This window comes from Patagioenas fasciata, chromosome 1 (assembly GCF_037038585.1).
Source record: "Patagioenas fasciata isolate bPatFas1 chromosome 1, bPatFas1.hap1, whole genome shotgun sequence".
Lineage (NCBI taxonomy): Eukaryota > Metazoa > Chordata > Aves > Columbiformes > Columbidae > Patagioenas > Patagioenas fasciata.
Genome location: NC_092520.1, coordinates 200,645,528 through 200,704,895, shown reverse-complemented (window position 1 = coordinate 200,704,895; position 59,368 = coordinate 200,645,528). Strand labels below are relative to the sequence as shown.

Here is a 59,368-nt window from a genome sequence, read left to right as displayed (position 1 = left end):
TTTCTCCTTGCTCTTCACCTGCCTGTCTCACCTTTTAAGAGCACTGCTCCAGGTAGTTTGCTAAGCTGCCTCTGTGATCTGCTGCCCCTACAGCTATCCAGCCTTGCAAAGAAAAAGAATCATACATCAAAATAACTATTCCATCGAAACGGAACCACATCTGGAAAGATGGCTGAACTCATCAGCATTTTATTTCAAAAGGGAACATGGGTATGAAGAAGTTCCTTCAGTATCAATGTGTCATGTGTTAATATTTAAGGAATGATGATGTCACTGTCATTTTACCATTTTACTTTACATTTCTCCTGTCTTCCTTTCAAACTTGGCTTGACCTGGGATTAAACAATCAGCAATGTTGTCACTGTAACTTCCTTCTCATGCTAAAAGAGCACAAAGCAGACTGACCTGACACGCAACCGAAATGGTTGGAGTGTCAAAGGGTTAACACTGGTACACATGTGATCTTGACTGGTTCATTTATACCCACACCCTGCCTGCAGCACAAGTGGCCACACATCAATGAGAAGACAGAAGTTTTCCTTTCTTTTCTATCCGTTCACTCCCCTACTCTGTTTACCTAAGCAACAGGAGTCCTCTTAGCAGCTCTTAGTGAGATAAGATAAAGAATCAAAAACATCTTCTTGTCCCTCAGGAAAGACTTTTGGTAATTTTGGAATGAGTGCGTTATTCTCTCCAGGACACTCTGAATGTAAATTCAGAAAGAGGAATTTCTCCAAACAATTATAGTTTAAATGCTGAATTCCAAATATATTTATTTTCTTTGCTTTTTTTGTTGGCGCACATTACAGACATGCTTTAAGAGATTTCTTTTTTGTGGTTGCTATGGTAAAAAGCAGTCTGCAGTCCTTTAAGTAAAACCCATGAACTGTAATTAACTGTTTAATGTTGTAACACACAACAGCTCTAGTAACACCTTAACAGCTTTGAGCATGATACTCGATCATCTCAGCAGATGGTGATTTTTGGCATTCTGTGTTTTCAGTTTATTCTTCTCCTTTATAATCCTTGCCATTATATCTTTTGACAAATGCTTCTGGACTAACTTAATTGTAATTCAATTATACTGTGGCATTCCTCGGATCTTTTTCGTTATTTCTGTTAAAGATGACCAATACAGAAAAAATATGTTTGTATGTGTATTCCTCGTAGCAATTATAAAAGCAGATTTTAAAATACTTTAAGAATATGTTTGTTTTCATGTGTAACCATAAACATACAGTCTTGAAATACCCTTAGTATACTATAGGAGCCCTACACCTCGACAGAAAAGGAGACCTAATTGATTCTTTTGTGAAGTAAGAGCTACTCTGAATTTTTGTCAAGAGTCTAAATTAAGTAAGAGTTACCAAATTCAACTGGTTTTACCAAACAGAGTTGCCCTTTATTATTATTTCTATAGAGCTGGAGACTGAATTCCCCCTGAATTTTTCTCATTGTTATAAAGATTTATGACTCATATAAATCCTTTTTTAACATGGAGTTTCAGTCATATATAGACAAAAGTTCACTTTGCCCAGACATTGTCAAGAGCAGGATTGTTGGGTGAAAGTATTTTTGATCTGGACTCCCTCTTTCTCCCATATAATACATTAGTATTGCATTTCCTTTGTTGTTGTTGTTTGTTTGTTTTTTTTTTTTTCTAATTAGAATGGATTATTTGGATTTAAAATCAGGATTTTTCTTCATTATGGCCCCTGAAAGGATTTTGTGTATTAAGCAGGCAGGACACTTCAGATGTGTAATTTTGTAATACAGAACCAAGTAAACCTTTTTTTTTTTGGTACATTCACCAGCAGCATTAGCATTTCTTCTTATTTAGGAAAATAACTGGGAAAAAGGAAAAGAACAATTTTCCCAGAATCACAACAAGATAATCTTGCAGTTTCGATTTTAAAAATATGAATGTCTCATTCACAGCTATTTCCTGGCTGACTCCAGGTTTCTATGATTATTATTTATTCAGTGCTGATAGTGTGCTTGACATTGTGCAAATATAGAAAGAGATCTTCGTGTGGACTATCTGCCAGGATTTCCTAGTTGTCAGTGGCAGTGTTAGCCTCTTTAAGCAAAAGCTTGAGGCTGTCTTTAAAACGGAGATGCTTATCCATCCTGCCAACTTGCAGCTTCATCCATATGACCGTGGGAAACACTGCTCAAATGCACCCAGCCAGGCTTTGCAAGGATGGACTCAGTGGAGTTTAATTTCATTAGGACAGTGGCAGCATGTGGTAGCTCTGACTGACCAAACCTTTAAGACCTGTCATGACAATTTCAAAAGCTGGAAAGGGAAAGGTAACTGTGAAGAATCAGTCCTTCTGATTTGACGCCTAAAGAGTCAAAGGAAGACTGCCTGCTGGAATGCTACGTGCTTTTAAAATCCTCTTTCTTCTGTGAAGTCCATGAACTCACAACTTATCTGCAGGATCTACTGACAGCCCATGTGTTTAATTCACCTGGACAGTGATGCTGGTGTCCCTCAAGTTGTTGCTGCCATTGCCAGACGGTCCATTGCTAGACAGACATCTGCCACTGGCTTTGCCAGAAACAATATCTTCCAAATGGTAGCAGTGGAAGGCTTTTGTCAAGGTCTACTTTCTCAGGTTAGTGGCATCTGACCGAAAAAACCCACAACAAACAACCCACAAACACAAACCAAGAAACAACAACAAAAAGTAGTTCAAATGAGAGGTTTGTTTGTCTCTTTATTAGAAAAGAGTTGCCATCTTTGGATTTCCCCTACAATGGAGCCAGAGCAAAATCATTCTAATAAATGGGATCTTTAGTGACTGTTTTATAACTGAAAAATATTTTCCTCATGATCATTTAAAAAAAATAACAAAACCTCCCAAGTCCCACAAAAAAACCCTCAACTTGCAGTGAGGGAAAAGGTAGGATGCAAATATTACCCTTGTTTTCTCCTTGGCTAGAATGAGCATATAATCTTTTTAGGTATCCCAGCAGAATGAATGGATGATGACATTAAGCTTAATCTCTTCCTGAGATGGTGATATCACCCATCCAAACTAACACTTAAAGGCATTTGTTAAAGCAACACAAGTCATATACAGGAGTTGGTATCAAAAAGCCCCACATCCAGAAATCCAGAAATGAACTCGTCTTCTACATCTTGTACAGAAGCAGCCAAAGTAAAAAGACTCCTGGAAAAATAAAAATACTCCATTTGAAAGATGGAGTAAACCTTATTGAGCTCAGTTCAGAAGTGTGAAGAAAACGTAAGAGGGATGTATCAAATCTAATGTACAAATTACAATTCCTGTATGAGACATAGTTCTTATATCCCAAATTTTGTTTGGAAAAGGAAAGGGAGTGCTCAGATTTCCTTGCCCCTCCACCACTTCAGAAAAGATTTCACTTTGCTTGCAAGCAATTTTTTACGCTGAGCAACATGCCTGGATTGTACTCAGAGGAAAAGTTTAATTAATTCTCATTTTAAAAATTCTCCACAATATTTATTCAAAAGATTGGCAAATTCCAGGAAGTTCACCCATCCCTGAAAGAGAAGTTTTGTAAACAAATCTGGCAACAAATTTATTTTAACAGCAGCAACCCTGCTAATCTGTCAAGATGTAGTTTGTTTCTGACACTTGATTAAATTCTTTTTGCTTAAGAATAGAAAGTAATTTGCCACAAAGAAACCATTTAACTAGGAAATGGTGACTGCCCCTTTGATACTTCACAGAGTTATTTAATCCATTTGAACAGAAAAAAGCTATTAGTATAATGTTTAGCACTTTTTTTTGTTTTTTGTTTTTTTTTTTTTTAAAGCAGAAGCAAGGCTGACTTTCCGTATTCACAAAACAGCAACAACATTTGAGTTTTCAGGGTCTGTAAAACGCATTTATGGTGTATCCACAGCCTGGACCACTGTTACTTCCCATCCTTTGGAGATAAATAAGGTGAGTGTTTCAGCCTGTAGTTCCATAGGCACTTTCTTGCCCAGATCCCCTATCCTGGCCTTTCATTTCTTGCCATGTCATCCACTCAGCTCAATTCTTATCCAGAATCAATTCGTGAATCCAGTTCTCTGTACAGCAACACCAGCAGTTGTGCAGGCACAAACCGGGCTGATGTGAAGCAATTGAGAGCAGACTGTACAGCTCAGGCTGGTTTTGTGAAGAAAAAATGTCTGTGCATGGTTTATGCAAGGAAACATTCTCAGATGTTTGCAAATATCAGTGAAGCAAAATAGCTAGAACCCACTGTCTGCCATTAGTGTCAATTGAAACAAAACATACAGAGGTGCTGTTTTTAAACATGTATGGGCATTACTTTTCTTTGCATTAAGACTGTCCACTCAATTGGACTGCTGGGCGTGTGAAGGTTTGGGGGTGTTCTCCTCCTGATTCTTAAAGAGATTTGGCCTGTCATCTCACTGCTGCCCCTTAGCATGGGAAAACAATTTGTGAATTTATTTTATGCAATAACTTCGTAAAATTGTGCATGTCTGGGCGTAGTCTTGTCTGGTGCGAATGTCAGTAGAGCCACGATAGTTTGTACCAGCAGGGAATATATCGATCCTTCCTGTCACTTCCCCAGCTCCTTCAAACCTCAAAGGCTGATCCCGATCCCAGTGAAGTCAGCGAGAGCTTTGTGCTGGATGCAGCTCTAGGCAAGTACACAGCCTCTTAAGTACCACAATTAAGATATTGAGCTAATATTAGTAATCCTTTCCTGCCTGCCCAGAACATCCAAACTGCCTGAGCTACCCTTCATCTCAGGCAAAAGCCCGAGGAAATCAGCTGGCTGTATGTTGCATCTGAAAGGTCAGTCTGTGCCCCCATGGGCCAAGAGGTAGAGGGGAGTTCCAGAATTTGCTGCCAGCTTCTTGGTATAAATTCCTGGAAGCTGTTAACTGAAAGAGTTGGGGTTGTTCAGCCTGGTGAAGAGAAGGCTCTGGAGAGACCTCATTGTGGACTATAAGAAAGATGGGGACAGACTTTTTAGCAGGGCCTGTTACAATAGGACAAGGGTTAATGGTTTTAAACTAAAGGAGGGGAGATTCAGGCTGGACATGAGGGAGAAATTTTTTACAATGAGGGTGGTGAAACACTGGCCCAGGTTGCCCAGAGAGGTGGTAGATGCCCCATCCCTGGGGACACTGAAGGTCAGGTTGGATGAGGCTCTGAGCTGCCTGATCTAGGTGAAGATGTCCCTGTTCATTGCAGGGGGTTGGACTAGATGACCTTTGGAGGTTACTTCCAACACAAATCATTCTATGATTCTGTGATTTTTTTAGCTAATCAGTTAGGGGGAACTGAGATGATGAGAGTGAGGGTTTTAGAAAGTCACATTTGATAAGAGTGAAAGATTTAGGAAGCCACATGTATAGGTGCTTTAAAATGTGTTTATAAATCGACAATCCTTACTTTTCAGGTTCCTTTTTAGATGGAATTTTAATTCGATGTTATTTGTGGACATTCGGGACAGTGCACATACTCTACATATTTTCTAATATCACATGTGAGGACTTTCCTAAGTGAACATCGCTCTAAAGCAAAGAAAATATCCCTAAAAAATCCTCTCAGAGTTTGACATCAGTAACTTTATACACTATTATTATTGTGAGAGGTTTTAGTACATAAATAATTCCTCATTTGGGGGAACTTGAGATACACATTTTTTGCAACATATTGAAAATCTGCATAGGAAAGGAAAAAAAAAAGTATCTGTAAGGGTCTATATGTGATGGTGTGAAATAATGGATTTAAAAAATATAAGTAAATTAATTTAGCAGCCTCTTGCTTGATTGGGATTAATATTTTCAAAAGAAAATGGAGTAGTGGGTATCTCAAATATTCTAACTCTTCTCAGGCTGAAAAATAATATTCTTTTACATTATTGACTCTGATTCCCTCCATGATTTAATCCTTTTCTTTACATGATTAGTGGATAGAAATAGTGGGAAAGTCACAACCACGAGCAATAACATGGCAATTAACTCAGAGGTACTGGTGGGACATTTAAGTAATTTAAAGTCAACATATATAAACATTGTGTTGCTGGCTTGAAAATCTGGACATTATTTGCAGCTCAAAGATTTGATTGCTTAATTGATTTTGATTTTCAAATTGCTTTTGAAAATCAACCACTGGTTTGAATCTGCTCCAGATGGGCAATGACTGAAAATTGTTATAATCTGGCACATATTTGGTAACATAGAGAAGTGAGCTGATGGCCTCATTAAAAGTATCTCAGACATATGCATTGATTAAAAAAAACATCATCTCTGGCTCAGCAGAGTGTTGGCTGAGGGGAACTGAACTGCTCTGTCACCTTGAAGGGCTCTTTCTGGCATGGCAACAGAAGGAGGTTCATAATGCTGCCACACACAGAGGTGAAGATAAAATGTTATGGCCTGGTGTGCCTGCCTGTCAGCGAATGCCACCTGACATGGGCCAGCGCTTGTTTCTGCTGTGGGCAGTGGGAAGTCATGTGTGAGTACGTGTCCCCTCACCTGAATGAGAACCACGCAGCTGGGATCATAGGAGTCTGAAAGTGGTATTTATTTTTCCACCAACAGCTCATCAAACTTATTGCCCACCTAGTTAAAAAATGGTACAGAGAGATAGGCACTAGGGGTTGGAGGGATCTGAACACCAGAGCTTGCCATCCCAAACCCTCTTTATTGCCACCGTGGAAAAACAGACCTGTCAGAAGTACAGCACTTCCCATCCTAAAGGTGATGGCTAAAAGATGGGCACACTGTTTGCGTCCAGTAGAAGGCTAGGGTGACTATATAACATCGACATATGCAGGTCTATGTTTTAGTTATTTCAAGGCAGGTAAGATAAATATCCTCAACAACATCCCATCATTCTGACTGCTACTTGCTAAAGCATTGTGTGAGTACTTTTGCTCTTCTTTCACAACCTCGGAATGACTGTGAACAGGTCTGTCCTCCACAGCATTATGACTCAGTTCCCACAACACGCTGTCATTTTTTTAAAGGAGAAAATGTACCATTTTCAATAACAAACTTGGCACAGACACTGACCAAAATGATGTCCCTGGCACATAATGTCCCTGGTTTTCAGTATGCTTTGTAACCATTGCCTACACTAATTAAATGGCTCTTTTCTGTGTAGACAGCTGGATTTCTGTGTGGCACTAGATGGCAATATTCCCTCAGCTCCAGCAATGGTCAGGGGAGTGATACAAGGCAAAGGGACATATTCTGACCTCGTTTCCTTGTTATCACTCATGCAGCTCATAACAGCCAGGTTTTATGTGACTGAGGTCAATCTGGGCTGCAGAGGTTGGTTTTAGTTTTGTATTTTTTTTTCTTGTCTCTGTGCATTCACCCACCTACCTTTACAGCTTTGCGGTTGTCTGTCAAAACATTTATTGGACAGCACGCTTACTGTGTGGCAGCTACTATTTTATTAAGAAAGCTCTTGTGGTCTCAGGTTGTTCCATGATGTTGATGCTCAAATCCGCAGGCAAGAAGTATCTACATCTGGAGTATTGCGCTGCTTTCCTCCTGCCTTTTGCATATTAATGTTGCGGCAGACTCAGTCAAGTCATTACTCGGATACAATGCTTGCAAGTGACTTATTTTCACTAATGTTTGCTCTCAGATAAAATAAGCATAACTTGAACTCAGCAACTGTGAAAAGGTGATTCTGTATCTGTATCTAGATGCATTTGGCCCTTTCCCTGTGTGATATTTCTAAAGGCTTTCTCTAGTCACTGAGCTTACAGGCAGCAAGGAACAGAGCTGGCGATGAATATTGCATCTGTCTCCTCTGCGTGATTAAGATTTTGCTTGCCATCAGGCCACTTTATTCAGGCCCAGGCCTACTGAAATTTCTCCTTTCAAAATCAGGCTTGTCATTGATCTTTGTGAGAACAGGATTATTACAATTATTTTCCAATAGCCTTGGTGAAATAGTAGTGCTATCCAAATGTAGAAAGGTTTCAAGAATGGCTTTAGACAATGTACATCCCAGGCCATATATTGAGATAGAAACTCAACTTATTGTGGAAAAGTTATATTTTTCTTTTCCCTCACCCAAGCCTCCTCTTCAAGCTGGTGCCTGCCACTTCCCATTCACTCCACCACACAACCTTTCTTCTGCCTTATAAACCTATGTCTGTGTTGCCACAGCTGTTCTGCCATGTGCCTCTTAGAGCAAAGATCCCAAAACCACATCCACTACCTCCCCCATCCTCTTACTGCACATCTCCATGTCCTCAGATCAGGACCCCAGCCTCACATATTCCATCTTTTCCTTCCTTCCTTCCTTCCTTCCTTCCTTCCTTCCTTCCTTCCTTCCTTCCTTCCTTCCTTCCTTCCTTCCTTCCTTCCTTCCTTCCTTCCTTCCTTCCTTCCTTCCTTCCTTCCTTCCTTCCTTCCTTCCTTCCTTCCTTCCTTCCTTCCTTCCTTCCTTCCTTCCTTCCTTCCTTCCTTCCTTCCTTCCTTCCTTCCTTCCTTCCTTCCTTCTCTCCTCAACTTTCCCAGCAGAGATCTGATTTCTCCACCATTTCCTTTCACTTTCTTACAGCTCCAGCTTCAATCCTGTGCCTCACAAGTCTCCGTCCTTGTGTCCTCACATAGCTGAGTAAATTGTGGTACTACTGTGTTGAGTATTGCTAAACAAGAGAATGGAGCAGAAACAGAAATGATACACCAGACCTGCAGGCGGTATTAGGCTGCTGCTTGCTGTCTCATCCTTGGTACTATTAGGACTAAGACTCTGTGCAGCTGCAGTTACCATCAGTCAGCTTATGGGGAGTCATTTTATGGGGAGAGAAGATCACAGGAACATCAGAAGCAGAGAGTCCTGAGCAGTCACCTTACAGTAATTTAAGGTCCTGCATAAAAGAGTATTGTCCTCTTTCAGACACTTCAGTCCAACAGCCAGACTGCAGCTTGTACTGTGAAACAAATGGGGAAGAGAGTGAAAAGTCCCTCCTTACTCCTTTACATGTCTTCTAGATGCCAAGTACAGTTACAGAAGAGGGCAGAAGGCATTTTCCCCAGGGGAAGCCTATGCCAGGAGGCATAAGCAGTATTTGTGTTTTCCTCATTGGCTTTCCCATGTGAAATCCTGGAGGAGAATGTCCTCTTCCAGCAAAGAGCTATCCTTGGACTACAATCTGCCAAGGAGAAATTAGTCGATTCAGTGCCCTTTGGGGCTTGAGGCAAAACTCATTGGAACTCTGGACTGATGAGACAAAAAAGATGAGGACCAGGGAAAAGTAGAATCAAGTATAAGGCAAGCAGCTGAGGTAGAGATTTGCTATTGTTTTGTACTATATCTGATTTAAAAATTAAAGAAGGAAAATACAGAGCTACTTCTGATCAGTGCCTCTGGGAAAATGCAGCTGTTGAGAGGGGTGAACAAAGGTGGCTACGATACACTGTGGTACCTCAAGGACCTGGCACAGGTCAGTCCTCACCACAGCCTTGGCAGCCCAAGCAAAACCAGAGGGCATCCAGGGCTACATGCCCTTCTCTCATCACACACCCCCGCGCTGCTCCCCTGGAGAGCTACAGAGCCCAGCTGAAGGTCTCAAAGTTCTTGAAACCATAAACAAACAATATTTCACACTGATAGGAAGTAGTGAATTATTCTCACTCCTCCTGTTCGAAGGATGGAGGAACTTAGGTGTAAAAAAACTGTGCACCTCCAAGTGAAACTCCATCACCTGTGCCCTCCCCCTGTGCCAGCTGTGCTCTTTTCTGTTAATTCTGTACCTTCCCCCCCCTCACCCCAAAACCAACATACTTCATTTGTGCTAAAATGTAAGGTTGCTTTTGCAACATAGAATAAAATCCTTTTGCTGATAAAATAAGCAACATATAGTATGCTTCATGATGCAAAGGCCTGTTTAAGTAATTCTTAGTGATGTATTAAAATACTTCAGTGAAGTGCATCATGCTGTGTACATAGAAACCTCAGAGTTTCTGTATCCATATTTGCCCAGAGCATTCTTTCTTGTTGCATTTGCATCATTTGATACTTCACATCCTTGTTTATATATTTAACAATCAGCTCAGGTGGCCAAGCAATTACAATAACAGGCAAACTTGTGATATGTAGCAAATATTGTATCATGAGGTACAAAGTGTTGCCACATGGGTTCAGACCCTGATCCGGTAAACTCTCTACACCACCATGTTTTTTTGATTTTGAACCACAAAACACAAATTAGTTGCTGATAACATCACCTTTTGCTCAGGTGAATGAATATTGAAGCTTGTTTTTCACTGACTTCCATGTCATGTTAACAGTGAAGAAAATGTAATATTTTTAAGCAACAGAAGAACTTATAGAGAAAAACATTTGGCAACAATGTGCTTTTTACACTTATGGTGTCTTACAGTTGTCATGATTGAGCTTGGGAGTGGGATCAAGCACTTTGGCTTTTCTGTACTTTCCGTGTGGCCTTTGAGAAGTCACTTGACCTCTTTGTAGGGAGGATTCAAGTACATCTGGAGCTTTCTTGAACTTATGTCCTTGTAATCATCCGTCTGCCTCAGTCCACATGTGTCAAGATGAAGCAGAGGGAATGGGAAGGATCAGAACAATCTCCACTATCTTAGTGCCTTACATACCCGTATGCTTCTGAAATAAGTGCTCAGATTCTTTGTGGCAAAAGACAGACTCCTGGGATTCCTTCATCTCTGACAAATGCTTTAATCTCTTGAGTGTGTAACTGCTGGAGCACTGGGGAATTTGTTTTCAGCACTGACAACAGCAACATTTTCAGGCTTCTGTGTGTACCCACCGAGATTTTAGGCTGTCATTTAGTTAAATCCAGATCCCAAGAAAAGCTTTTGGAGTGATGGAACCACTTCTAATTAACAGACACCTCAAGTTAATTATCAAGGAAGTGACTAGTGGGTTTATGTGTCTACAAGTCAATGCTAGAAAATAGATGGCCCAGATATCTGTTGGGATTTTTTTTCATAATTGCATGTGTTACTAACCTTGCTAAGCTGAGACTGCATTAGGTGAGGCTAAGGTAGCCTGAGTAGTACTCATGACTTTTAGTTTGATCTTGCCACTCACAAATCGTACAGAGGAAGCTTTTAGCTGAGAAATCAAATGAAATGGTGCATAAGTTTCTGGTGTAGGATGCTAGGGTCTCTTTTAATATTTTAGGAAAGGTTACCAAGGCAGCAGATGGAACAGCTGTACTGTTCAAAGAGAAAAGAGATGAAAATAAAACCTGACAGTCCAGGTAATTTAATTCATGAAATAACAATAATAAATATTCTTGGACTGGGGTTGGATCAGTTGTGTGAAAATTCTCCTTAGGTTGCGCAATTTTTGGTGAATAATTACCACAGTAAGAGCAAAATGTCTCCTTTCCTGTGAACTGGCTAAGCAGAAGAGAGTCACTACTCTGGCTGAAATAGCCGTTAATAGGAAAATTATGTCTTGAACCTCTGAAGCATTCGAAAAGTGAGAGAGCATTTCTTTCCTCTTGACAGACTGGAAGTCAATTGAGAATTAAATGTAAAGAAAAAAGATTAATGTTCTGAACCTGCACATTTTGTTATGCAAGCAGACTATTTCTCTGAAGCTGGCCTCTGTTAAAATCCCTCACGTTCCCGAGGACAGGCAGTTGAAAGCTTGCCCATCAAGTTCTGCTCTGTCCCACCCGATATCCCTCATTTCTCACGTTCTTTCTCTGTGCATCCCAGTCTAAGACCAGTGCAGTCTCTCGCACTGCAATCTGTTGGTCTTTCCCCTGCAACCGAGATTCTTTCATTTCTTGGAAGATGTAGCATCTTCCTCACATTCTCCATCTTACCTGATAATTCAGAAGACAATGTTTCAGAAGTGCATTTTTTTCTGCACTGCTCTGTTTTAGAGGTTTCAAATCATCCATAAAACCAAGGAGTGATTAAAAACACTAGTTCATTCCTTGACCTTTTCATTTGCTTCAATTAATTTTTCTTCCCTCTATTTTGCCTGCAAACTCCCTGATTGCATTCTGCTTGCACTGCCTTGGCCTCTTTTCATCTAGCTGCTTTGTGTTCCCAGGAATCTCATTCCTGACTTTCCTGCAGTGGTACAGCTGCTGTTGCCAGCCTTGCCAGGGAACTTCTGCCTTGCTCACCTTTTCCTAACACATCTGTCCCTAACCAGCTCTGTATTTGATGATATGCATATACTTTCTACTTGATTTTCAGCCTCTTCAGGGCTCTCTTTTAACTCTGGCTGCTTTTACACCTTATTCCTCACAACCTGGCAGAGTGAATCAGAGATCCACAGAAATCCGCTCAGCAGAGGACTATAAAAAAGAGGGATCTAAGGGAGGCACTGAGAGATACTGGCAGCGACTGAAGCAAGAAGGAGCCAGAGCCCTTTGTGCTCATACTTGCTCCACCTGTGTGAGCTGCCCTCTGCACCCTCCTCCCTCACTGTCTGTTACACTTGGCTCTCCCTCGTCTCCTTGGTCACCTCTACTGTCTCTTCTCACAACATGCTTGAACCATGAGGCTTATCAGGGACTATGTGGAAGCCCTAGAGGCATATCTTAGAGAAAACAGGAATTAGCTACTCTGCGGATATTCACATCGCACCTGAAATATTGCACTTTGGGTGAAGCTGGGGAAAGGCTGGCCTTCCAAGTGCATGTGCATTCCAGATGCCTTTGCCATGCATGTTTTCCACATCCCTCTATAGTCTCTTTATCACAAGATATGTGGAGAAAAGACTCGTTTATGTAGATGGACACTGAACTCTTGCTGAAAGCAGATCTGTGTAGGTTGTCAGAAGAAGGAAGAAAAGATGACAAAGAAGTTGGAAAAAACCAACCTAACCCCTCAAAAACCCAGCCTAAGAAGTGAAAGAAAATAGACAAAAAATTGTGACCTTTGAGTGCCAGGGATGGCTTGGCTATTCAGAGCATCAGTTGAAAACAGTCCTATCACTCCAGCTCGATATTAAACAAATTTAAACATGTATCTGAAAAACTGATTACTTATTACCTTAGCTAGATGTTTCTATAGTTCTTTTAAGTTTAAAAGAAACAGCAGTATTATGGGATAGATTATACATTGCAACTAAAAGAAGGGAATAAAACTAGCAACAGTTTTACAAGCACAAGCTGATTGTACAGGCCTGGTTCATACCTGTGCACACAGACCTCATCTTGTGAGTCATCCAGTCAGATCAAAAGCCTCTTTGTGGACCCAAGAAATGCACATGAAAGGGTGGGCAATGATCTGGTAGGTAAACACACGGGTTAGACTTCTTGCCGATATAAATACATTTACATTAATATCTTATCAGTCTAACTGGATCATTTGAGGGTGAAGTTTTCCATATATTTTTTTTTACTGACATAAAATCTACTCACACATTTCCTGAGGCAATGGGACATTAGCTTCCTTGCTACTACAGGTTGATGCAGTGCATGCTCCGAGATGATACGGTGTGGCCACATTCACTTTGAACTCCGGCTGCATATGAACTTGGCAAGGCCCTAAAAGCACTTTAAAATAGATTCAGAAATGTATGTTTCTTACGATTCCCTAAACCAGTATCAGATATGTAGGTATAGTTCAGTTCCAATCAATAGGTTTTACTGATGCATCTTTTCCAGTTTCATTATATCAGCAGAATCCTCCAGGGCACATCTATATGCTGGTATAAGATGTGCATGCAGCATGCACAGATAGTGCCTGCCCCAGCATCAAATTTGATGTTCATGTTCAGCATGTTCGATTAATATGCTCATACTACACAAAACACAGGAGCACAGGACACAGCTTTCTGAATTACTGTCGGCTTTCACTGAAACAGCTACAAAGTGTCACACAGAGATGCTAGCTTAGCTCACAAATCAGTATGGTTTCTCCAGAGCTGTGTTAAACCTGAATCTCTAAATTCTGCCTCTTATGTTGGTGTGAAGGTGTTCAAGAATCAACTAGACAAATCCCTGAGCAACCTGGTCTAATTAATCCTTCTTCAAGCAGGGTGTTTGACAAAATGACATCCAGAGTTCCCCTCCAACCTAGATTGTTCTGTGAGTCGACACTGTGATTCTGATGCACCTATATTGCATTCAGTTCTGCTATTAGTGTCACCTCTGTCTTATGCTCTATGAAAAAACTCTAGGATTGCCCTAACCTAAAAAAAACAATTAAAAATTGCATGGGTGTATTGTGGGCTAGCTGGCTAAATGTCCAGTCTAAGGGAACCAGTGCACTTTGCAGAGTAGTCCATGCCATTCCTGAGACAGCCACAGCAAAGCTGTCTTCGTCATGTACATATACTGCAGTCTTACCTCCAGGTATGCAGGTGTGTGGTCTGAGTAATTCTCTGATACCCAGAGAAATGAGAAAACTTCAGGTTCTTGGTTCAGTAAGAAAAAAGAGCGTTTGATCCTGGTGTGTGAGGAGAGTGCCTCATTTGCCAGAGTGATGAAAGAAGCACAGTATTTCCAGATTTAGAACTTACTAGATTATTTTGATAATGCTTTTATAAGTAAGATAATTGCAGTGAAAGGACTACTAATGATTGTTTTCTCAAGTGTGACCCAGGTCTATGGATGGAGTGTCAGCAAGGAGTGGTTCTCTGACAAACAAACAAGCTGGCAGTGTTTAGAAACTCCCTTAGAGACACGGGTTTTTTGTTTCATTTCTCACTCCACAACATGACAAAGAAGAAGAATTTAGGTGGAGCTGATGTAAAGTAGGGAAAACATACCATCATCTTCCTTCAGTTTGCATCCTGGGAACATGAAGGACAGGGTCGTAAAGATGATGAAGAGCATGCTCCTTCTTCTCATTTTGCTGGGAGTAGTATCTGGTAAGAACAGGATTTCATTACACTGCTAAAATTAGAACACTGTTGGCTGTTATACTTTCTCTTGGGAGCTTTATAATACATATTTAGGGATCAGACACGGATGGAAACAATCAAGTAACAATTATTTTCCTACTGAAATAGATTGAGCTCTGTGGTTACAGCAGTATGGTGAAAAAGAGAATATGACTCCTTGCTAAGACATTTTGCTGGATGAGGCACTTTGTGTGCAGTAGCCACTGCTCAGTGTGACGGTGTTGGCGTGGAAGGGGAGGTCAGCTCTCTGAGAAATGGTATCTAGTATTAATATTCCAGTATTCTCCTTTCAAAAATTGATAACATTTCTCTTTGATGTAGTAGAATGGGTAACCAAACAGGACCAAACATTTGTGGAGAATATTAGTAGGATAATACCGCTATCTTTTCCCAGTGTAAAAACATGGGATATTTGCCCATATGAATATGTGCACATTAGCAACTTAAAGCAGTTCTTCCAACTGCGGTCTGTGCAGCTCACGGAGCACTTGGTGTTGCTTGTAGTAAGCTGCTCAGGTAGGGTCACTGTGCTCTCAGAACTGAAATAGTTCTGCCAGCCCTCAGGAACCTGTCAGTATTTGGTGGTTTACCTGATGTCCTCAAACCTCTGATCAGGACACTATGTGAACCTCAACTTTTCTTGAAAAATAGTGTTTTTCTAACCTACATGATCGTGGAGAGAGGAAAGCTTGAAGATGTGACTCAAGCACACCGTAAAGACTGACAAATCACAGATAAATAAGACTTAAATATACATGTACTTCTCAAAGCCATTCTCATGGTTGTGTTGTCTTGGGCTCAGCATTTGTCAGTGTTTGGGGTTGGTAATTCTTATAAATAAGGTATTAAATTTCTTCAGGCATGTTTTGCTCTCCAAAGTAAGGAGCTAAGCAAGAACTTGTGAATATGGAAGGAGGGCTTCTGTGAAATCAATTGGAAGGAGAAGCCATTTAGATACAGTACCAAAAATTTAAGTTAAAAATAAAGAACAAGAAGTAAGAGGTTGTGATTTAGAAAGACAAATCCTGAATAAACAGACAATGAAATCTTTGGAGAGAATATAAAAATAGCAACTCCTTTCTACATTTCTAAATGTTATAAATTATTTCATTGATTTCATGAATGGTTTCCGTTAATGAATTGTGGTTTGCTGAGGGAACTGGATTCATCAGGTACTATCCACAGGAGATTATATTTAAAGTTCAGCTCCACTTATGAAAATGTATGCCCAGCAGCCCCTCCGAGCTGAGTCTCATTTGTATGGGTGATTTTTGTTGATGGTGTTTTCCAGAGTCTATAAGAACATGGATTAAAACTCAGTCCTTCCCTGGGTCCTGCTTCCACTGACATAAATCAGTAACAGCTCAACTGATCTCAGTCGTACCGGAGTGTCAGTGTGATCTGTTCAGACAAGCTCTTACAGGCAGTTCCAATTCACCATCTCCCACATCCCAACCTGCACCTCACCCACCTGCAGAGCATCTCCAAGGCCTTTTTTTCCGTAAATGTCAGAGTAATCCCAGGGAGATCAGTGATCCACAGACCTAAATGAAATAATAGAAACACGTTGAGTTTCTTTGCTTCTATATAAAGGCATGTATGAGGGCAAAAGATGCAGTAACAATACTACTTTGACATCAGCCGCTCCAGATGTATTGTGTTGTATTGTGTTGTATTGTGTTGTATTGTGTTGTATTGTGTTGTATTGTGTTGTATTGTATAGCATAGCATAGCATAGCACAGCATAGCATAGCATAGCATAGCATAGCATAGCATAGCATAGCATAGCATAGCATAGTACTGAATTAGAGAAAAGATTGGGGTTTTTTTGCCATGAGCACTGGATTTTCTACCATGCGATGTCACCATTCATAAGCAAAAAGAGAGCTGGGCCATTTTGTGCTCGTTAACGGCGGCTCTTGGCACAAGCTGTGTGCTCCTGCTAGCCTAAGATTTCCCAAAGTAATTTTACATTCATTTTCATCTTGCAGGAAGAAGAACCCAGTTGCTTAAGGGCTTACCTGCAACGTGCACTGTTGAAGAAAATGCAGCAGCTGGTGTTTCAGTTTATACCTTTAATGTAACTCTTTCTCCAATGTCTTCTGAAGGTGTTGAAATACTTCCTACCATAGTAAATTCAAATCCACTTACAGAGGCTTTTGATATTGAATCAAAAGGAAATCTTGAATACAGGGTGAGTTTTGTGTTTAGCTTGAGCAATGTTCAGTCATGTAGGCTGATGTTTCCTGGATTACGGAGCACTGACAGTGCACAGTGACTCATCTTTTAGTTAGAAAAGAGTTGCAAATGCAGACTGTAGTAGTATTTATACATACTGTAATAGATATGACAAATGAGTAGCAATAATTATTATAATTTTTAATTGAATTTAGGAAAAAACCACCTATCACACTAATTCCATTTATTCTGTGATAGAAAAAATGTGATTTTGGGAAAATAAGAGGTGAAGAAGGATGTATAGGACCTACTTCTGTTATAGTTTTTCAACTTAATTTATATGAAGTCACTGTGAATTTAAAGAGGCTTAGTTAAAGCACACATCTTCTGTTTGGCCTCTCCCACCTAGAATTAAAATGAATTTGACTCACTTCCAAAACAAAGTAAGCTGAGTCAGATCAAAGTAATATTTAATTCTAAACGAAGGTTGTGACACATGAGGAAGTCATCTTGAGGTAAGAAGTTGTCACACTTCCACACATCTGTGATCTATTTCTATCTATTGCATGCTCTTGTCCTGTGGCTAATGCAAAGCAATTTCTGTTACTTCAGGGTAATTTTAATTGCTGGATAAATTAGCAAGTATTAGCTCACATTTGTCACTGACAATGAGTGTTCTGACACATGATAACTTGTCATCCCATTGCAGCTCGCTTGTGTGTCTGAGCCTGAAAAGTGACACTGAAATGTCTTCAAAAGGTAGAGATAGGCGCTGAGTAGAGACTCATAGAGTTAATTTGAATACATTTTTCTGGGTGTTTCCAAGGAAGTTCAGGTTTCCACAGAACTGATATGAAGGCTCTTTTGTTGTTCTCTTTGCTGATGTTTCTGAGATAAAATTTGTGAAAATTAGGACTGTGACCTCAGTTGATTGCTGCTCATTGATCCAGCCTACCTGGGAAGCTGCTGCTCTTCCCTTGCCCCTGCCTCCCAGCAGAATACAAAGCTCAGTTGTGCCAGCTCTGCTGGTTCTTTAACTGTTCCCCAGCCAGATCAGTGAAACGGCCAAAAAAACTCTCAAAAAACCCCTCTTTCATCTGTGGAGCGTAAGATATGACTGCACAAACACCTGAACTGGCTCAGCTGAGGGGATGTAACAGGCAGATGGAAATGGATATAGCCCTTAAGCTGGCTTTGCTGGCAGAGAATTCATAAGTGAAGGCTGGAGACTGCTTTCTTCCAAAGTGCCAGTTTATATCAATTTCTTACCACAGCCCCGTTACCAGAATGGCATGCGGATGGAGGACTTGGTGTCTTCCTTGAACTGCAGCTGTTTTCAGGGTTTCCTAAATAACTCGAGAGACTGAAACAAAGAGATTGTGCCGGTGAATATCAGTCATGAGAAAATTATAAAGAAAGCTACATATGAGTTCTGCAAACTAGCAGTTGACTGCTAATTACAACTCATAAGGCAAGGAAAAATACATGAGTGTCCTTAGTCCATTTATTTGATGAGCATTGCTACTTTTAATTACCTATACTATGTCGTAGAAGATTGGGACAATATTTTGCAAAAGTAACGTGATCCAAAATGAGATACCTCACCACTAACTACTGCCATTAAATCTTTGCTAAAATATAGAAAAAGGAAGTATTAAATATATGAATGATGGGGTTTGCAGATTATCTAAGTACCTGTTAGCACAGGCTCTTCTGTACTTAGAAAGCACATTTACTTATGTTGCAGAAAACCAAGGCAATATTGCATTTCTTGATATGTGTTGACATTTCTCAGAGAGCGACAGTTTCCGAGATCTGAGCCCTATCGTTTCCTCCCTGCCTTACTCTTGTTTGGAGGATCCCATGGGCAGGTGTGTGAAATGCATGAAAGCATTCTGCTGCCTGAAACCGCCTTGATGCTGAGAGTGATGGTCCCTTTACATCGTGGGAGTGAAGGGGGGAGCAAGGAGTAGTGAAATTCTCAGGTGGAATAAGAGGTGTACAGTAATGGGATGACTCTAGATGCTCTTTTGCAAAGTTTGCATCTGCTTCAGGTGGTGTCCAGTGCTGGCTGTATCAGTAAGCATTGCTCCCACCTGGAGAAGAGGTGAACTGTGGCTCAGCCTATGCTGGTGGCAAGCTGTTCTCCAAAGCACCCTACAAAGAGACCATCTAGATTCACATAATCAGTTGCAAGGTCTCTATAAAGGAGGGCAGAAGAGTGTGTTTAGACAGTCTGGATGTAGTTACAACACCAATGAAAACATTTGGCTGAGAACTGGAGGGATGATTCCCCAGAGCAGATATTTTCTGCTTAGAATTGAACAGTTTCTCATTTTGAATTCATTGCATCTGTTTATTGTATTTAGATCTCCAGCAAACACTCACTTTGGAGACCAACCTTCCCATTGGTATTACAAGCTTTTGAAGAAGTTTTTTTCTGAGTTAGCATCACTTTCATGGGAAGCTTCTATTTGCACAATATAGGAAAGAAGGAGACCATCCAGGACATAGTTGTTTTCTCCTATAGTAGTGTAGCAAAAAGATCCACAAGGTTCCAGAGAGCAGCAGTTTTAAATACCAGAAGGCATAACATCTTGGTGCTTCTGTTCACTCTCCTCCAACTGTCTGTGTTAATTGGCTCTGTTTTGGCTTCTGTCTTGTGATTGTGCTGATGTCACTTTTGCATTTGTCCTCTGGCTACATCATCTCATATAAAATCAAGGATTTATTTCATTGTTCTCCTGCATTCTCTCCAGGCTCCCCCACTCTGCACTACTGTGAATACACTGACACTCTCCTTGTCACACACATTTGTGATCCCAAATGCTTCTCTGCCAGTTCCACAGCATCCTCTCTACTGGCATTCAAGCTTCAGAGTTTTGTAGCTACACAGGAAATTTAACAGTCACCTTTTACTTTCTTGTCCAAGAAAGGAAAGTTCTTGTTTCTTTACTAGTTTCATCAATGAATATTGTAGCATACAGCCTTCAGCATACTGCTGTTGCTCTTGACTCATCCTAAATCCAAAATGAATGTATTTAATGTTTTTTCATGCAATGTCATCTTCTGTGTTAAGAGATGATATGCAGAGCTTGAAGTCTTCAAAAAAAAACCCCTCAAACCAAACATTTGCCTTACCAATCTTACAAAACTTAAGGCCTATGTTATTTTTGAATTAGTTCAAGATTTTCACCGAATAGTTCGTGTCCCTCTCTCATACACTGTAGTCATGCAGCTTCTCCCTTTCTTTAGTTTCCTGCAAGTTTTCTCCCAGACACAGCTTATACAAGGAAGGGGCTGGTACCTGCTAGACTATACTGTTTCCTGCCCCCATACTCCTTATTGCAAGTAAAAGGTCTTCCCCCTTCTGCTCCTGACTCACAGAAATGGTGAAGCTCCCCTCGTGTCTTTCAGGGCTTCCCGCACTTTTCAGTCGCATCACACCGTGACTGCTCTGGGAGCTTGGTGTGGAAAGGTGACACTAGACACAAAGTACCTGCAAGACGTAGTTGTGGCCTTGAAGGCAAAGCATTGCTTGTGAGGCATGACAGCTCCTTCAGGCTTTGTCCTCCTCAAACTGTCCCTCACACAAGAGGTCCCTGAATTGCTCCAGGAAGCCACAACATTTGGGTTTTTTTACTCTGTTTTTCTTACACTTCTGTCACTGACAAGAAATGTGCCAGCAAGTAGAAGATGTTCTGAAATACTCACTGCTTAGTGATGCAAAGTGTACTTTTGCTTATATTCATGTGTATTGACTGTAACTTACATCTCTTGCACCATGTGCTAATAACAATATTTCCTTTTCAGGTTGTTACCACTGGAAACCCTGTACTAGATTATGAAACTATGCCAAAGAGCTTTGATTTACAGATTTTCGTTGAAGACACAAGTGGGAGAACTGACCTTAACATACTGACTGTCCGAGTAATAGATAAAAATGAACGTCCTGTGTTTCGAGGAAATATAGCAATTCAAAGTAAGATAATGGTGGCATGAGGGAGAAATTTAAAAAAAACTATAGTAGCACACAGTGTCTGCAGCTAAAGTGGTCGAAGTATTTTAGGAAAACAGGGGGCGAACAGGACACTGTTGTCAGAGCTTTATTTTACATGAATATTTGGTATGCTTCATGTGTGGAAATGCCCATTTAGTTTTCTTGAAGCTTTGACCAAAAATGATTTAACCATTTTGAAGCATCTGTAGAATTATAAGGAAAAAAAAATGTTAAAATATATATAATTATTATTATTGTTTTAATGAGAGGAATACCTACCTATAGGTATGTGTTAGAAACCTGAAGTTTGGTGGGGATATAACCATTGAATATGGGTACATGTTTCAGTAGTTTGATGAAAACTGGACTAATTTGGAGAAGCAAGATAAATTTAAATTAGTGTGTATTGTGTATATTTAAGAATTTCTGAGGAAAAATGATAAAACATTGCTCTGCCAATATTTTTTACCTGTATATTGCATTTGCACCTTCACATGGGAAATTAAGTGGAAAATCAGTCTGAAGAGTGGCATCTCGGAGATTGTGATCTATGGTGGGAAAAAATGGAAAGAAGTAAAGAGCTCTGTCTCCTGTGTGGGACAGACGCGGGGTTACTTTCAGACCACGGGCAAAGGTGCAACAGGGAGGAGTTTGCAGTAGACTCAGGTATGAGGTTGGAGTACCCTGGCTGTCAGTGCAGGCTTTGCAGGCCGTGTAGCACCTAATACGAGTGACAATGCCATCAATAAAAAAGACAGGAAATAATAACCTTATTCTCTGAGAAGTCTTATCACAGAATCATGGAATGGTTGGGTTTGGAAGGGACCTCTGGAGATCATCCAGTCCAATTCACCTGCTAAAGCAGGTTCACCAGAGCAGATCACACAGGAAGGTGTCCAGGCAGGTTTGAATGTCTCCAGAGAAGGAGACTCCACAACCTCTCTGGGTAGCCCGTTCCAGGGCTCTGGCAGCCTCAAAGTGAAGAAGTTTCTCCTCATGTTCAGATGGAATCTCCTGTGCTTCAGTCTGTGACTATTGCCCCTCATCCTGTCGCTGGGCACCACTGAAAGGAGTCTGGTCCCATCCTCTTGACACTCACCCTTGAGGTATTTATAGTAATTGATGAAATCCCCTCTCAGCGTTCACTTCTCCAGGCTGAACAGACCTAGCTCTCTCAGTCTCTTCTCATAAGAAAGGTGCTCTAGGCCCCTAATCATCTTTGTAGCCTGCTGCTGACTCCCTTCAGTAATTCCTTGTGCTTATCTTGTTTATTTACTGGTGAGAGGAACATGGAAAAATTGTACCATGAGGTGACAGAGTATAGCGATGTATTTATTATGTGTTCACATTCATACACAGACTGAACAGTTCAGGTAGTGTGTAAAAATATGCTCTTATGATTTGATGAGGTGCTGAGAGCCTGTTTGAAGTCTTGATATTCTAACAGCACTGTATGGAAAAGCACTCAATAATTCAATATTTGATTTTATCTTTTCTCTCTGAAAATACCACACTGTGATCCGCTTGTGGCAGGCATTCGGAGCTGGCTGAGGAACCCCACAGATGGGGACTAGCAGCAGCATTTCACAGTCGGTGGTGCAGGCGGCGTGGCTGCAGCTGCACTGCTGCCCGCTGCAGCGAACAGGGCTTGTCTGCCTGGCCGGGTCCAGCCCAGCCCCGCTCCCCACCAGCCGCTGCACTAATGATCCGCAGCACATGGATGCTCCTGCTTCCATACAATACTTAGTTTGTAAAGCAAATTAGCTTCCCCTAGGGAAGAAACTGTGTCATCTTCTCAGTATAGCGGGTGTCTTGCATATCATGGGTGCTGCTGGAATCTAATAATAATTAAGTGTGACACTTCGGGGGATCGGCACAGCATGAAACACACTCTACGTGGGAGCTTGTTACAAATATCAGCTTAGCTCTCAGCTAGAGCTGCCATAAATTGGTGAGCACAGATGTCTGATCTGCCTAACTGTGTGGCTTTAGTTAGCAGTACCAGCTACAATCAGACACTAATTGCGCATTCTCTGGTTATGAAAAAGCATCTCCCTCTCATTAAACTTTATATTCATATTGTTGTCCACTGGGAACAACTCATTACACGGCTCTGGGATTCCCACTGCTCTGACGAGAAGCAGCAGTCAGCAGGGGTCACAGTGGAAATTAATAGTCCAGAAACAGCAGGTCCAGCAGACACAAAAGGGCATAAAGCAAATAATGTGATCTAAAGATGTGTTGTTCTGTTAATTACTACACTGAAGGAGAGCTACGCCTGTTGCCAGTGGCCCAGTACGAGATAGCTCAACTATGAGAATCCCTAACATGGAAAGAAATGCACCTTGCACTGAATTAGCACCCTTAATAAGGCAGAAATTTAAGTCAGCGCAGACCATCCGCTATTTATCTTGCAGGTGTAAAGGAAAAGCAGAAATTAAGAGGAAAGCCTCTGAGATGTCCTGGCAGGGGACAGGGCGTGGACAGGGAGGGTATGGCGATGAGGACCTAGCGCAGGGCTACATTCTCCCCATGTGTCTGGTAAGGAAAGGCACAGGTATAGCCCAAATGCATCATTTTACTCCATATTCTGTGAGCAACTCGAGATAGGTTGTATGTAAAGAGCAGTCTTTTTTTTTGAATGACACAATTCGTATTGCAACTCACAACAATGGATGCCTGTTTACAGACAAGCAGTTGGCTTCTTTTTTATCTTTTGAGTATTTGTGCTCTTTGTGGTGATTTTGGAATTAGACTTGTCAAGTGAGAAAATGCAGGAGGCTGCTTCAGTGTATCAGTATGTTTTCTGCCATGTCTTTTTGTTCTTACCTGATTAACACTGAATACACTTACATCCGTGCAGCTGTAATGATCTATGTCTTGGAAGGAACACCTCCAGAACGCATTTACCAAGTTAGTGCAACTGATCCTGAAAATGCTGAACTCAAAGTAAGTTATATTAAAGAAAAAACCCCAGATATTATATAATCCACTGCATCTGAAATGCTAATTGCCAGTGTCTTTCAACAACTTCCTTCTGTATCAGGAACACAGGAAAATGTTTAGTCAGGAAAAAAAGAAGCATTTTCAATAATATACTAAGAAAACCCAGCCTCATTGTTTGGACACAATTGTATTTTGAGTCCTCAGCCCTCCAAAACTGAGGGAAATTGAAGGCAGAGTTTGATACAGTTAATCAGAGATACAGTAGAAATTGTATCTCTTAAAAAAAAGAAAAAAAGGCTGGCAAAACATTTATTGTAGATGACAGTGACTAAAATTATATAAATTTTTTAACCTTCTGAATCACAATGTACATTCTTTTAAATGAGACCATAAGGAAATTGCTTACAAGGCAACTGAATCTCAGCTTTTTGACAATCTCAGTGCAAACTGTGATCTTCAGTCAAGAAAATGTGTTAGCTGATCTGAAAGTAGTCTTGGTATCCGCAAAAATTTCTGGAAAGTGATAAGTTTGTTTATGGACAGGGGGAAAGTAACTGCACTTACCTAAAAATTGTGTTGTAGCTTTGTTTTTTTGGCTTTGGCTTGATAAAAGACAGCGCATTCAAGAACTGAACTTGAAGATGGTACTTCAATGTGCAGCGTTATTCAAGAGAGTGATTATGTTTAAGCCTGTCCTCAGGCTTTGCCCAGTCAAACCACCAAACTGGAGCGGGTGAGGAGAGAAACAGAGGCCTGGGCTTTAGCTCTGCCTTGTTTCTGAAAACAATGGCAGTGAGTTCCACATGTTTTCTAACTCCTGATGAAGCTCGAGCATAATAAGAAGCTATGAGTATAGAAGTTCTGGGCAACAGGTAAAATAATCAGCTGGAGAGAGAGTTTAGAAAGGTTAACTGGCAAAAAAAATTGAGAAAAGAATTGTGATCACCTGGCTGTTTTTTTTTTTTTTGTTTGTTTGTTTTTTAAAGCCATTTCAATTAAATCTATCACAGCAGGAGGCAAGTTGTTTTACTCAGCTCTCTGTACCTCTTGTTTTTTTCCAAAAGGTGATATGAAAGCAGTTGCATCCCCTGGACAAGTTGCTCAGAGGATTTTGCAGATTACTTGTATGGTTCATGACCCTCTGATGTTACATACTTTAGACTTTATGAGTATAACTAACACCTGCACTAACAAAGAAAATGTCCTTGAGGGCGTATTGCTGGTGTCCTGGCAGAGGCATGTGGACAATAGTGGGGAGGATGTGGTGGGTGTGTGGTAGCTGCCCTGCAGCCATGAGGCTCAAGGTGCTGCCTTTCTCCCTGCTCTGTGGGGTGTCAAGGTGCTCAGCTCCCTCTCGCTCCCACACACCAGTGTGGGACACGTGTCGAGGGTTAAGATTGTGGGGTGACAATCAAACCCTGGCAGATGTATTGTTAACCTCCTCTCCCCGCCCACTTCCCCCTTTTGCCCCTCCCTCTCCCCCTTTCCCACTCAGGACAGGCGATCGGGAGGGAAAGGAGGACAGAGAGAAGAGAGTTGGAAAAGTTAAAGATGTTTTACTAATGCTACTAATAAGAATAGAGAAAATAATACAAAATATACAAAACCAATCTTGTAAGTCTCAGCAACTGCAGAGCCAGCACCCAAAGTCCTGGATTAGACTCTGTAGCCAACCGGAGCTGGATTCAGTCTGTCACTAAGCCTCAGTTCGCAGGGACGACCAGCAAGGTCCTCTCCTAATGTCAGCCATGAGGAAAAAAGGGGCCGAGATCCTCGTGATCTCCCACTTTTATATGAAGTATTCACGTGAATGGAATGTTATACACCATTGGTCAGTCTCTCGGTCATCAGTTTCTCGTTGCCCCTCTCGTGAGATGTCCATCCGTGCTTATCAATAAGTTTGCATTCCATTGCTAGGTTTAACCAAAACATGTGTTGGGTTCTCCAGGAAAATGCAGCTAATATGAAGGCTTTAGCTGACAGGCAAATTCACTAAAAGAGAAACTTGTTTTTAACAAAACCAGGACAGACACGTTTGTGTCCTGCAATGCAGAGAGCAGCAGCTGCCACCTGCCACCGCTGAACAGGCGCATTCACACCGAGCTGTTGTGAATACCTTTCAGCCTCACACCCTCATGTACTCTGTGAAAGTCCACTCTTCTCTCCTTGGTTCCCTCAACTTCATTGCCTCCTGCACAGTAAATCTTACGCCCCCCAAATCCAGCCTCACCCCTTCTCTCACTTCTCTGTGCATGTATTCTGCTGCCACCACGAAGCTGATTTTTGCATACTCCATAGTGGGTCTGCTGGCTGGCCTCTCTGCTAAATTCTCATTGCAGAGCTGGAATTCAGAGACGTAAAGAATAGTGTGGACTTTAATGTAATTCAGCATCTGTGAGTCTCCCCTGGCTGTCAGGTAAAGCACGTACAACGAAGTTTGAGCTGTTTCAGCTCAGATGATCAGGGCTTGTGCCAGCAGCTGTATGTCAGCATGTTTCAATATGCGAAGTTTTGAGGCAAACACTTTTCTATAACTTGGCCAATTTTACAAGAGAAGGGATGAATGGAGGGACATTTAAAGATATGAAGACTGATTTCTTGCTCTCTTAATTTCAGTATTCACTGCTCCCTGCATCAGTGCCATTCCTGGTCTTGGAAAGCGGAGACATTTTTTCCACAAAAGAATTTGATTATGAGAAAGATCAACGTTGGTGAGAATGTATTTTATTCACATGGCCTAATAGCTTACAGTAGGCAGAGAAATGTTCACAGAATGATTCTTGTTTTGTTTTCTTATCTAACAGTTACTTTTTAAATATAACAGTGACAGATCCAGACGGACTCAACTCAACTAAAACAGTGAATATAAATGTCATTAACATTGATGATGAAAGACCTTACTTTATCACGTGAGTGAAAAACTTCTGTTGTACTCCAAATGTAGATGTTTTCCAAGCTTTACTGCTTTGACATCAATGGGAGGGTGTAACGTGAGGGCAAGTAAATATAACAACAAAATACTACTGAAAACAGTATTTTCATTTCATTATTACTCCTGTTTTTCAACCGGAAACCTTTGCCCTAATTTACCTCTTTTATTCTTACTTATATTCTTAATAGTCTCAAGTTTGCCAGGCTCTGCATTCATGCTAAGAACAGCCGAACAAGCTCATTGTACTTGTTAGCATTTAGAGAGGTTAAAGCTATGCAAAGACCTTTGGACAAGTTCAGACAAGGAGATGAATTTTACCCTGTATGAATATAATCATACAGAAATTTACCCTTCTTGCAGATGTGTATTTCTCCATAATGATGTTTATTCATGCGGAAGTGTCTAGACATTAAAAAGGTCTCACTTTTGATCTGTCTTCCTCTTCTTCCCAGACACTTAGACTTGTAAACAATCCTGGCGATCTTTGAAACATTGCCGTCTCTTACTGTGTCATAAGCAGGAAATTGTGCCATAGCACACAAGTCAGAAATAGCTTTTGAAGACTAATGGAGCTTTAGTTGGAATCAGGAATATTGTTGAACATTTGGAAAAATGGGAAAGAATATACACATGCCACCAGAAGGCTGTTTTGCAGTGGAAAGTGCGATGGATGATTGTTTCTGAAGCAGGAGTTTGACAATTACAGTCAATTTGATTCTGTTGATTTATCTTTGTCACTTGCATGACACACTGATTGGGTTCAAGACACTCTCTTCATGTCTCCTGATCCTGAGGCTCTACGAGGTCCCTGCTGAGAATATTTATGATGGCTGCTCTCCTGCCAGCTCTAGAAAGGAGAGGACAGCGTAGCACCTGGGCCATGCCGAGAGATTTTCAGCCACTTGTTTGGAGCAATCTTCTGGGTGCTTGGTGGAGCCAGAGCAATGCACAGCTCCTGGGCTGAGGCCGAGAATTTGGACTTTGCTGGGTAAAGGGATGAAGAATCTGAAGAAACAGAAGAATGAAATGTTAGAAACAGGCATGGTTTCTGCAATAGTCAATAAGGTTAACAGCTCGCTCCACGTTACTGTACTGCTACAAGCAGGAGGAGTCCTCTTCCCACTGCCAACGTTCGCACAATGTGTTCTAGACTGATTATTTCCTCCAAATGGTGCCATTTCTGTTTATTTATCCTTATGTCTGGAATGCTAAAGGAGCTCTTTTAAATATTTATCTACTTGTTCAAGAATTAGTGAAAGCTGCAGTCACTTTAGCATCCATAACAACTAAGGTCTAAGACTCATTTCTCATATGGCACAAATAAGGCCTGGTATTTGTTTGAATCTTCTCCCTTTTAGATTGACACTACAGACCAAAAAGAGGAGCTCAGTTTGTAAAGAACTGTAGATTGAATTACACTTCATAAACTGCCCTCAGTACACACATGTATGGCCTCTCCCCTGCTAAAATGTGAGCTGCATGCTGCGGCAATGTACTTTCTGACATTGTAATAATTAGTGCTAGGATGGGAGCTGGGGAAACTTGACGAGTTAGCAAACCTTCTTTATTTTCTCCCGATCAAAGCTGTCAAGAACATAGTTTCAAAGGGTCTTTCTAATTGTTCCCATAGTATATGCAAGCACATCTGGTTTTGGTGTTCACAACACTACATTGGCATTCAGCCTTTTGAAATTCTGGCTGTTAAAATCAATGGAAAACTTGTGGAGTCATGAAAACAAAGACAAGAAAACAAACATATGCTTCCTTGCAATTACATTGCAGTGTCTAAGAGGTCTACTTGAACCATCCTGTAAAAAGCCACTGGCAGGTGGCAGACAGATGGACAACAGGACACAGCCCAGACGTAGATGCGTAGGAAATGGCCCCAGCTCCTCGCAGCTGTGCTAGTACTTGGTGCTAAGGGGATGTGCTCAAAAACATCCCGTTTCTTCCCAAGAGATCTGGTGGGGACCAGACAAAGGCCCATGCAGGGCACAGGAGGGCTGGTAAGGCTGTGAAGGTGGAGCTGTGATGAGTTTGCTGCCGACAGAGAGGTTGGAGTTGTGGTGCCTGTGGTCATAGGGAGTTCCCTACTGTGAGCCAAAACCAGTTAGAAGCTCTCCTGGGTGGCATTTTTGGTAGCAGTGAAGGAGATCTGTTGCTATTTGTTTCTGAGTGACTCTGGAAGCAACAGGAAAGCAAGGAAGGAAGACATCCAATGCCAAGAGTAAGATAGAAACTTAATAAATACACTGACTCCACAGCCTTCAAGAACCACTTGTTTAATTCTGTCTGTAAGTTAGGTGTTTTTACTGGGAAAACACTACGTGATTTCTCTCCTGTACGGTTTCCTCTTTTCACATCAGCTGATAAAACAGTTAAAGATACTGTGTCGTCTTAACCATTTTTAAAACTGCAAGTGGAAACCTGGAAGCATGGGATCTTGTGTTTCTGCAATTCTCTGTTCCAATTGCTAAGTGTCCCATGATGTTGATTTTCACATGACAACAAAGGACTCATGCTTTCCTGTACTAGGAATTATAGACTAGTCAATTAACTAAGTGGTGCATAGGAAGTTTAAAATGTTCTAAAAGGAATCAATCTGAAACATGCTCCTAATGCTTTTCTGAACTCTTGAATACCTTTGACTCCCTTTGATTTCTAGAAACAGAAGATGTTTGTGTGTGTTTCACTGGAATAAGTCAGTCTTGACAAATTCCTTGCAGAGTTTTTATGTGCTTGTCCATGCCTGCTGTCGCATGTAGTTCAAGTACCATAATTGCATACCTGAGTACCCTGGTCAACATGCAACTGCAACCATTATAAGCAATACTGCACAATTGCCCACAATCTATATCTGAGCTATAAAACTCAATTAATGGGAAATTTGGGAGCCCTGGCATACCAAACAGCAGCAGTAAGGAACCATTTTCTTTTGTAAAATTAATCAGACAGATGTTGTTGGGAATTTGGATCGTGTTATTGTGGTGGGCACCCATGGGAGTGCTCTTCCCTGTCTCCACCTACTACAGGGGCAACTCAGATTTTTAGTAATACTGTTGTCCCCCCAAAGCCTCCAGCATTCATTCCGAAAGCTGATTCATTACATTACTGCTTCTATTTTTGTTTTTCTCATGCAGAATGAAGGAATTAAAGCAAGTGGATTTACAATCTGACAGCTCTGTAGGGAGATAGACTGCATCGCTGAACAGCCCTTTCCATCTTCAGCTTCCACAATTCTGTGAAAGTCAGATTGTTTTTACTGTGAAAAACTTTCAGGGGAAGAACACTTATTTTTGTGGCTATGTCATGCTTTATGACCACATACTAGTTCAGCTATTGCTACATGTCCAGCTGGCAGAAACAGTGACATGCAAATAGCCATCTCTGAGCCCAGCATGGCTGGGGCTCTGCTGCTACAGCTGGCTGCTCAGCTAAGTCTGTATTCAGCTGCCTTTGCAAACACAGATGTGCGCTTTGCTGAATTTTGTTCTATCTTGTAGAAAACAAAGAATCTACAGGATTCCAGAGGAGCAAAGCCCGGGCACCTTTGTTGCCAATATAACAGCTAAAGATCCTGATGATGAAGACTCTCCCAGCAGACTTTTCTACAGCATCCAATCTTCTGACAGATATTTCTCCATAAATCCGTGTAAGACAAACAAAAATTTGCCTTCTGACACACATAGAAGAAGAGAGTTGCTACTTTGGAGAAATGTTTTAAATTTAAATCAGTGTTAAATTGACATACTTTATTCTGGAAAAAATAAATGGTCAGTATGCTATTAGGGTAAAATTCATCAGTCAGCTGATCATCATTCAATAAAATATCTTGAAGAATGTAAACTAAAGGTGACTTCTTGAGAAATATTGACTTAAAGCTGTAGGGTAACACTCCTGTGAGAATAAATAAGATTAGCTGCCTTCCTTTTAAACTCTGAGGATTGCAGTGACCCTTGTGGGGCTCCTGAAACAGCTGCACACAGTGAGATCAGAATGTCCTCTCTCCTGCCTGAAATCTGCTCTAGCATTGAAGTGCACAGCAAATCTGCACCTCAGCTTCATTGCTTGATTCATGACGCTCTTCAGGCAAGGCCATCCAAAAGAGTCCTCTCTCTTGGTGGTCCTGTCTACCCATGCTCTCTGGGGTGCATGCACCAGTGCCCTGAAGTTTCGCTCCAGGGCTGGCATTCAGTGACTGCTTTGCTGCTGTTGCTTTAGCACTACTTATCACAGCTGAAAGAGATGTCACACAACAAAGTGCTTTTGCAGGAATGATCCTTAAATGCTTTGGATTCCCTCTGTCCTTTGGCCAGGTATTGCCACCCTTACCCTCAATTACGATCCAAAAGACAGAGGTTTTTTTACCTCTGGGAATAGTACTGTGATCTGCCACAAAAACCTATTTTTGAGCAGTGGCTAACAGAAATGAAAAAAAATACTGAGTGGGTGGCTGACCAGAGCACTTGGTGCAATCTATCACAGCCAAGAACAGCTCTGTTGATGGTTTGAGTAAATTTAGAGGTACTGAAGGGTGCTTGAGTGCTAACAGTAGAAAGTGAAGCAGTCTTACTAGCTAGAGAGCAAGAACGGCACAGTCATTAGCAGCTCATTGTCCTTGGTGCTCCATGAGCCCACTCAACTCTGACTTACATTAGCTCTTTGAGAACGTAAGGGAAATCTAACCGCTTTTCAAGCCCTCTGCTTAGGCCACCTATGGTGTATTTTTGAGCAATGGGTATCTATTCATTAAAGTCCTACAGAACTTTCAGAGCCATTTTGTTTAATTTAAAAAAGTAAACAAACCAGCCATGATTTGCACAGAACCGAATACTTTTTTTTCCGCTACCTGTCTGCCAAGGTACCCTGTCCGCTCGTATGTATCTGAGTGTTTGTTACTTCTCTCCATGGTGAGCATCTAATTTCTGGTTGCTTTCTGCACAGCAACTGGAGTGCTGCAGGTGACTGGGAGAATTGACCGAGATGCCTTTCCACTGCGGCTCCATCCAAACATCTCAGTGATAGTCCGAGTGGAGGACAGTCCCAGTGGCGGTAATGCCAGTGAAATGGAGATCACGATCATTATTGACGACATCAATGACAACCCACCAGAGTGCAATCCTTCTGCCTTCAGGTATTGAGGCTCTTCATTGCCTGAGTGCTGCCTTGTTGCCCCAGACCAGTGTGGGGACTAGGACACATCAGTTAGGGTCCCCATACCTACTACAGCTAGAGGTTAAAATGGACATTCATTTTTAACCCTTTAAATGTTACTGTTCAGTGTGTTTTGTGGCACAAAACTCAGTTTCCTATGTTCAAACTGGAAATTTGGACTAAAAAATTCTGTCTATAGTCAGATACTTTATTTATCTTTCTTTCAGGTACCTAAACCTGTGGGATAAAAGACCATGTGTTATAGAGTTACTTCTCTGACCAGTACAGAACCAGGCTCCTCCTTACTCACTTTATGCTAAACTGTGGGAAATCATTCACCAGGGAAAGTTTGCCAGGCAGTTCTGCAGTTTTATTTTAAACTTCCCGTTCTTCTCTTCTAAATCTCTCCCTTGTGACTTGCATGTTTTTTGTCTAATGCAATCTATAAGGTCTTCAGAGCCCAGATCACCTCTTGTTATAGGTGTCCTCTGTGCGCAGTAACTTAGTTATGGACTTTGCTATGGCTGCAAATGCTCTGAGACCTTTGTGGTGATCAGGTAGTTTATATTTGCAGACGAGGACATAACATTAACTCAGTTTTACAGATGAAGTGTGTCATAGAAAGACTGACATCAAAATTGTCCATCTGAAGAGTTTAATGTGCCTGGGCTCTGATAGTTCAGGGTACACTGCATAGACTAGTGCAGTTCTTCAGGTGCACATAAGGTACTTTGATGGTCCTGAAGATTAAAATCCAGCATCTCAGGCTAAGAACCTATGCAATGAGGAATACCCAGTTAGGGGCTATCTGTTAGAATTGCTTGCTCACGATCTAATAGAAATGTCTGGCATTTAAATCACATACTTCTGCGCACTGGTAGGAAGATAATCCAATGCTTCAGAGCGCTGACTAGTTACAACATCTATGGCAGTAACACAACAGTCTCATTGTTGTCTAGTGGACTTACATTTTTATCTGAATGAGGCAAAAATCTTCAGGGAAAAAATGTGGTCAAATAAAGAACTAGTCTTATAGGGATTGCATGAGGGAACAAAATCCGGGCTTAATGGTATTTCAGTTGGTTCTTCTTTTTTTTCATATTTGTTTTGATTAAAAACAATTAAATTGGCACCCTCCACCCACAGTTCTATTAGGTGTATCACAGTTTCCAATCAGGAGAACATTATAGCATACTGAAGAATGCTGTGAAGATGTTTTAGAATACCGATTATTAATTGAACTAATTTTGAAGATTAAGATCTTGTGACAGCTTCTGAAGTTTAGCTGAGTTCCAGGTTTATGTTTTGGATCTGGCTAAATGTCCTGCCCATTGTACAGGGCTGTTGTCCACCAGAGTGTATGGATCAGATAATGGGTTGCTTAATCAACTGTTGCCTATTCAGATCTAGACTTTCACTTAGAAAATAAATGGAAGTCAATGTTTTGGCGTGTGATTTATGAAAAGTTCAAGAGGAGAAATATAAGTTGCTCTGGTGTTTGTTTTAAACAGGAATGAGGCAGATGAAAATACGATTGCTGGGACATTTCTTCTTGATCTTAGAAATTACTGTAAAGATATTGATGTCGATCCATCAAACAATCAATTTAATTTCACTGGATTATCTGGTTTTGGAAGCAATAACTTCGCTCTGGAGTCTGCTGTGTCTGGAAGACTTGTGGTCAGTTGTTCGTGACTTTATTTTAGATTGTCCTGTTTTTGAAGTCAGCTTATTAAATATTATAAGTTCTTTAATTGTCTGTACAAGAAAAAAATAATTACTATAAATCATGTGACAGTGGGTATGACGTGGAGAATGACTGTTTTGACTACATGTGAACTACATACCCTTTGATAGGATACTTTCTTTGGAATCTATGGAATTTGGTGAACAGAGAACTGTTTTCTCCAGTTTTAAATAAATGTGTTAGAAATGATTGAAAAAAAACCTTCCTTTTTTAGGGAGTGTGAAGCACTAATTTTGATATGGATAAACAGAGAAATTTGTTTCCATTTCATACCCAACTATTCATGACAGACTGTGGAAGATCTGTGTTATTCAGCATGAAGAATTGAAATACTTGTGAAATCCCACACTCAGTAAATACTTCCCAGCCTCACTGGTCAGAATTGTAAAACCACTTTGAGTGGTAAATTTTCACAAAAGTGTAGTGGGATTTGTACTTGTGTTACTGTGCGTGTCAAAATATGGATTCCGTATGCTGATAGCTGCTGGTATATTTGCATTGACTGGAACCTCCACCTGTTGCTGGACATGTGCAGTGGTGGTTTTTTCCTTACTTTAAAAAGAACTGTGGACAAATACAGAAAAAAGGAAACAACAAAAAATAGGCGTTCCATCTAAAAAGCAAGAGTGCTACAGGAGCAGTAAAACAATTTTGCATGACTTACTTTAATTTTTGATCTGAGGTGTACATGTCAATAAGCACTGCCACTAGCTGCTTCATCTGCCAACATTAAAAGCATTTTCATTGCTGCATGGGACATGATTGTTGTCAGCCCTTTGATCACCGTGTATATATAATATACCACAGGCTATTTGCAGTGTCCTGTCCCTGCAGGAATTTACCTGTAGGTGATAAGCAGTGGATGCTTGTGCTTTAGTCCTCTTGCCCTGGAGTTTATGGGGCTCCTCCAGAGAGTTCAGGAGATTAGAATTTAAATCTGCATGAGCAACCATTTAGTAACAACTTGATTCTTGGATAAACACTTGTGGCTGAACCTGATACCTTTAATACGTGTCTGCAGGCATGAGCTCAAGGGGTAACTATTACTATTTAGCAACAGCAGATTCTTGTTGAACCAACAAAGGGCACAGCAAATTGCCAGCTCATTACACGCTGTTTGAATTAACCAGGTAAAAGGCCAAGACGTTATGATCCATATGATAAAATTTCCTGCACTATAGGGGAAGATATTTTATTGGCAGAAGGAAAGTGTTTTCAATTGCCAAGAGACACTAGAGTGTGAACATGTAGAAAAAGCCTGGAATTCAGTCCTTTAACTGATTAATAGTCTATATTACTACTACATGGCAATTCTGTATATCCAAGGGGGAGACCACACTTGCAGAATGCTGAAAAAAGCAATTTCCATCATGAGTGTTGTGACTTTATGTAAGCAAGTATAAATATAACTGTGTTTCTTTTTAATTTAGATGACTGAAAGTATTGATTTAGAAAACCCAGCTAATCTAGGAGTTGAAGTTTATTCTTTGACTGTCAGGGTGCAAGATATTGCCTGTCCTAGCTACTCAGGCAAGTATCCCTTTTACACTTCTTTTGATATTTTCCTGTGCTGTAACAGCATGGAGAGAAGAATGCCATATGTATTTTGAATATATGCATGAGAAAATTTCGCAGCCATACTTAAGCATGATTTAATCTTCTGTTGTATTTCCAGATATCATCTACATTTACATCAGGATAAAGCCAGTGAATGAATTTTTTCCAGTCTTCAGTAATTTATCATATGAATTCAGTGTTCCAGAAATTGCTAAAGGTACAGTAAGTAGTACCTACATGATAAAAATAATAATGTCATGTTGATAAGTACTTTTTGCTCCAAATGGATTTTCATGTATTTGAATGAGGAGAATGGCTCGAAGTTCCGGTTCAACTGGGGTCTCACCATACAACCACCTAGTACCCTTAAATAGACAAAACTGGCAACAACTCCAGTTGTACAGATGGAAGCTGAGACACACTAAAATTCAGCAATTGCACAAGAAATCTGTGACAGAGCCAGAAACTGAACTCAGATGTCTTGTTTTAGACTGTCTTTCTGCTCTTGCTAAATTAGCCTTTTGGAGGGACTGTGATGGTGCAAAGAAATCGCGATAAACTGACACAGGTGAGTGAGGACTCCCCGGGCTCAGACATGGTGCAGGTTGGCCACCCCTCTGTCCCCTTAGACCCAACTCGCCCCGGGTGCAGTGGGTACCCTGGAGGTAGGATGGAAGCGCCTGGAGGAGGAGGCTTGGCTCAGCCAGAGGAGCTCCTCGTGCCCAGAGCCAGGGTCCTTCCCATTCCTGCAACAGCCCAGGACCAGCGGCTGCAAACGTGGCCTTAAAACTGAATTTGTTCAAACTTTTCATGTGCTTGACTGCCACCTCAGCACCCTCCCTGTCCCCTGGTGAGTCCTGCACCTCATGAGTGTGCCGAGCAGTGTCACTTGCATCCCTGATAATCCTCACATGCCAATCGCAAGTGCCAGCCTTGTTCTGTGCCGTGCTGCTTGGGATGCAGAGAAGTTGGCATGGGAATGGCATCTTCTCCAGCTTCAGCCTCTCCCTCATATGACCCAATGTACCAAATATAGAACTTCTGTCCCAGGACCTCACTTGCTGGCTTTATTCTGTTGCCTGAGAAAAAATTGAGGGGTCCGTTAGATAGATGTTGGATAAATCTTGACCCTCATTCTGGACTTCTTAGGGTCACAGAATAATTGAAGCTGTAAGGGAGCTCTGGCGGTTTCAAGTCCAACTCATGTTCGAAGTGAAGCTAGTTTCACACTTATATCAGGTTTCTCAGGGCCTCATCCAGATGAATTTTTAAAATCTCCAAGAATGGAGACTGTACAGCCTCTCTGAGTCCCTGTTGCAGCTAAGCAACCTTCATTTAGGTAATTTTAGCTTGTATCCAGCTGGAACTTCCTGTGTTGCGGCTTGTGTCTGTTCTCTGTTGACCTTTCACTGTCTCCTTCTGAGAAGAGAATGTCTTGGTTTTCTGGATATCCTTTAGGCAGTGGAGCAAAGCAATTAATTTCCCCCTTTGCCTTCCCTACTCCAGTCTGAACAAACCCAGCCTCATCAGCCTCTCCTTCTGCACCCTCTGCTTAGCCCCTGACACCTTAGTGGCCCTTCCCAGCCAGTTTGTTGGCAATGCTCCTTGTACCTGGGTCACCAAACTGATCACAGGTAGCTTTATGAGTGCTGAGCAGAGTGGCATAGTCACTTCCCACCATGTGCTGATAAGACCCTTGTTAATACAGCTCAGAATGTGGTCTCCATTTGGCCAAGGATACCCCAGTGGCTCATGTATAACCTGTCCACCAGGCCCTGGGGTCTATTCCTGCAGAGCTGCTGCCTGCTCAGTCAGTCCCAGCCTGCACTGACACATGGGCTTTTTCTGGCCCAAGTGCAGGACTTTGCATTTGTCTGTGCTGAGCTTCCCAAGTCCTGCTGGCCCATAGCTCCAGCCTGCTGAGCCCCTCTGAACTGCAGCCCTGTCCTCCAGCACATCCAGCACTGTCCCAGGCTACTCTTACTCACAAACCAGCCCCAATGGCTACACCACCGAGGAAGATGTCCAGTTGCATCACTGCACCTGAGTGGAACATGGTGAAGTTGCTCATGAAACTCCAGGAGATTTAGCAGCCAGATAATCTCACATCTGCTTGAATTCATCGAATTATTCTGGCCAGGGCAGGCTCAAAGCACAGGTGAAGGCAGCTGTGCCTCTTGTCAGCAGAGCTGTAGGCTCTGTGGTGCTTCTGTGTCCATTTGCCTAAGCCAGGAGGCAGGGCTGGGAGGAGGAAAAGACATACTTCAAGCAGCCCCGCCAGCCTGCCCATGAGCTCCTCTCCCTTGCCATGGGTGAAGAAGCAAATCCAGATTTCCAGCCCTCATCCTCAGCTCTCTGTTTTCTTCCTTTTCTGGCCAGGAGTATCCTGTCAAGGCCCGCAGGTCTGCAAAAATCACTCCTGCCTGCCCTATGGAGAGGCCGCTACTGAGTATGGCAAAGCTGCAGCTTGGCCTGGAAGGGAGCTGGAGAGACTGGGGAGACTGGGGGAGGCAGGGGCAGCTCCCAGAGGGGCTGCCTGGTAGAGGGACCCTGGTAGCCCTGGCCCCCACAGGAGCCAAACTGCCAGGAAAGCAAGGAGGGCTAAGGGAGGACAAGGAGGCACAGGGTGGGCACTCAGCAGAGGAGCCCAACCTTCAGGTGTTCATACCACCACCTCGCATTGATCAGCAGACTGTTGTTCTTGCCCAGCTTTTCTTTCTATGGTGCATGGATGGAGCTTGGCTTTCTACACTGTTTCGCAGTGGATATAATGCAGGGAATTTAGTGGCATTTCCTATTCTGTGTGTTTCTCCTCATACCACTGACGTGTACCTTTGAAATATAACACTTGAAACCCACCTGTGTCATGGCTATGTCTGTAAATGTCTCTGTGTTGGCCACAGAACTTTGCTGGTTACTGAGACTGTCAAGAGAAATACTTTTGGACACAGACTGCCTTTTATTTAGAGCTGAGTTGACATTAACAGAGTACTTGCTATTGCTGTACCCAACAGGAGCCAACAGTTTGCAGTAGGGCTGGAGTTGACAGGGTCAGGAAAGAAAAAAAAAGCCAATCCTTCTTCTACATCCATCTTCTGTCTTACTCTGTGCATGTAGACTATTCATCCTCTATGTGCATGAGTCATGTGGATGCATTTAGCATTGAATCAGTGTCTGCAGAGGTGGGTGTGCACAGTCCCAGCTTTGTTCTCACAGTTTACAGCACTGCCATTTGTAGTTTGCTTCATACATGCTCAGCATGAAAGTAATTCAAACTGCTTTTCAAACACCTAAGAAGGAAGAGCAGCAATTGCTTTTCAAGGCAGACAATGAGCCTTGTTCCTCTACACCAAGAACCAAGCCAGAGCTTGGGCTGCCACAAGGCAGGAGTTTGTGCATGTCGGTGCAGGGCTTGTGGTGGCCCTGACCACCAGAGCTCTTCTGTTGTGCTTCCCTACATGCTTCTCATGTTTTGGTATTTATGGCTATCAGGCAAATCATACATGGAAGAGCCATAGCACAGCATGGTGAACTAGTATTTCTCATACCTTCGCTTTACCTTTTTGGAGTGAAATCTTTAAAACAAATCTTCAGTTCAGCTTCATTGGGTTTTCGTTGGAACAAGTACTCTGTACTTCCTTTTCCTTAAAATGTTAATGAAATACGGATTTTCTGTCTCTCAGTTGGATCCAGCGTTGGAAAGGTGAATGCCAGAGACAAGGACTGGCCACCCAGTGTCATCACTTATTCCATCATAGCTGGAGGAGGCACCAGGGATTACACAAGTATCTTCTGGATCAGTCCAACCAAAGGAGTTGTGAAGATTTTAGCTAGATTAGACTATGAAACAACGCAGAAACACATTCTCACAGTACAGGCCTCAGATCAAGAGAAGACTGTGACAGCGTCTGTGAGTAAATCCACTGCTTCTACCTCTTCATCTACATTTTTGTCCCTTCTGATAAGAATGGTATGACATTGGGCAAAGCACTTTGGTCTGTAAAAGGCAAGTCCACCCCTGCACAGAGCTGTATATTAGTCAAATGAAAGAGGTGGTGTTCACTCAGTCTTGGTTTATCTCTTACAAAGAGGACTAAAGTAATATTTTTATGTTTTTAACTCTGTGGGTTTTGTTTCTCAGTCTATTTTTTTCTAATTTTACCTGGGCAGTGAAATTGTTTTTTGTGCCCTAGACAATTTAAGATATTCTTTATGGCAACATATATTCTGGAAGACAGAAAAAGGACAGAACCTTGAGGCTAGGTAGCACAACCTAATTTTAGTGATACTTAGTGCCAAGTCTCTTACAGATCTCGTGTAGTGACTCTTGACCCTCGAAAATACTTTTGATTTTGTATGTGACATTTTTTCACTGCAGAGTGCCCAAAGTAATGTGAGAATCATATTGCAGCCCATCGGAGTTGTGTTTTCATGGGGTGGGACAGAAGGGATGTGCTGCATCTGCATACCTTGGTGATGGGATGAGGGTTTGGACAGCCTCTTGTGATGATGTCAGAAGGTCCACCCAGTACAGCTGTGTCTATGTGGGCTACTGGGGAGGGTCCCTTGCACATGCCTCCCCCTGACTGTGATCCAGTTTTGTCCCTGATGGTGCTATCTGGCAGGAGCCAAGAGCATGCCAAGGACCATGATAATATTAATCAGTAAGGCTGTGATGCCCAGACCTATTTTATTGAGAAAAAAAAAATAGATTATATATCCACAAAGGTATTATGTAGTCACTTCTTTCAAAGAATTCCAGTGTCCCTCACATACAGACTCCTTTTTACTTCTTTTCATGTCTTCTCCCTCTTGACTGCCTTTTGTTTGATTTTTGCACATCTGTTGGGGAGAGATACAGGTACTAGGCCTGCTTTCTATTCCAGCCAAGCACTACCCATGGAGATCTTAAGTGGGAGGTATTTAATCTTTTTATCACCTATAATATTTCAAGTTGATGACTAAGGAAAATTTAGCATCAGGAGGTTTTTATGATGACAAGTTTATCTGCTGCCTGTTAAAGACCGACAGACATTAGAAGAGAGATCTTTGAGAAGGGCAACCTTTTGCTCTCAGCCAGCTAACCCCAGCTGACATCAAACACATCTAGCTGACATCTAGCACAACCCAGGGTACTCCCAGCCATGCAAAAAGCATTACCAGCATTTCTCTCTCACTAGAACCGTCAGTCTATAAGGATTCTACCTTCCTTCCTTGCATGGATCATGCTCTGAAATACTATAAAATACGCTAAGAAGCCTAACTAATGACTGTGAAGCTATTTGAGAGTTTTGAAAGGAAATTTAATCAATACTTGGTACTATTATTATTTCTCATTCTAGCTATGACACACTTCAAGTGATTCAAAGAGTCAAAAACATCAGCTTGAAACCACTGTGGTTTGGGAAGATGATTTAGGTTAAAGAACCTGCTCCCAGAAGAGAGCTGATCACAAGAAAGTCAAATGATCATAGATGTTTTCTGGCAGAAACTAGATAGATAGATTCATTGCTCTTCAAATCCTGTTGATCAAATAAGCAAAATGGGTAAAGCCAAACAGTTTTTGACATTCACAAAATTCTGGCTCAGTGCAGTGGATGAGCTTTCAGCTTGCTCTTGCTCTTTTCTTTCAGGTAACTGTCAATGTTCTGGAAGTAAATGATGAAGAACCAGTTTGTTCACCCAATTTCTATTCGTTTCAAATCCCAGTCAGCTTAGCAGTTGGGACCAATATTAATGGCTTCAGGATTGAATGTAAAGATCGCGATTCTGATCCTAGGTCTTTCCGTTACTTCATAAATGAAGGTAATGTGTTACTGGGAGGAGTGCAAAAATTCGTGAATATGGATGGTTTACTTTGATTTGTAAATGAAAGTCTAGCACAGTTTATGTGCTACTTTTCATGGTGAGCTACTTGTGATCCTCAGGTTCTGCATATCATTACGTTGCTGCTTACCACAAGAGCTGTCTCTCAACAAATCAGCTACTGGTGCTACAACCTAGAACCATTCCCTTGCAAGACTGGATTGCTTACCATGTTAATTAATTGGCAATTAATTACACAGTTGATAAGAACTTCAGAAGAATGAGCTGGAGTGATATGCAGGTCAAATTTCCCTTCCAATTACAGATGAGTAAATCTTGAGAAACAATGATGCTTTCTGTTACTGTGTATACCTCACCTTTAGATGCTGGTACACTGTTCAAAACAACTGAGTAAATCTGCATGTCCTCAGTTCATGCTGTATGCATTAAACCCCGATTTTAAGAATATTTGTTTGAACCTAATAATCAGTTGCAACCACTTAGAGAACAGCAATGGTATAGGGTGATGCTTGGCTTCACAGAACAGAGAACACATTCTCTCAGGGCAATTCCTTTTATTTTGTTGCTGAGGTGACTGCTGAGAAGGAGAGAACAGATTGCCCAGGTGCCAGTAAAAAGCTGTGAGCATAAAAAGAGAGAAACTCTGTCCTGTTGTAGCCTCTTAAAGCTGCAGAGGAGCATATAAAGGCTGTGTTTGTATTAGTAAATCAGGGTCTGACCGCAGGTCCAGTTTTGGCTGTACAGACATAAGCAGTGCCATGCAGTTGGCCTCTGAGCTACAGAGCAGCCCATGGCCCATTTGGTGCTGTGTGGTAGACGTGGCCTTCAAGGTCACTTCAACTTTGCAGCAATAAGAGCAAAACCAAAGCGTATCTGGTGCCTTCTCATGGTTCTGGTCTCTCATACGAGTGATCTGCCTGGAGCTTAACAGCTGGGGCTGGCTTGCCTGCAACCCAAGCCACTAGCAGATCTCCAGCTATTAGGGACAGAAATTGAGAGGTGGGGAGCATCACAGAACTCCTTTCTCTGCCTCTACAGTGCAGACAGAGCCCTGGAGGCAATTAATGTCCGTGAGTTGTTATCTCTCTTCTGGAGGACCTGTTCAAAGGCCTGTGCCGTGGAGAACCATGGGGAGGGGCTGGAGTGGCCCATGTGGCCACTCCAGGGACATCCCAGTAGTGGAATGAACCTGCAACAGTGTAGGGTCCTCACCCCAGCTGGGTGCTGCTAGTTCAGGGTGCCGTCCAGTCTGTAAAGACAGGTTGTTTGGATGACCTCTTGTGTGCCCTATGTGGCTCTGAAGCATCTCCACAGTCTCCTCTCAGCTGTGTCCCCATAGAGGGTCTTTTTCTGTATTTTAGTGCTTTTATGACTATATTGTTTTAAATTATTTTATATGGTTTCAAGAAGACTGAGGAGCCACTCTTGTCAATGACATTTCACCACAGAGGTGCATAGTGTTCCAGAACAAGTTATCAACAGAAACTGATATTTTTCCTTGTTCCATGCATTTATTTTAATGTAGGATTAAAGTAAACTTTTTTACTTTTTTTTTTTTGGGGGGGTGTTTTTTTTTTGTTTTGTTTGTTTGTTTGTTTTTTCAGGCAATGTGAACAATCATTTCACCTTCTCACCAAGTGCTGGCTCTAACGTATCTCGGCTGATTCTTGCGTCAAGGTTTGACTATGAGAGTGGACTTGATACAAACTGGGTCTACAGACTGCGTGTCCATATAACAGATGACAATTTACTATCTACCAGGGACAAATCTGCACACCTCATTAAAACTGGAACGGTGACTTTAAGCATCAGAGTTATCCCAAACCCAACTACTGTCATTACCACCACAGTAAGTTCACTGAAATTTATTGCTAGTTCTGCATTTCTTTTATGGACTAATCTTCATAAGTTCAAAGAAAAGAGGGTAGATGTCTGCAAAAGGAAATAAATAACCTACAGTGGGTGCAGTCCTGGGAAGTGCTGAGCCTTGTGCACTTCGATTGAAGTCAAAGGTGGTTGATGTGCTTAGTGTCATGAAGGATTGGTCCCAGGTACAGAGTCATAACATATGTTTTTTATTTTAGTTTCTAAAACAAAAAGGGCAAGTAGCCAAAGGACTGGGCATGCTGCCATTATCATGCAACTGGAAAGTTAATGATCTTGGCAGCTTTATTAATAAGGAAAGAGCAGGGGTTAACCTTTGCCTGGAACCTTACAATTACCTCATGCATTTTGCACTACCTCTTTTTTTATTCATAGCTGTTAACTCTCAGCTGCCTTGCACTTGAATGTGCTTCTTTAGCAGTGGGACACATTAATCTGTGGCTACAGAAGTTGAAACAGGCCACAGCAACAACAAGAGGTCCTCATCACTTGGTAGGGACCTTTTTCCACCCCTGAGGTCACCCTCACATACAACCTTGAGCATTCTGTCAGGAATTGAAGCAGTTGTGCACAGTCTCAGTGTGTTGCTGAGGTTTCAAACAGACAAAGCTGGAGGAGTGGGATGGGTGTTTCTGGTTCTCCCTATCCATGTGGTGGTCCATGGCTGAACTGGAGAAGCCTGCACTACTTTCGGCAGCTGGGATGGGATCTGGCCTTGCACAGCCTGTGGAGCTGGGAGTTTGTATCACAGCAATACAGGCTACTCTTCCACACAGCCATCCCAGGCAAGCTCTGTCTCACCACTTTCATTTTGGAGATGATTTCCAACCTCAGGTGCAGGACCTGAGGAGAACTTGCTTTCATCCTGCCTGCAGAAGTGGCACAGCCTGAGGGTACAGACCACTCTGTCCTCATCCTTCTGCTGGTTGCTGCCTTCATCCCTTGCTGCACCATGTGTCCATCCTCTGGAGTTCATCCATGTTCTGCCTGCCTGCAGATGGCATTACCCTTTTCTCCCTTGCATGCAGAAATGAAAATATGAGGATATTGGTGAAGGGGTAAAAGAACTGTAGAATGATCCAGATTTGCTAGAGGCTATTGGTAACTGAGCTAGAACCAGAGGATTCTGTCTGCAAACAGCACATGCAAGTCTGGATGCTTTGCTATGAAAATGCTTAAATCCAAACTTACAGACTGATTAATAAACCTGTTGTTATCTAATGCTCTGTTGGGAAGGAATAAATGGTTTTCTCACAGCCTTTTCCTCCCCCTACTTGATGTGGAAATGAAAAGCTAAGCTGAATAACAAAACTTATTCTGTATTTCTTTCCCGTGCTTTACCACAAATACAAACAGTCTAGACCACATACCACAGCATTAAACCTGTCTCCCCAGAGATATCAGCCTTCTATTTTCAGTCTGTTTTCCAGAAGAGCAATTCCATTGCAGCAACTTCTCCCATCACTACTCCTTACATGTGATCAGTGCAGCAACTTGATCAATCAGATGCTGGAAAGCTGGTATTGTAGAGTAGAAGCTCTGTTATACAACATCATTTGTGACTTCAGTCCCAGTGAGGATGGAGTTGTGGTGGTGAATTTGAGATTATCTGAGAGATTGTCCAAGGATTGGATGTACCCAGCACCATTGACTGACACTAGATACTGACAAATGTTCATTCTAAACTTTTCTTTTTAGTAGTTACTCTTACTCAGTTCAGCTACCTGCCAATTTTTGCAAGTCTAAATAAGTTAAAGATATCCTTAAATACGAAACAAACAGATACCCTACTAAATCTTGTACACAATGTGATTACACGTCTTAAAGAAAAATAAATAAAATCTTCAACACACAATCAAAACTGATAGTGCCACACTAGATAATGATCCTGGTAGAACAAACAAGTAAATGCTGATCCATGTGAGGATAGTTTCATGGTGGGACCCTAATGAATGGGTTGCCAGTGCCAAGTGAAGTGCCAGCTCAGAGCTGCATCTCCTAGCACTCAGGAAGATGTGGGAGATTGCAACTGCTCAGGGAGTGTGATTTTCCCTTCTGGAACAAGTCACAGGGAGAATAAAAAAAAAAAGGAGATTCATTTATTTTTATATGATAACCCAATTCCTTGGGGTTTAACTCCTCTTGCAAAGGGGGCTGAATGATCACTGCAGTGAAGATGACCTACTTCCAGTTTTGCCTTAGGTAACAAGAAACCATTATCTTGGTGATGGCAGTATTCCCTGGAGTTACCTTCCAACAGTGCACTCACAGCTTCTCAGGCAACGTGAGGCTTTTAAACCCCACCATGGCATACTTGTTTGAATATAAGGCATTGAAAGATGATCTGGAACCTCATTTTTGTGTTGTGGGTGGGCTCCATTTCACCTGCTCTTGGTTGCTGTAGGAGCTCAATGGTCCATCTCAGTCAACTGAGCTGCCTTGGCAATTGGCAGGGCATGGCAATCAGGATCACGGGATGAATCACTGTCTCCAGCAGACACTGTCTCCCTATGCCCATCATCTGCAAAGCCCTGGGGCCAGGTACTTCAGCGCAGAAGTTCAGCCAGATGAAAGGTGCTGTTGGTGTCAGTAACAGCCCTGAGGAGCTTTTCCTATCTTGTTTTGACAGCCCAGCTTCACTGTTGTGACAAAAAGGGAAAACCTCTACTCTGACTCGGCGTGGTACGTGCCGTTCGTCATCACCCTCGGCAGTTTGCTTCTCCTCGGACTGCTGGGGTACCTGGGGTTCCTGCTGATGACATGGGTCCGCACTCGCCGCCCTCCGGCAGGCAGAGCAGACGGCACACCTCTGTGAGTCCTGCCAAATGTCACGCTGGGGAAGTGCCCAGCAACAGCCAGTAGTGTCAGAGAGAGCTCACACCTTTCAGCAGCAATTAAACCTATGCTTTGAATACTTTATAGCAGTATACCCTTCACTGTAGTATTACCAGCTACAGTGATATTTGGAGTTAATGATATTAAATCAAGGAAAAGTGTCCAAGACATTTTATTTTGTGGGTTTACTAGTAGTTTAACAAACACATTAGCTGAAGGTAACAGTGGAATTAACAATTATGACCTATAAAGGCAGCTGCACTTGCGAGGCACAGCCAGAGTCCATGCCTGACTGTGCTCACCAAAAATACGAATGTTTTTGGTTTGCATTTGGCTGCCACTCCAAGGGAGCTCCCACCTAGGTAGTTACTGGATGCATATTCCTACCTCTCAGCTATGAATCCCAGAGTCCTTTTCAAACCTTGATACTCATGCCAAATTCTTTGTTCTGGCAAGACTTCTGCAGATTTCCTGGAGTTTTAGCCAAGCCTGTTGCAAGGCTCTGGCCCATAAAACTTCGTGGTACCTCTAAGTGCTCGTGCTTGGCAAAAGCCATGGAAGCACCTGGGACCAGCTCTGGTTCATTGTGGGAAGCAACAGAGATCCCTGCTGGCTGCTGTCTCAGTGGGCTGGAACCAGGCCGCCTCTAAATTGACTTTTTACTTCACAAAACAAAGATAAGGAGCTCGTTAAGTGGATTGAGATTGAAAAAAAAAAAAAAAAGAAAGAAAAAAGATTTCCATAAGTATTCCTAGGATTTGGACTTAAATTTAGAAATCATAGTAAATGTAAAGAGGTAGTATATGGCTGTGATTATAACTCAAATGGTGTGTGGAAGAAATTTAGCAATTTGTGATAAAAATGACAAATGAAACTAGCAGCATATAGCTTGACTATTGTTATTATTTATCAATAGGCAAGTGATTCATTTGGAGCCAGGCTCTCCCATTAAAGAGCAATTGCTATGTTTTCAAAAACATTTACAATCTTTCAGATATTTTAAAAGGTGTTATCTGAGCACACTGAATCAAAAAATTGACCTTCCTCCAAGAATGGGAAAACGTGACAATATTTTAAAATGTTTTTCCCAATTATAAAAATCCATCGTGCTATCATCAATAAGACTTTATTTTTTTAACGTCATCTCTTCTTGGAGAAGGGTTAGAGCAATGCTCAAGGCTGTTTTCCTGTTTGAGAGTAGCATTAAATGATGCAGGCCTTCAGTGAAAGCAAAACCAGAAACCAAACAAATCAAGCAAATCCCAGAACTCAAGGAAACACATCCTTCTTGCCAAATGACTGAGAACAAAGCGTGATATTTTTGTGTACACACACGTATGACATTTGTTAACTACACTCTTAATCTTTTTTCATTACAGGATAAATGCTCCAGGTGTGTACCTCTTTTCTATATTTTAATACTTAACAACAAGACCTTGTTTACGATTCAGTGTAAAGTAAGTAAATCCATTTCTAAAAAAATAAATGTGACCCAGTACATGAGTACTGAGATTAAATAACCCTGGCTGATTATGGGAGGCTTGCGTAAGTGATTTCCTGGTCCTTTTGTTCTTCAAATCTATTAACTACCAAAGCCTGATATTCTGGCATGGATGCTAAAAAATGAGTGTATTTTTTACATGCAATTCATATGCTACGTGTCCAAAAAGAATCCCATCCCTCTGCAGCACCTTCAATAGTCTTCTCCTTTCTAATTCCCTGCTCTCTGGTGCTTTCATTTGTTCCCTTGACACCATTACTTCATGTACCTGAAGATTTATTTTAGAGTATTGGTGTTTTTAAAGGGGGTTGTATAACTTAGCAGGGGTATAAGTTGCACATATTTTAAAAGTGCTTTTTTAAGCAGTCTTGTTCCTTTTAGTCCCGTTAGCTTTCCGCTAGCAAGCATGGCTCAGTGAGACCCTGCTTTTATAACTCCCTCTACTCAATTAGTATCTCCAAGCTTGAAAAAAACACACAGCTAACAAAATCTAATGAAATTAGCTGTTGTCTTGGTTGCCCAATTTGAGACATTTCAGCACTGGCTGGTTTCCAAAAATGGATGATGGGTGCTTTCTGAAAAACTGGTTCCCAAATGCTGGGCAGCAAAGGCCAGACAGAACAGGTTTGCCATCAGTGCTCAGGTTGGGACCCATCTGCAGCACTTCAGAGTGTTGCATGCCCGGTTGTAAAGCTTGTTGGTGGCCAGGTGTACAGTTCTCCAAAGAAAGGCCATTAAATAGGCAAGGAGCAAGCAAGAAATCACAACTACTTGGGTATTATCCACAAATTCGTGCTGTCAAGATGCCTGTGGTACTGCTGCTGTATTCGCATGTGGGATGAGTTAATAGTGTGGTAAATTCACACATAACCAAACTGTTCTTCAATCTGAATTTTACTTGACTGGATCTGCAGCACTTCCCTGTTTTGTCTCCACGTGCATTTCTAAGTGCACAAGCTTTGTAACTACAAACATCCATGAAAAAAAAAATTACATTTAGAATTCAAATATTCTGAAAGGTGAATTTCTATATGTGTTTGTATTATTTAGAATGTGAAATTTGTTAAAGAAACCGTTGTTATTTATTCATTACTGAAGGAATAAGAACTTTCAAGGCTAAAATTTGATTAGTCATTGGCAACCCTGCATTCTCACTCCAAAATTCTGTGAAGGAGTTTGCTTTTCAAACAGTATGAAGGATCATGCTTTGAAAAGAAATAAGGCTCATGGGAGATGCCACAGAAGTTGGGTACCAAGAATGTCTATTTGTTTGAGGAAATCTTGGCTTTCGTGTCTATGGTGACTGTCAGAAAAATCCGATTCTTTAGAATGTGCATTTCCTTTTCTTTAGAAAAGAAGAAACCTAAGAAAGAAGTGGTTGTGGTGAGTACTGCCAGCCTCAAAACAAAACCCTGTTTTGCCTCGCCCCACCATGCAAATGATTGTGAGACCCTTTCTATGAAAGGCATCTGTTTTCCAAAGAGAATATCAAAATGAGGAAAAATGGACTGGTCTCAAACGAAAAACACTTCAGTGCTCCAGCCAGCCTCTGTATTTGGAAGCAGCACTGAGATGCTCAGCCTTTGCTTCCAAGTGCCAAATTCTCCAGCTTCTCTGGCAGCCCTGTATGTGGGAAGCCATAGAGGAAGTGCCTGGAGCATTGACAAGGAGACCTGCTGCAGCCATACAGGCAGGAGGACAAGTGTCCCAGCATCACTAATGGACGCATTATGCTGCTGAGACACCAGCACAGCCAACCCTGACCCACCTGAGCCCAACCAGTAAGGTACACAAGTGTACCCAAGATGTAGAGCAGAGGTGTCAAATACATTTTCACCAGGGGCCACATCAGCCTTGCAGTTGTCTTCAAAGGACCAAATGTAATTTTAGGGCTGTATCAATGTAACTGCTCCTACATTTATACAGTCCTAAATTTACATTCGGCCCTTTGAAGGCAACCACGAGGCTGATGTGGCCCACGGTGAAAATGATTTTGACACCCCTGCTGCAAGAGTTTAGTCTTGATAAGTTGTTTGCAGCAAAATGCCTTAGTTATTCCTACTATAATATGTTTCATTCATTTTTCAGAGCATAAAGGCTGCACAGGACTTTCATTAGTTCACTCTCCCTTCCCAAGTTCTTCAGAGAGGGGATTCCCAAGCATCCTCTGGGTGGAAGGGACCATCTTATGGTTACACACGTGGAGACATTTAGCATGTCAGACCTTATTAACTCTCTGAACATCTAGTGGCAACACCCTACACCACAAATGGCTTTTGTTGCCAGTTTTGATTAAATCTAGCCTACAGGAACGCAATATGCAGGTTGTACAAATCCACCTCTATCCATGCAGGTCACGGTTTCCAAGTCACTGCTCCTCCTTCTTACTTAACTAATTCACAGAATTCATTTTGCATTTTGTCTCTCTTCACAGACAATGACAAAGCTAAACACTGTCTTTGATGGAGAAGCCAGAGACCCAGGTAATAAAAAGCTATTAACAGTGGATATGAATATTTGGCTGGAAACAAATGGGATTAGTTGGTTTAAATATGGTTCGATATTTGCTTTTTGTATTTCAAGTTTGCTGTTTCCAAGGAGAATGGGAGCAATATTCCACAGACAGTGAAAATCAAGACAGTGCCTTAGTAACATTTCTGATGGCAGAATGTACTTACAGGTCTTGAAAACACACATCCAATGGCCAGATTATTCACTTCTCCTCTGCTAAACCTGAATGTATGGATCTGATACAAGAAGGTGGGAGGGGAGGAGCAGTTTGCAGCAAGGCTCCAGTGCTGTCATGGCTACGTGTTTTTACCCTTCCTATGTCTGGGAAATGGCCAGCAGATTAATGTAGCTGCAGATGTACTGACTGTACTGCAGATGTACTGCGTCTAATGCCTGAGGGCCTCAGCATGAAGGGCGGAGGCTGGTAAAGTGTGACACAGTCAAAATAGGTCTTTGATAGATCCAAAAATAAGTCCAAAACAATAGGTCTAAAAATTTTCCAGCAGAAGGCAGGCTTGTTTCAAGGCTTGGATTCATCTGGCCCAATTTCCACTCGAGTGCCTGTACCTTGTGTTTCTTATTAGCTGGCTTGGAGCTGTTGGATACCATGAGCTAATAGGAAACACTAGGCATGGGGACTTCAGTAGAATTTGGGTGAACAAATGGGACCCTACTGTGCAATTAAGCCCATCCACAAGGCTGCTCAATGCCAGTTTGGTCCAGATCCAAGCCCACCTGCTATTTATAAAGAGATTTGGAGGAATGGGCTCCAAGGTCCCTGCTTTTTCCAATATGTAACTGCATTTGTAAAATATTAAACATGGATGTTCTCTAGGCTGCTGCAAGAGCTGCTGCCTGGTGTTTTTGCAGGACAGCTGGTGGCTCCTTTCCTCAGCAAACCTGACCACATCAGACTTAAAGATATCTGAGCCCATCCAAACTGCCCTCCAGAGCTGTAGTGTTTGTGTCATGCCTGAGGCAAATGTTAAGCTATAACACAGCTTTGTGGTGTCAACAGAGAAATGTGTGTGCCACACTCCTCCCTTTTTCCCCTCCATGGCTCATCCTAAACTTGAGAGGATCATGTGTTGGTGGTTTGGAAATGATATTTAATAATTCCCAAGACATCACATGTTGAACATGATTAGGAGGGATGGTCAGGAGCTGCTTCCTGATCTGGGCTGCTGTAACATGCCCGCCTTGTAACAAGTGAGAAAAAATAACATGTAAAGAGATCCAGTTTCATCTTTAATTGCTCAAATTGTGTTAATATGTCAGAAACCATTAGTTCTGATACAAATTGTAACATATAGCAACATGTAACCACTGCTTCTTTCCAGGCCTTGATGGTGTTTTGTTTGTCTCATATTAATAATGTTTAATTACAAAAAAGTGCCACTATTCCTGATTCTCCATCTGTTTCACAAACAACAGTGATTTCGACTGTGAGGCAATCACACTGGACGCATTGCAATTTTGCCACCTGTAGCAAATAACTGAAAGAGAAGACATTTGCTTTTAAGTAGAAGTAGAAATTACATATAAAATTAAAAAAAAAATTATTTCTAACAAGGAAAGGTAGCCAAGTGTGCTAAACATCTCAAATTTAGCACTATTTACATATATATTAGGGAAATACATACTTGCACAAACAGAAAATATGTAGTATTTCACTCTGTTAATGACAATGTGCAATCAGGCCTGGAGGAAGGCATTTTGTGCAAATGGAGGAGAAATACGTACAGCCAAAATTCACTGGGGATCCCAGATCTCCAAATCTTGGATCCACCTAGATGACCTGTCATGGTCTGGAAGATGTATGTAGCATATTGTGCTCCTAGCAGGTTTTGCTAGCTCAGGTAGGCAATTCTGCTAGAAAAAATAGGTACAGACATATACAGTGGCCTTGCTCAGCATGGCCAAAGACAAAAGTTGTGGGAGAGCTAGTCTTAACAACTAGGACCTGCCTGTTGCATGTCCATGTTAACCCATGCTAGTCGTAACTTGGATAGAGGTGTAGAATGATAAGAAGGTCCCTTTTTTTTTTTCTTTGTAATGGGAGCATTTTGAATATTCCTATTCCCTGAACTGCAGAGTCAGTTTATATACAGATAGAATAGCATCTCCCCTGAGGGGTCGCCATGACACCCAGATCCCCACGCTTGCTTGTGGAAATGAGTCTTTCCCACTCAGGACTGACTTCCCAACTCAGCTGATATTCCAGCTGCCTCACATTTCTTGTTTCAACCCCATCCTGAGGGGAATTGTTATGTCTTGATCTGCTAAAGCAGGAATGATTTTAATCAGTTGTATTTTCTCCCTTGCAAGTTACTGGCAAAATGTATGAATTCAATACATTGTCGGGGGCTCGGAGGTGGAAGAAAAGCAATGAGCTCCTTCAGCTGGTGCCGGCCATGCAGGTAACATCCAGTGGCGCAGATGATGGTGGACAAGAGACAGATAGAGCAGAGGCAACAAGTAAAAAAGAGCCTTCAAGGAAGATGAAAGAGCCAACTGCAGAGGCAAAACCAGCTGCCAAGCCCTCAGCGGAGTGATCAGAAACACCAGGCCAGGATCGGCTGAGATTGCAAAAGCCCAAAGAGGAGCCTGAGGACAGGGGCTTATTCTCGCCAATCCCCCAGGGCAGATACCAACCTCCTCTCCCCAAATGACCACGGCGTTGCCATTAAGCCAGCCCTAAAGCAGGATGCGTGGGACTCCAAGACACTTCCCAAGCGATCCCCACTCCAAACAACCAAAGAATCAATAAATGCTGGCAGATGTGATTTTCTCTCTATGTATCCCAGCTGCAAAACATCAGGTGGGCACAGCTGCATAAACTGGACTCAAAGGAGGGAGGAAGCCAGAATTACCTTTGGCAGGTTTAGGTAAGAGTGTGAGAGAAGGGGAGGAGGTGAAAGCGGGGGGAAGCTAAAATGAAAGGAGAGTCACAGACAGAAGCATCCAGTGCCGGCTGTCCTCCAGCTACAGCCGCTGGCAGTTTCCTCCTGGAAGAGCTCTGCACCCCAGATGGCCACAGCCACCTGCTCTGACTGCCTTTGAGAAGGGCAGTGTCCACATGCACATGCTTCTCGTTCGTGAATGGTGTCTCCTGTCCCTGCTGAGCAAAAAATGAGTGAAAAGCACATCAGGGTTGAAATGTTTGCTGGTAACAGCTAAAAATATTTCCTTTTCATTCAGTGTTTTATTTCATCTCTTCCTTGCCCTCCCACCTTGCTGTAGAAAAGACCATGGCTTGAAAGCAGCTTTGGAGTGGAGAAAACCCACAGCTTGTTACAGTATCACAGGCTGCCATGTCAACACTTTCAGCTTATTTATCTTTTCTAACACCAGCAGCATTCAATATCTTCACCTTTGGTATTTCCTCTGGCATATTTAATGTTTTACAGAATCAAGTGGAATACACTCAAAATAATGACATTAAACACATGGGGTGAAATAATCTTTTCCAAGTGTGGGCATGTATTATGCAAGTACTGTCTAGTAACCTCTAACATAAAACAAGCAAACCCTGAAAGATTTCATAAAATGATTTTAATCCAAAGAAAATTAATTATAAATGATGATTTAATGCTCAATATGATGGTTTCTTTTCTTTTCTGATTACGAAAAGTTTTTTTAGTGGCAAGGGATTGATATCAGGTGGCAAAAGAAAATACTTAAGTTGAGCAGGGGCAGTCAATGAAGATTTTATCCAATCTGTAACATGCATTGTTTTTTGTTATACACTAGAGGACCTGGATGAGGAGCTCCAATGTAATTTCACTAAAGATCCTACACTTCACAAAACCACCCGTCATGGTGCTGTGGCCCTTTGCCGTGCTCCAAAGGAGCGGTTTGGCTCAGGAACAACTTCCCTTACAAACACCAAATGTCTTCATTGAAATGCCACTTCATTGCACAACCAGAAACCATGTCATGAACACCACAGCAACAAAGACAGGAAAGTGTGATTTATACTATCTGAGCACGTTATCAGTTTGCTGTGTCTGCGGTGGTTGTTATAGTGTTTGACTCTCCAGCACTAAGAGCACACGTTCAGCACCCCAACCCACTGTTGTTTGCATTTGTGTGCTGTAAATATGATACATTCAGTTCCTATGCAGGTGGTTTTCCAGTGACACAGAGAAGTTCTGTGGTTACTGGTAAGTACTACTGTAACTGATTCTTCTATCTCTGTGACACAAAGCTACCCACAGGCAGCCCTGGCACCTTCAAACATTAAATCTTCATTACCTGAAGAAGTTAACTGCATTGTTTTCGTGACAGGAGGACACAGAGGCTTTTGTATTTGTTTTGCTTTGCATTTCTTTAAGGCAGCCACTCTGTTTTCTTGGTTCCTCTCATTCTACTCGTGTGATTAAGAGAGATTTTTTTTTTTTTTTTTTGGTTTAATTTATTTTTTTATTTTGGGGAAACAGAGACAGGCTGTAGTTTCAGCCAGGAAACCTAGAAAGAGATGGATGAAAACTCATCGTTCTTTACTATTCTTCCTGACACTGAGCTGCACAAACTTCTTTCCTTCTCAGGAAAGATTCCAACAGCAGCACAACATGATATCACAGCATGCTCACTCTGAACATCTGCGTGTGCAAACACGTTGTCATGGCCAACACTGATGGTGCTGTAGTCTGTCACAGCTGGCCAACAGCTGGGTGAAAAGCAACTGCCCTTGTGATGCTCACACACTCTAACCTCTGAGCAACTGATAGCTCTACAAAGAGACACCATGAGTCTAAGAGCTGTCAGATCTAAGAGCTAATACTGCCCAGGATGCCTCTGTCCTTTTGAGGGGAGCTTAGCTGATGCACTCAGCTTTTTGGGGGCAGGTTCAGGCAAAATAAGCTGTCTTGTGAGTCACATGCAACTCGCTGCATAGGGACACAAGTATGCTGCACCTAAGGGACAGCTATGTGCTTCCTCACTCACACTGTTGGTTCAATATGGCCAATGCTGATCTCCAGCTCCAACTAATTCTGAATCTTGGTCTTCACTGTAAGATCTTATTTTGGCCATGCACAAAACTATTTTCCCTGCACAGGATCTACAAAATCAAGGCATAACAAGGATTTATTGGGGTATCAGCTCTTTGCAAAACCAGCACCATTTTCCTGACAGCTTCCCCTATTACTATTGACTTTCCTCCCTGTGAAGAGATCAAGAAGAAACTCGGGTCTCACTGAGCCAAAGCACAGCAAGTCATTTATTTGGTTTGCCTTTGGTGGAGCAAAAGCAGAGAAGACAGTTGACTGACCCAGATGTACACTTACTGCATATTTTGTGAAACAAGTTATGAAAAGATACTTTGAATATATGTAAAAGAAATGTATATTGTCTCATATAATATAGCATATGATACTTATGCTGTGCAATACAGCTTTAAATGCTATGAACCTCATCTAATTGTTAAACCAGCTGTTGTGCTTTTTTCATTCAGAAGTGTCTTTGAGAACAGAGATTGTGTTGAAAACTGCCACTAGATGGACTGAGAGCAAGGATTGAGTGCAGCCTCCAGACAATGAAAGCATTTAAAGATTGGAACAATTAGCTAAGACTGTGAGGCTTTTCCACCATTTGAAGACTTCAGAAGTCAAGATACGCTGCTGTAGAGGGTCAGACTAGATGATGGGAACAGACTCTTTAGTCTTCAACAGCTCTGTTAGTCTGTATTTATTTACAAGGTGTGAACTTTGGTGCCATTTATTTTAGAGTGATGACACTGATGAGATCAGAAAAGGAAGAAGGGTGCCTGGCTGTTCAAGCAGAGTGGCCGAGGGCAGCAGTTCTGACCCCCAGCTGCCTGCTGTGCTGTCGTGGTTTAACCCGAGGTAGCATCAAAACCACAATAGCCACTCGCTCACCACCCCCACCAACAAATAGGGGAGAGAATTGAAAAGGAATGGAGAAACTCGTGGACTGAGATAAACACAGTTTAATAAAATAACAAAATAACACTAATATACCACCACTACTACTAATATATATAAAACTGAAATAGAATATAAAATAAAAGGTATTAAATGCAATTCCTCATGAACTCTGTCCTCACTGAGCAGCCTGTCCCAGGAAGAGAGAATCCTGGTCCTGAACAGCTGATCCTGGGGAAAGGACAGAAAAGGCAGAAAGGCCCAGAGTTCCACTGCAAAACAGCAGGATGACAAAAGGCCAAAATAAAGGAACTCCTGAAAGGGACTCAATCCAAACGGAGCAGAACCAGAATGGGTCTCTGTCTTCCTAGCCAGAAAATCCGACTGTCCTTAAATATGAAGCATGATGCTAATGGCATGAAATATTCTCACTGATCAGCCTGGATGTCAGTCAAGGTCTGCCCCATCCATGCCCCACTTTTCCAGCTGCCTCACACCATTGGGCAGAGAGCTTAGAGACCTTTGGTCGTAGAAGACAACTAAGATAACAACAAGCTCTTGCATTCTCTTTGTTCCAACTCAAAGACACTGGCAGGTTACTTGGGAAAAAAAAAAAAAAAAGGTGTTATCTTCTTGTTCTCAAACTACATACAAACAATGACCACGCTAGCTATGAAAAAGAAAGGGGTTTCACTGCATGAAGAAAATTAACTTGCTTTGAAGTCAAACCAGCACATACACATTAAGCATTCATTTTATCCAAAGTGTACAAAAATCAGTGTGAGTTCTGCCACAGCTTTTGATTGTTGTGTCTCCACCTATTACACATCTCTGAAGTGCTTTGAGACCTTTGGATTAACATTGCTCTGAAAAATTCAAGAGTAATTATGAAAGAGCATGGGTCACTTTTCCTGACTGGGTCTAGTTCCCTCAGTAGTTTATGTGTGATCATATTGCTGGGTTTTTTTTGTGCTTTTCTTCAAAGTGAATGTACTTTTAATGTATAAATGCTGTGCTTTCATGTCGCTATTATAAGAAGCACTTGCAATAAACATCAGAAGTCTGAGCTTCTGGCAATGTAACTTCATTTATATCAAGGAATGTAAAAGTGCTAATACTGTATTTGTTCACTGTCTCCAAGAGAGCTACACTGGAGAACAGTTTCAGCTGCAGTGATGGAGAATGTCTGCCCAGAAGGCTACCACTTCGTGACTACTTGCTAGGAGCAGGCAATGGGTCTTGGATCCCCTCAGACAAGGGTGTCAGACAATCCTTCTCCTAAGCAAAGAGACTAACTGCTAAGTTGTTTTATGAGACCTAGATTGCAACACCATCGTGGAAATAACCTTTTTACAGCAAACAGCTACAACTGCATATTGCACACACCCCAAGTGATGAGTTGTTGGAGATCCCCAACCACAACAGGCCCTTTGCAAGGCTCCAGCTGAAAGGCTGAACAAAGGCTCAGCACCTGCTGGACTTCACCCACACATGCCTTGTCTGAGCTAGTCTCTGCAAGCTCCCCATGTAGTCACTGGGGAGAAAAAGACACTTTGGGGGTGACTTATTGCAAAGCAGACATCTGTCTAGAATAGATCAGATGAATTGTGCCTTAAAAGCACCTCTTTCTGGCTAACTAAATCAGATATCAATGCCTATGCACCACACATGCAAAGGTAGGTCAGCTGTGTGTCAGCTCAGCTTGTTCAGGAGGGGGCAGGTCTGTGCTGCAGCACCAGTGCTCAAGGAAGCGAAGCACAAAGGTCTGCCCAGCTCTGCTGCTGCCTGCTCAGATCCCAGGTGGAGATGGGGCACTGTCTTTGCTCTGCTAGATGTCCAAGGGCTGCAGGCTGCTTTCTGGGACCTGCCTTTGGGGTCGGTCCGCACCTGGAAGCATGTGACGAGATGTGCTTCAGAGCAGCCAGGTAGAAGAGCACAAGCCTGGCCAAGAGATCAAAGACAAACATAAGCCTCACTGAGTTTCTGCAGCAAGCTCCAAATAGTGGAGTCAAAGACATACTTGAAAGCAAAGTAAACCAATAGATCTTACTCTGAATGTCATTTGAGGATGCCACTGCTCTGTAGTTCTCTGGTACCAAACTCCAGCTGCAGCAGATCAACAGTTGCCCTGGGGCTGGATTTAGAAGCAAGGTCCTCACTTCACTTTCAGGGCTTGTAAAAAGCAGTTGGTGAATGACATGGGCAAGGCAAGGCTTGGTTCAGCCATGCAGTTGTGCCTGATTTTCAGTTCCTTCCCATGGATACTGGCAGGGGATGTCCAAACAGAAGCAACATATTTGTGCAGGACCTGCCTGGACTAGCCCTGCTGGGTCCAGCACAGCCTGCCCTGCCCGTGTGTCTGTCTGGGTTCACCCCGCAACACCCTGCCTGCCAGTGAGACACAACAGCCAGCTGTGTTTTCAGAGGGGCTGTGCGTACCCTGGTGCAAGGGGTTGGTGCACATCCCTGCAGGTAGCAGAGCGGCTGTGCCTATGAGCTGCCAGACCTGCACACCTGGCAAAGCTCTGGGCACTGCGGCTGGCAGGGGCCAGGCAGGCTGTCAGGACAACATGTGCGTGTCTGGCCACACAGGCTCTGGGGAAAGGAGAAGCATCAGCATCCCCTTTGCTGGCCTGATCCCAGCTTGCTCTAGCCATCTCTCCTTTCCTGTAATTACTAAAAGCAATGGCAAAGAAGGGAGATTCTGCCATCTGGTCGGCGAACTACTCAGCTGAAGGTTCTCACCTGGGCCCCCGGGCTCTGCTGGCAGAGAGGAGGGCGGCAAGCGACGCACCGCATTTCAGCCAGGGAAACTGAGGCACGACCTTCCCGTAGGGAAGCACGACTGCGGCATGTCTGAGCGCCCCAGGCTCAGCCGTGCTCCTCCCGCTGGCAGAGCCGCCAGCAGCGCCGCCGTGGCCCAGGGCCGCCCCAACCCAGCCCCGGGCTCCCCGGAATCCTCCCCGCTCCCCGCTCCGGGGCAGCGGGACCCAGCGCTGCTGCGGCTTTAGCGGAGCAACACTGACCCCCAGTGGCTCAGCCACCGGGGAACCAGGCCGAGGGGCCGCCATTATTATTATTATTATTATTATTATTATTATTATTATTATTATTATTATTATTATTTTCCCCGGATCCAGGTTTGTGGATCCATCCATAACCAGACAGAGGGGCTGTGCAGTGCAGCGCTGCCTCCCGGGGGCCACCAGCCCAGGGGCAGGAGGAGGGAAGGGCCCAGGGGCAGGAGGAGGGAAGGGTCCAGGGTGTTTAAGGGCTCAGGAAAGCAGGAAAAGGCAGAAAAAACAAGTAAATTTGAGCAAAACAAGGGAAAAAAAGCTGAGTCATCGAGGCATCATAACACTGTAGACATATGCCGAAAGAGATTATGCCATTTGTGGAAAAATAATGGAAGACTGGTGAGGAAGATTGTAAACATGCTCAGGTGAAGTGTCAAAAAACACGTCATACCATTCCTTGTTTAGCCTTGTGTGTTGGACAAGTAGAACCTCGGTCTTTACATAACGTAGGCCTGCAACAGGCTCAGAGTCACCCTATTGTAC

At 42.2% G+C, this 59,368-nt stretch overlaps 1 protein-coding gene across 1 annotated transcript; it reads left to right on the top strand.

Moving 5' to 3' along the window:
• The first annotated feature begins 14,746 nt into the window (after window positions 1-14,746).
• CDHR3 (cadherin related family member 3) lies at window positions 14,747-54,300 on the top strand. The gene is given in 19 exon segments (XM_065855435.2): window positions 14,747-14,816; window positions 16,841-17,043; window positions 20,841-21,009; window positions 23,891-23,976; window positions 26,590-26,684; window positions 26,778-26,882; window positions 30,409-30,557; window positions 31,850-32,039; window positions 33,571-33,739; window positions 35,237-35,336; window positions 35,482-35,580; window positions 39,047-39,273; window positions 40,997-41,168; window positions 42,794-43,038; window positions 45,703-45,884; window positions 47,288-47,301; window positions 48,761-48,792; window positions 49,844-49,892; window positions 52,249-54,300. Coding segments are annotated over 19 exon segments (2,700 nt in total). The 3' UTR covers window positions 52,593-54,300.
• Window positions 54,301-59,368: the final 5,068 nt, after the last annotated feature.